Source organism: Sapajus apella, unplaced genomic scaffold (assembly GCF_009761245.1).
Source record: "Sapajus apella isolate SASKATOON/1434 unplaced genomic scaffold, GSC_monkey_1.0 scaffold22, whole genome shotgun sequence".
NCBI lineage: Eukaryota > Metazoa > Chordata > Mammalia > Primates > Cebidae > Sapajus > Sapajus apella.
The window spans coordinates 277,318-349,406 of NW_022436962.1; the positions used below are offsets into that span (position 1 = coordinate 277,318).

The following is a 72,089-nucleotide window of genomic DNA, read 5'->3' on the forward strand; positions in this document are numbered from 1 at the left end:
TGAGATTACAGGCATAAACCACCGCGCCCAGCCAATGTTGACATATATTCATAGTGAAATAAAGCAGCACTATTGAGTATTTTTTCTGATGAAAGACATAGAAGACAAATATTATTTGATATATTTTGCATACCAGAAAAGTGAAGATAACTCCTATCTCAAAGATTGTAAATGTATTGAAAATTAATGTTTATTAGCTCGTTAGCCTTACTTTTTAATAATGGAGACAGCATAACTTTAAAATTACTGTATTAGAAAAAAATAATTCTTTAGTTCTTGTAACTGTATTTTAACAATGGAGCATATAGGAAATTTTAGAATTCTTTGGTCTATGTACAAACTTGGTTTAATTAACAAGACTAAATGATTTTTTATTTTAACACTAGTGTGTGATGAATAAAATGCTATACTGCCACCTCTCTTAAATGATTTTATCTTATTTAAAAATGAGGTTAATGATGGAAATATACTACTGAATAACATAGTAGAATGACTTCTGTAGAAATTCTTTCCAGAGGATTTAAACTTTTAATCATTTTTAAGAATATAATTCTCATAGTCACCATTTTGTATTTTTTGCCTTGTGTGGCTACTGAAATATTATAATTGTTATCATAAATATTATATGAAAGTATACTTCTTGGAAGCCATACTTTTAAAATCTTGAATCACTATTTATAAAATTGTACCCAGTATTTTCCTTTTGCACATGCCCCCTTTCAGTCAAATTGAACACATAGTGGTATTTCTTGGTATTATTTTACGTTGAATGGAATAAACAAATATGTCAAAATCAGAGAATTAGAGGGGATGAAATGCATGTGTGTGCACCCCTCTTCACATGGAAAAGAAAACAGTAATTCAAAACAGAATTTAAGTGTTGATTTACTAACAAGAAACCTCACACGTTCTCAAACAAAAATTATCTCCTGTACTATACATTTGTCTCTTATAAATCTTGTGAGATTTGTGTGTCTTCTGAGTTCAGAATTTCCTCACACAGGGTGAGGCCCGTGCTGGTGCCAGTGCCGGTGCCGGGCCCCGCTGTAAAATAAAAATAAAAAAGACTTTCCTCACACAAATCCTGTTTCTTATACTTGCCTATTATTCAGATGATAATAATTATATAATTTTTTTATTTTAAAGTGTATAAAATATTTTTATATTTTCTAGTCAAGGGTTTTTAAATGTACTTATAAAATACATGGTGCTAAAAAATTAATTTAAAGAGATGAGTAACGCTACAGTTATTTAGTTATAGTACACAATTTTTACCACTTAATTGGAATAATAATGCCAAACAAAAAGAGAAAATCTTGAGAGCAGCCAGGAAAAAGCAACAAATACATTACACAGAGAAGGAAGTAATACAGTTGCAGGATGACATGTCATTAAAAAGTCGACACATGTAACAATTGAATTACATTTTTCAAGTGCAGATAAAAAAATTGGTATTAATACAAAATTCTATATTCAGCAGAACTCTTTCAAAAATGAATCCAAGCCACAATGAGAGATCACACACTTGTGAGAATGGTAGAAATGCAAATAAAATTGTAAATACTAACTGCTGGTGAGAATTTGTAGCATAAAACTAGAAATGCAAAATTGCACATTAGCTTTGGAAAACAGTTTACCTATTTTTTTTATAGAGTTAATCCTGTACTTATGAGATCCAGATACCTCAGTCCTAGATATTTACTCTACTAAATTGAAAACTAATGTTTAAACAAAAATCTTGTTTCTAGTTGCTTATAACCACTGTATTTACATTTTCGAAAAGCCAGAACTATACCTTGTGTCTCTCAATATGTGAATGGGTAATAAACGGATGCATCTATACAATACAATTTTGTTCTTAACAAAAAAAGAAAACTTGCTTTTCACTGCAACATGGATGAATCCTAAATGCATTTTTCAAAATGAAGGATGCAAATCTACGAGGTATATATTAAATGATTCTTTTCTTTTTCACTGTTGCCCAGGCTGGAGTGCAATGATGACATCTCAGCTCACTGCAACCATCACTTCCTGGGTTCAAGCAATTCTCCTGCCTCAGCCTCCTGAGAAGCTGGAATTACAGGCACCCACCAAGACTCCCAGCTAATTTTTTGTATTTTTAGTAGAGATGGGGTTTCGCCATGTTGGCCAGGCTGGTCTTAAACTCCTGACCTCAGGCAATCCACCCACCTTGGCCTCCCAAAATTCTGGGATTACAGGCATGAGCCACCATTCCCAGCCGTTAAATGATTCCCTTTTATAGCATTTTACAAAACAATTACAGTGTAAAAAATGATTAGTGGTTGCCAGAAAATGAAATGGGGACAGGCAGTAATTACAAAGAGGCAGTATGAAAAAGATAGTTCTGTATGATACTGTGGGGGTGGATATGTTAGCCTAGATAGTTGTCAAAACCCAATGAACTGTATACCACAAAGAGTAACTTTTACTCAGTGTGAATTAAAAAAGATAAACTAACCAGAATGTTGGGGAATCTTTTTATGTAATGCAGACAGTAAAAAATGAGTCTTACTGTACTACAAATGTATGACCTAACCATTATTATTATTATTTCTCTCTCAGTAGTAGTCAAACTTTCTAGTAAAGTTATTTATTATTTCTTGTTCATTTAGTTGCTGTATGTTAAACATTTGATTTCTGTTGGTCTTAATGTCATTTCATATGATTGTAAATATTTCAATTTGACATCTTTCACAAATTTCTGTGTTATATATTTTAGCCTCTTAGCTATTAAGTCTAGAGTGTGTAAATGGTTTAGAATAGTTTCTAAAACATTGTAGGGGCTACTAAGTACTAATCACCCTGATTCATTAAATTTTTATATGTTATATCATTCTTTATTTACCAATTTTTTTTGTGTTCTTATTCAAATTTATTTTTCTCTTTTCTAAATATTTGTGTAAATATATTTGTCATTTTGACAAAACTTCATGTCAAATGGCATGTCTCCCTTTTTTCTTTTAGATGTAATACCTTTTTTTTTTTTGATTCAGGCAGTGAACACAACCCTAAAGACAGAAGTTATAGTCTCAATCCTAAAGCAGAGAAAAATTTGGGCTACATATTGATTGTCACAAAGCTACATTATTCCACATAATACTTTCTTAATCTTTCATGCCAGCTGCCTAGATCTGGAAACATGGATTATTGCAAATTAGAAATTAATAACCTAATAGGTCCAAATTAACAAATGAAACTTAAAAATTGGAAGGTATGAGACCTGTAATAAAAGATTGAATTATTTTAAAAATGTTACCACAGAGAAAAATCAGAGTAAAATATTTTAACCGCTGAATTAACTATACAAAATACTTAATGAAGAATACCAATTCTTTACATACATAGACAAGAGATGAAGAGCCCCTAATTACTTTATGAGGCTAATGTTACAATACCAAAGCCAGACAAACCCATCATATGTTAGGATTAATATGGATACATATGCCTGATCAGTATAGACACAAATTCTCAAAAAGTGCTAGCAAACTGAATCCAGCAACACATAAAAATAATTATACACTACAGCCAAGTAGGATTTCTCTTTACAAATGTAATGGCTTAATATCTAAAAACCAATCATTTAATTCATAATATTAATAAACTAAGGAACATAAAATGATCCTTTTAATAGACATAGGAAAGCTTGTGATACACACAACATTGATTCATTATAAAACCCTTAACATGCTAGGAATAAGAAACTTACTAGAAATGCTAAAAAGAATCTATAAAAAATATCTCACTAATATTACACTTGATGATGAAAGAATCTGTAAAAAATATCCCACTAATATTACAGTTGATGATGAGGGTGCTTTGCCTCAAAGTCTGTGAACTAGACAAACATGTCTACTTTTGCTGCTCTACTAAATTTGAATTAAATGTGTTAGTCAGATAAATTATATAAAAAAACAAATAACTCTAAATTTTAAAAAGAAACTCTTTATTGTAAATGACATCAACTTATATGTAAAAGTTGCCTAAGAATTTACTAAAATCAATTAGAACTAATAAATGAGTCCAGCAAGTCACAAAATACAAGACAAATGCACAATATTAAATTGCAGTTTTGTACACCAGCTATAAACAACATGTAAATAAAATTAGAAAAAAAATTCTACTCATTAGCTCAGTATGTAGTGGCTTAAAATTTCAAACATGTATTATATCGTCTTTTCTGTAGGCCCCAAATTCTGTCACAACTTAGTTGAATGGGTCTGCTACAGGGTCCGTCATGAGACTAAGGCTGTGTCTCAACTGAAACTTGACTGGGGAAAGATGCACTTCTGAGCTCAATCTTGTTAGTTGTGGCATTATTGTTTGGACTGAGGCCTGGGTTTCTTTCTGTCTGTTGGTCAGGGCACTCTCTCCATTCTTTGTCACACAAGTCTGTATATAGGAAAGCCCAAAACATTGAAGCTTGCTTCTCCAGAGCAAAGTATGTCACAGAGAGAGAAGAAAGAAATAAAGAGGAACGAACATAAGTGAGAGAAATTAAGAGGCAAGTGACATTCTTTTTGTAATTAAACATTGGAAGTGACATTCCCTGTTTTCAAATGTATTCCACTGACTAGAAGTGAGTTTCTAACCACTTACTGTTTACACAGGGGTATGTATACTGGGAAATAAAAATTATCATGAGACATCATGGAGGCTGCTAACTATGTATGCCAAGGTGAGACACATGGGTTGAATTCTAAATATAAGAAGGTATTGAAATGTGTGTTGTTGTTGTTGTTTTGGCCACAGGATGACAATATCTAAATTTTATTCCATTTTAATTCTTTCATGGTGGATTTTGAAATATGAGATTAAGAGGGGATATGACTTTCTCAACATTGAAGTGATAAAACCCAGGCATGTTTGAGATGTATTCACGCTATGTCCAATCCTTTCCAGTTTCTTTCTCTCTCAGTTTATGTATTAGTTGTGTTTAATAACAACCTCTAAGAGTCATGTGTATTGTTTTATACATGTCTCATGAGATCTCTTGGAGCTGGATGATAGTGTAATCCCCGTTGTGCAGGTTGTGATACTGTGGAGCCTTTGAGAGGTGCAATGACACATCTGGAGCACAGAATTAATATATTTAAAATAAAGACTTTAACTGAGCATTGCATCCTCAAACTTGTGGTTCTGGCCTTATTCCGTTTGCTCAGGGACTGGTGCCTGGGGTGCTGTGTTTGCATAATTGTGCACAGGTAATAAGATGACATGGGAGAGAAAGGTGAGCAGTCAGCAGCTCAGAAAAACCTTTGAGTATGTCCTATTGAAGGAAGGTAGGTCTTATTGTAAGAAGAATAAAACCTTCAAGAAGTGACCACATTTTTTTAGGGAAAGATCCTAGCAGAACTAAGGACTCGTAACTAAAAGCTCACATTCTAAAGACAGTCCCCTGTTGAGCTTAGCTGGCCAGAATCTCTCAAGAGAGAAAGATGTTCTCCTGGATACCAACTTTATGAGGCTCTTGCTTCAGGAGGGCTTGAGTGAAAGCCTTTTCTAAAGATGAAGAAGTTGTCTCAGTTCTCAATATTTCAACCCCAATGTTTTAAGCTACTGGGCAAGAGGCAACCAGAAGTAAAACGGGAGCCAAGGGCTGGCCCATCTAAGCAAGTCTTCATCTGTACATCCATCTGGGCAGCCTCATACCCGCTCACCACCACAAATGTGTGTGTAAGTGTTAGGAGCAGGAAATGAAGGGGCCCTCATCTGGGAACAGGAAGCAACACGTTTTTAGGTGTTACAACTCTGGTGAATCTTTATGCTCATGTCCCAGGTGAGATATAAAGGTGAGTGTTGGGATCCAAGTTTATCTACTCAGATGTTAATCCCCAGAGTTTATGCTGTCATCTAGATTCCTCTGTGGCTGAAAGTCACTGTCTGATCTGGGGAGCAGATTTCTAATGTGTGTGTTGTTCTATGTGGAAAACGTGTGAGGGGAGAAGAAAAGACACACACACACACAATACCTTTAAGGGTGTACAGCTTTTATTTCAAGTATATAACAATACAGATAAAATAAGCAAATCATAAAATAAGCAAATTGCAATGGAAAAGAAAGAAGGAAAAAGATACATATATATACATATATATGTGTACACAGATGCACTTCTGAGCTCAATCTTGTTGTGGCATTATTGTTTGGATTGAGATCTGGTTTCCTTTCTGTCTGTTGGTCAGGGAATTACTCCATTCTTTGTCACCCAAGCCTGTAAATAGGAAAGCTCAAAACATTGTCTCTCCTAACATTTCCAAGTGGCTATGTTGCTTCTAATAGAGTCAGAATACTGGGAACCTGCTGTACTGGTAGCTGAATTCCATATAGTGCCCCCTGCCCTGCTTTGTCGGGTGGCCTTGAGTAGTTCCTCCAATGTTACTCTGGGGTTTCTCTTACCAGACAATTGTCAACACACACTCCAAATCAACAACACTTCCCAGTACATGCCATTCCAGGCATATTGGGTAGGATACAAAGGTTTTTGATGCATTGTGAGGGTGGAGTTTGCTTTTTGTCAGGCTTGGGCAAAAATAGTTTGCTTTGGTTAAAAGAAGTCCAGGTTGCATTACAGGTGCTATTCTGACTTTATTAGAAGCAATGTAACCACTTGGAAATGTTGGGAGAGACCATTTTTTAAGGTAACCCATTTCCTGCAACCTCTGGTGATTCAACACGTAGTGAGCACTGACTGCGGTTGACTTCTTTTGTAGTAGAGGCTACTCATTAATAAATTTATTCTCGGCCTCAGACACAAAGACAAAGGTGCTGACCATCAGTACATAGGTTATTCCCTGTAATAACAAAAATGGAGAAGAACATGATATTGTTTTAAAATTGTACTATCCCTTTATTTTCTGCCTCCAGCCTTTGGCCCCCGAATTTAAGCTGCCCACTCTGGTGGACCCAAATCCCCCAGTTCTATATGTTGTTTTTATTGGGGCAGAAATTTCCTCAGGAGTTAGTTGCTGTCAGGGGACTATCAGCAGCTGGGCGATCCACATCTTTGGCTTTATGGCAAAAGAGTCTTGGGTGGTATTGTGTAAAATGATTTTGAACTCTTCCTGGTAATTTTTATCAGTTATACCACCATACACTACAAGGCCTCACATTGCAAGGCTTGAATGTGTTGTAATCCATTCATCCACATTTGAGTTGGCGGTTATGCTGGAAATTTTGGGCTGCTGATCTGCCTGCTAATTAGATAGTCTGTCAAGAGAAAGCAGAGAGATGCATGAGCATCAGCATAACAGTGATAATGGTAGTGTGCTCCAGGATTCAGATATTTTCCCAGTATTGTTTTCCCCAAATCTCTTTATTCCCAGTTAACCATTCATTTCATTGTCATTGGGGCATCCAGGTAGTAAGACCATTTGCTACTGACCAAGAGTTGATAAACAAGTGACAAAATCCCTCCGGTCTTCTAAATAGCTCAGAGGACAGCTACCAGTTCAGCCAGCTGGCTTCTCCCACCCCTTTCTTCATCAGAAATGCTTATGTTTTTAACAGGATTATAAGCCACGGCATTCCAGCTTCGGGTACCACCAACATATTTGGCAGATCCATCAGTAAACCAAGCATGTTTCTGATTCTCTTGGCTTAGTTCTTTAAAGAATTTGCTTCATTTTATGGGACAGGTTTCTTTCCCTATCTGCAGGACTTGATTAGTAGCTTCCTGAGTTGGCAAATTTTGTAAAAACAGTACCGCCTTTTGTCCTGGTTTATTGCTATCATGAATATATAATCTCCATTTTGTGGCCAGGCATGGTGGCTCATGCCTGTAATCCCAAAAGTTTTTGGAGGATGAGGCAGGCAGATAACAAGTTCAGGAGATTGAAACCATCCTGGCCAACATGGTGAAACCATGTCTCTTTTAAAAATACAAAAAAAAAAAAAATCAGTGGGGTGTAGTGGCATGCACCTGTAGTCCCAGTTCCTGGGGAGGCTGAGGCAGGAGAATCTCTTGAACCTGGGAGGCGGAGCTTGCAGTAAGCTGAGATTGGGCCACTGCACTCCAGCCTGGTGACAGAGCAAGACTCCATCTCAAAAACAAACAAACCGTTTCCATTTTATAATGCCACTTTCTAGAGCATGCCCTATTTAATGGGTTTTAGGGACATTCATGATCCAAGTCATAATACAAATTTCTGGCCTCATAAAGACATCATGGTTGAAGCAGAGGGGCTCCATTGTCGTCAAGGCCTAATAGCAAGCCAACAGTTGCTTTTCAAAAGGAATATAAGCTTTGCCAGTCTCTGGCAACTTCCAGGTTGAAAACCCCAAAAGTACTCTCTTCCCATCTTGTTTCTGCCAAAGGCTTCAATTAGCATGTTGATCTAGGACAGTTAATTACAGTTCTACTGGCCTATCCCCTATGGGCCATAGATCTAAGGCCAGTCTCACTGCTTATTTAGCTTGCTCAATGACTATGTTCTCTTTCTCTCCCCAGTGAAAGTCATAATAATGTTTTCTAGTTACTGCACACAGAGGTTGTAAGATGTTAACCAAAGAGGGATTATGATGTCTCCAGAATTCAAACAAGCCAATAAATCTTGGCCTCCTTTTTAGTTGTAGGGGTTGCAAATTCTAGTATTTTAGCCTTAGCCTTTGGTAAAATGGACTATTTCCCTGCATTTCTTAACGATCCTGAAGAATTTTACAGTCTGTGCAGGTCTTTGAATTTTATTAGGGTTAATTTCCCATTCTTGATATAGGAGCTGGGTTTTTACCTGCTCCAAGCCCCGACTAACTAGTTCAGTTTTACCATGACTGGGCCATTCAAACAACTGGTTTTGTTTTGTTTTGTTTTTTGTTTTCAGCAATAAGCTGGTAGCTTTGAGCCTGATCAGTTAAGGCATAGGCCCCGCACTGGACCGGGGCCAATCTGGAAGTCAGATTAGCATTTTCCTTTACCAGCTTATATTTATCTTGTAGCAACCAGTCTTTATCTTGACACATTAACTTATAAGCAGTAAGCAAACGTCATCCATACTGGAAGATCCCCTTGGCAGCTGCTTTGCTGACTGAAATACTCTGCAGCACTTCATGCACAGCCAAAAGTTCAAATTGCAATATAGATTTCCAATTCTCACAAAGGTCAGTCACCCTGGACCATTCAGTTGCCAAGGGGGAGGACTGGGGGAGTTTCCATCCCGGGATATAGTAAGTCCATGAGTTTTAGCCCTATCCTTATGGCCAAAAAGCGAATCCTTCATAGTCTGGTGAGTGCAATGGCCGACTCTGGAGCCCAGGCTGTTGCTTCCCGGTCTAGTAATGAATCCTCCATAGTCTGGTGAGTGATATATATGTCAAATAGAGGTTGTTTACCATTAAAGGTATTTTGTATGTGTCTTTTCTTCTCTCTTCATGTGTCTCCCACACAGAAAAAGATGTCAGACAGGCTTTGTTATACTCCTTCTATTTTGGTGTTTAGGCACAACAAATCATGAGCATTAATGTTAGAATAGAGATCATAATGTAGCAGGAATGGCCACAGGAAACAGATTTCCCGAACACCGAATACAGGAGGAAAGAGTTTATTTGGCCGGGAGCCAGAGCATAATTTGTCCAAAGCTCCGCTCATCTAACAAAGGAAGGTTCTGCCTTTATATAGGCTTATACTTTAGATGTTACACGTGGAAGAATCAGGCTTATAGCTTTAGAAATCACATATGAAAAGAGTCTCGGTTTACAGCTTCAGGAATCACATATGAAAGGGCTCTGGTTTACAGTTTTAGGACTCACGTGTGAAAAGGTTTCTGGTTTGATCTTGTTTTAAGTAAAAATAGTGTCTTCCAGAGAGTTTCCCCAAGACCAAGCGTGTTATTTTCAGGAAGGAGATTCAGGAGGCGCCAGCTGGCCTGCTCTCTCTTCTATTGAGATGCACAGTGGATGACAGAGGGGGAGGGAATCCCAGATGTTTGGGTATCCTTCCTCAATAAGACTGACAAAACTGACTTTGTGGCAGTATGATACCTAATTATTGGCAAGATTTAAGGTCATTCAAGGCAAGTGTTAAGTCATGCCTATAGGTCAGTAGTCTTGCTACACAGCATTTCTATCTCCACCTAATAGTTAAAACTTTCACTTCTGCTGACCCCAAGTTTTAGACAGAGTCTTAGTCCTTTAACTGTTAACCATGAAGTGAATGAGGTAGATGTCAATTGATAGAGGTCTATTTGGCCAAGGCTGATTACATATATACAGGAAAATATACAAGTCAAACAAAAGATCTGTGCTTTTTCCAAAGGGGGTTTTAGGAGCTTCAGTATCTACAGGCAAGAAAAAAATGGAGGGATGTTAGGCATTGAGGCAAATTGTTACATTTTTGTGATGCTCTAATTAGCCTCATTAAATCTGCATTTTACATGTGACAAGAGAGAATATAAACAAAAAGTGAATTGTGCAATCATCTCAGAGGCAGGTGGAGAGATGGTTCCTGGGTTTTGTCTTTGTTCTGTGAAGATAAGCTGGTAATTGACATTATCAGGTAAGATTCAACAGGACTTGATTTTAGGGCTAGTTTATTGAAGGGATATGTATACAGAAAGATACAGGGACTCAGAAAGAATCTTCTTGTGAGCAATTTATGAGGGAGACTATCCAGAGTGATATGGGGGTCTTCTGTCATTTTATGAACCTAACTTATGGATAAGGGTATGACACAGTGTTGTAAAATTACAGCTCTCTGTTTGGAAATAATAGAAAAACAGTATTGTGTTAGTTGCAAAGCTTAACTTTCCCTTTGACATATCGAGTTAGCTGGCCCCAAAATTTTATTTTATTTTACAGCCAAGTAGCAAATTCAAGAATATCTGAATCTATCTATCAAATCTATCTATCATCTGTAAGCCACTGCTTACAGATGTTGCACTTTTTTTGGTCAAACCAATGTATATCTTTTATGCATTGATTTATGAATTCCCCTGTCATTTCTGCCTCTCTAAAATGTATAAAATCAAGTGTAACTCAACTGCTTTTTATGCACTTTCTCAGGACTCCTTAAGCCTGTGATTCCCTAGGGCACAGTTGCTCATATAAGCTCAAAACAAACCTCTTTAAAATATCTTAAATAGTTTGGGATTTCTTCTAAAAATATATAATGTAAATTACATGTAAACCATGGTAATTGACATTTTTCAACACATCAGTAAGTTGTCTGACAGTGATGAAATGTAACTTGCACAAAATAATTGGATATTATCTTTAAAATTGTAGCAATCACACTTCAGATGTTCTTTATCCAGCATAGATGTAATACCTAAGAGATAATGTATAACATAAAGATTCATTAATTATGTCATCTTCTCCACCATTATCCATGATAATCACATACTTTAGAACTTATTCTATGGAGAATAGCCTAAGGTAAAGTCATACTAATGATCATATTGATTTGCATTGTCATCTCCTCCTCCTCCTCCTTCTTCCCCTCCTCTTCCTCCTCCTCCTCCTCCTTCTTCTTCTCCTTCTTCTCCTTCTAGATGGAGTCTTGCTCTTGTTACACAGGCTGGAGTGCAATGGTGTGATCTTGTCTCACTGAAACTTCTGCCTTAGGGGTTCAAGTGATCCTCCTGTCTCAGCCTCTCAAGTAGCTGGGACTACAGGTGCAAGCCACCATGCCTAATTTTTTGTATTTTTAGTAGAGATGTGCTTTTGCCATGTTGGCCAGGCTGGTCTTGAATGCATTATGTGTCTTCTTAGAGTAGTCAGGGGATTCACCCTAACTTAGTTGTCACTTCTTGTGAGTGCTGAGGTTTCCATTCAGATTTTTACATTTTGAATGTATCCATTAGGATCTGATACACTCTTTTACACTCTAACCAAACTATATGACTTCTATAAATTTTAATTCTATCTTATTTCTTCAAGTACATACCATATTTTCCAAAACCCATGACTATTTTCATGGTGAGAATACAAGATTTAGCAAGTAGTCATATAAAATATACTTAAGATCAAGATTCTGAAAAAGTAATAATTTTCTAGTATGGTATCTGCATACTTCCATGCAATATGTGTATGCAATACTTTAAATATAAATATACTAATTTTTTTATCTATTATGTATCTGAAGTTGAAATATAACTGTTTCTTTTGTTATCTCTCAGCTCCAATCTATGGGAATCCTGCTGCTCTTCTGTCCAAGCTTAGCTCCAACTACCTCCAGAGACCCAGTGGAGAAAGATGCCAGTTTTTTGAGCCAACATATAAGTCCTTTCTCAGTTTATCATTGTCATTGAGGAGGACATGAATTAGAGGTAATGAACCAGATATCTGACCATCAGATGAGAGAAGAAAATATTTAAATTTAAATATATTTTTAATGTAATTATTTTATCTTTTGGGGGTATAACTTGTTATACATGCCATATATTAATAAAATTATTTAGATACATAGTTAATAAGTTATTACACATATATTAGTAGTCCATGTTCAATTATTTTATTGGTATTGGACTTCAATTCTTAAAATATGGATACCGTTGTGTCTTGAAGTCAATTTTTTTTTTTACTATTCCTGGGTCAAAAATGACAGTAAAACACAAATATTTTGACTGTACTGAGGTATGTTAGTGACACCTATCAGTTATTTGGTTCTGGCATTGAAGACAAATATGTCTACTGAGGAGATTAATCTTTTAGATAGAGAAGAACCACCATTTAATAAAACATAAAATTTTTTTATAAACTCATAAATTTGAATAATATTATTATTTCTTTATTTTCTACGATGGTGGATTAGAGACTATTAGCATGCCTCAGCCACCTAGACATAGCATGATAGTATATAAAGGTCAACTTTCCGAACTTTAAAACATTAAATTTAAATTTAATTTAAATTTGGAAATTTAAAAATGGGAATCCTCTAGAATGGTGAAGGACACCCAAGATTATGAAAAGGAGAATGCAGGCAAACTGACCCCATAATGGCATCCAGCTGCTAAAAGTGAGTGAAGCAACAGTAAGTAAAAGAGGCAGAGACCCCTGCTCTGTGACTCACCTTTCCACTAGGATCCAAGCAACCCAGGCTTCGAAAATCTGACAAAATTTTGGGAGAGCATTTTGTTTATCCCAAACCCAGGAGCTATTTGAGGGAGAGGCTTAAAGATGCTGAGAGGAAAAGACACTGAGAAAAACTGCAGGCATTTTCCCAGACCTGAGATCAAAAGCAGAATGCCAGGCACATACGAAGTTGGCTATTATATGATTACCCGGAAGCATGGCTGTGCAGATATTTTTGCCTCAGGCCAGAGATGAAAGCATTTGTTCTTAAGTAGGGTAGTGTTCACCACAGCCAGAATTGTGGGAAGCACTTCAGCAGTAAACACTAGTATTTTGCTCTTCCCCATCCCAGTCCTGGAGCAGAAGGAGAGCTGCCACAGCTGCTTTATGCTGTCATTTTGACAGCTGGGGCTAGGTTGGTCACCTGAAACCAGTCTGCGTGTGTCATTTCTGGGTGCCAAAGACTGTTCCTCTGAGATCATGATTCAGTAGGGTTCTCTCTACTCCACCTCCAGGCAAAACTCCAGACATTCAGAGCACATTCTTGCCTGGACCAGCAGCCTGAGCTTCCTCACACGCCCTGGGCATAGATCATTGTGCTGAGGGGTCCTCTGTACTCTACACCCAGGCAGATCTCTAGGCATTCAGAGCACAAATTTGTCTGGATTACCAGCCTGTGCTGCCCCCAAGACAGATCTACACACACGTGGAGCACACATCCTTCTGCATTACAAGTTTAAGTTGCCCCTCTTGTTCATGCAGAGAACTTGGGGCTGAGAAGGTTTTACAGCTCCACACCTAGGCACACCTTTGGGCGCTGGTGGACATCCACTGAATTCCCTGTCAGCACTAGTGCTTGTGTCTGCCCTCAGGGAATCTACAGGTGGGCCTGCCCATCTGATCCTGCTCATCTTATCTCCCAGGGGTGAGGATGGAGCTCAGCTTACTGGCACTCCATGGATCAGCTTACATTGTCTGAGGTGACAGAGAGCTTCTTTCAGTAAATAAGCACAAAGGATATACCCATCCACACTGACCACAGCCAGCTCTAATTCAAAAGCATGATTTACTGGCTTATGGGTCAAACTACACAGCTCAAAATAAAACCTGCTGAAAGAAGAGCACAGGACTATAAAAGCAAAGCCAAAAAATCTGACACAATATTTTCTATAGTCACACCACCTAGGAAGGGGAAAAAGGAAAGGGGAAACAAAAACAATAATATTACGGGGAAAGAAAGAAAAATAAAAATGTCTACACACAAAAATAATTAAAGAAATTAAAAGTGCCACTGTCTCCAGATGAGAAGGACCTAGTTTAAGAATTCTGGCACCATGAAAAATATGAATGTAGTGACACCACTAGAGGATGACATGAGATCTCCAGTAATGGCCCCTAACCAGGATGGAAATAAAAAAGTGACAGGTTTAAAAAAAACAATAAAAACTAAAGTTTACAAGGATGCTTAATTGTATCAAAGACAAGGTTGAAAATCAAGGTAAAGGGACTTCTAAATCAATCTAGAAAATTAGGGAACAGATAAATATCTTTTAAAAAGTCAATCGGAGCTTGAAAATGTTAAAAACTTACTCAATAAATTGAAAGTAAAATAAAAAACTTTATTAATAGACTGAACCAAGAATAAAAAAAGAATTTTAGAGCTCAAAGACTCGTCTTTCAAACTAACCTAGTCAGACAAAAGTAAACAAAAAGTAAAATATAAAGTGAACAAAGTCTTTGAAAAATATGGGATTATGTAATTCAATTAAACCTATACATTACTGGCATTCCTGAGAGAGCAGGAGAAAAAGTAAACAATGTGGAAACCACGTTTAAGGAAATATTTTGAGAAATTATTTTTAATCTTTCTACAGAGGACTCATGCAGATATAAGAAACACAGAGAGCACCTCCAAGACACTATACAAAATAAACATCATCAAGGCATAAAGTCACCAAACTGTTCAAGAATAGCATTAAAAATAAAATCATAAAGGCTGCTATCGAAAAGTCAGATCACAGACGAAGGGAATCGCATCAGGGTAACAGTGGATTTCTCAGCAGTAACTTTACAAGCTAGGAGAGATTGGGGACCTAATTTCAGCACTCTTAAAGAAAATAAATTCTAACCAAGAATTTTATATCCTATCAAACTAAGCTTTATAGGCAAAATATAAATAAAATATTTTTCCAGAGATGCATGTGCTAAGGGAATTTGTTCCCACTAAATCAGCCTTAGGGGACATCATTCAGGAAGTTCTAAACATAAAAACAACATAACAAACCACACACACACACACACACACACACACACACACACACCAAAAGCAAAAAAACCAGTACATTGCTCACAGACACTAAAAAAATCCACGCAATAGCAACTACAAAGCAAGAATCTGACAACTTTATGATAGGATAAAAACCTCACATATCAATATTTACCTTGAATGTAAATGGTGTAAATACTACACTTAATTAAAAAGGACAGAGTTTCAAGTTAGATAAAAAACAAGATGTGGGAGGATGTGGTGGCTCATGCCTATAATCCTGGCATTTTGGTAGGCCAAGGTGGGCATATCACTTGAGGCTAGGAGTTTGAGACCCGCTTGGCCAGAATGGCAAAACTCCATTTCTACTCAAAATACAAAAAATTAGCTGGGTGCTGTGGTGGCACGTGCCTGTAGTCCCAGATACTCGGGAGGCTGAGGCATGAGAATTGCTTGAGCTGAGGAGGTGGAGGTAGCAGTGAGCTGAGATTGCACCACTGCCCTCTAACCTGGGTGACAGAGCAAGACCCTGTCTCAAAAACAAACCAACCAACAAACAAACTAGCACAAAACAGGATGCATTTATCTGCTCTTTTCAAAAGACCCATCTCACATGCAATAACGCCCATCAGCTCAAAATAAAGGGTTGGAGAAAGATCTATCATGAAAAAAAAAAAAAAAGTAAGGGTCACTGTCCTTATAACAGATAGAACACATTAACAACTGTTAAAACAAAGAAGGGAATGACAAAATGAGAAAGGATTCAACTCAATAAAGGACTTAACTATTTTAAATATATATGCACTCAACATTGGAGCACATAGACTTATAAAACAACTACTTCTAGACCTATGAGAAGACTTAAATAGCCACACAATAATAGTGGGGTACTTCAACACCCCAGTAACAGTGTTAGACAGATCACTGAAGCCGAAAAAAAAAAGTAAGGATCACTGTCCTTATATCAGATAGAACACATTAAATTAACAACTGTTAAAACAAAGAAGGGAATGATATAAGCAGAAAACTAATAAAGAAATTCTGCATTTAAATTCAATGCTTGATCAATTGAACCTACAAAACACTTCACTCATCAACCACAGAACATACATTGGACTACGTGTAGATGAGTGTACTGTCCAAAACAATTTACAGATTCAATGCTATTTCTAGCAATCTACCAATGTTATTTTTTACAAAAGAAAAAAAAGTATTCTAAAATTCACATGAAACTTAAACGGAGCCTGAATAGCCAAGCCAAAGTAATACGAAGATAAAACAAAACATAAAGAAAAAACAAAAAAAGGAAAAACCCAAAAAGCTACAGACATTATATACCACAACTTCAAACTATACTAGAAGACTATAGTAATCAAAACAGCACGATACTGGTAGCAAAACAGGCACAGAGAACAACAGAACATAATAGGGAACTTGGAAATAAGGCCATATGCTTTCAACCATCTCATCTTTTACAGGGTTGACAAAAATAATCAATGGAGGAAAGATTTTTTATTCAATAAATAATGTTGGGACAACTGGCTGGTCATATGCAGAAGAATAAAGCTGGACTCCCATCTTTCAGCATATAAAAAATTAACAATATGAATTAAAGAGTTAAAAGTGAAATCTCAAGCTATAAAAAGCCTAGAAGAAAACCTAAACAATACCCTTATTAATATTAGCCTTGACAAATAATCTATGGCTAAGTCCTCAAAAGCAATTGTAACTAAAACAAAAATTGACAAGTGGGATTTAATTAAACTGAAAATCATTTCCACAGCAAGAGAAACTATCAAGGGAGTAAACAGATAACCCACAGAATAAGAGAAAATATTTATGAACTAGGTATCTGACAGAGGTCTATTATTCAGCATCTATAAGGAAGCTTAATAAATCACCAAGCAGGGAGCAAGTAACTCCATTAAAAACTAGACAAAGTACATGAACAGACAGTTCTCAAAAGAAGACATACCTATAAGCATCCAACAAACATATGTAAAAGTGCTCATTATCATTAGTTACTAGAGAAATGCAAATCAAAACCAAAATGAAATATCATTTCACAACAGTCAGAATGGCTTTTGTTAAAAAGTCAAAAGAAAAGCACATATTGGTGAGACTGCATAGAAAAGAGAACTCTTATATACCTTCTGAGGGAGTGTAAATTAGTTCTCCCACTGTGTAAAGCAGGTTTGAGATTTCTTAAAAAACTGAGAGTTGAACTACCATTCAACCCAGTAATCTCATTACTGGCTGTATGCCCAAAGGAAAATAAATATCCCACCAAAAAGACACATGTATCTATATTTTATCACAGCATTATTCACAATAGCAAACACAGGATCAACCCAGGTGCCCATTAATGGTGGTCAGGATAAAGTACCATGGAGCATTGTTCAGCCATAAAAAACATCAAAATTATGCCACTTGAAGCAACATGGATACATTGTTCTAAGCAATCTAAGGCAAAAGCAAAACCAAATACTGCATGTTCTCACTTATAAGTGAGAGCTAAACGCTCGGTACACATGGACTCAAACATGAGAACAATAGACAGTGAGGAATACAGATAAAAACTACCTATAAGTTAGTATGTTCTCTACCATGGTAATGAATTCATTTATACTCCAATTCTCAGCATCATATAGATGAGTGAATGTAAATAATGTTACATAACACAATGAGAAAGTTTAACTAATTAAAATAGAAACAAAAATATTTTGACCTGTAAATAGAGGATATGCTTTATTTTAGAATACCAAATAAAAATATATTAAGGAGAAGATTTGAATGCCAGTGAATTTATGCAGCAGAAATCCATCAGGTCATATTTTTAAGAAATATAAAATGATAATAGCAAATATTGGTAAAATAGTGTAAAGTTATAATGGCAATCATTAAAAAATTAGGAGACAGATGCTGGAGAGGATGTGGAGAAATAGGATCACTTTTACACTGTTGATGGGAGTGTAGATTAGTTCAATCATTGTGGAAGACAATGTGGTGATGTGGTGATTCCTCAGGGATCTAGAACTAGAAAGATCATTTGACCCAGCAATCCCATTACTGGGTATACACCCAAAGGATTATAAATCATTCTATTATAAAGACACATGCACACATATGTTTATTGTGGCACTGTTCACAATAGCAAAGACTTGGAACCAACCCAAATGCCCATCAATGATAGACTGGATAAAGAAAATGTGGCACATACACACCATGGAATACTATGTAGCCATAAAAAGGATGAGTTTATGTCCTTTGCGGGGACATTGTTGAAGCTGAAAACCATAATTCTCAGCAAATTCACACGAGAACAGAAAACTGAACACCACATGTTCTCACTCATAAGTAGGTGTTGAACAATGAGAACACATGGACACAGGGAAGGGAACATCACACACCAGGACCTGTTGGAAGGTGGAAAACTAGGGGAGATATAGGGGTGGGGGGCAAGGGAAGGGATAGCATTAGGAGGTACCTAATGTAGATGATGGAGTGATGGATGCAGTGAACCACCATGGCAAGAGAATACCTATGTAACAAACCAGCACATTCTACGCATGTACTCCAGAACTTAAAGCATATTTAAAAAGTGTAACTAGGTTTCAGAGTACTCAGCATTATACAACAAAAAATCTACTAGAATTAATGAACTAATGTAGTAAAGTTACAAGATACAATATTATTATACAAAAATCTATATAGTAAAAACAAAATAACTGGAAAAAAGTAAAAATTTAACTTATAATACCATTAAAAATAAAATAGGAGTAAATTTCACTGAGAAGGTGAAAGATCTGTATACTAAAAACTATAAAATATTGATGAAATAATTTAAAGAAGACACAAAAATACATTCTATGTTTATGAATTCAAAAGTTATTATTGTTAAAATATAGTACCCAAAGTGATCTACATATGAAAAGGAATCTGTCAAAATTTTAGTGACATTTTTTTCATACATATAGTAAATATAAATCTAAAATTAGTATAAAACCAGAAAAGACCCCAAATAGGCAAAGCAATATCAAGAGGAACTAAAAGGCTTGTAGCATCCAATCTTTATATTTAAAAATATAATACAATGCTATATTCTTCAAAGTAGTAGAGTACTGATTTAAAAACCTACATAGAAACCAATGGAACAGAATGGAGAGCCCAGAAATAAACTCACACATACACAGTCAACTGATCTTTGACAAAGGTACCAATATGACACTATTACAAAGAAGTATTATTTATTTCTGGAAAACAGTATATGGACATACAAAAAAGAAGCCCTTTTTATATCATGACAAAAAATCATTTAAAATGAACCAAAGACTTAAGCATAAGAACTAAAATCATGAATCCACTAAAATAAAACACAGAAAAAAATTTTGGAAACTAGCTTGGTTATGATTTTTTAGATTTGACATCAAAAGCACAGGCAAAAAAAAAAAAAAAAAAGCAAAAATAAATAAGTAAGACCATATCAAAGGATAAAGATTTTGCACAAAAAGGAGACAATAAACAAAATAAAAAGGCATATCAGGAAATAATGAAAAATATCTGTAAACCATATATTCCATAATGAGTTAATATTTAATATATATTACGAAATCATACTACTCAATATCAAAAAAGGGCAAAGCAAAGACCAATTACCTAATTGTTACCTGCAATCTAAAACTGCCATATTTTCAATGACATACAAATAACCAGTGAGAGTATAAAAAGATGCTCAACACCATTACTCTTCAGAAAAATAAAAATCATAACCACAATGAGATATCACTTCATACCTGTTAGGACAGATATTATCAAAGCATCACAGTGTTAGTGACAGTGCACAGAGAAGAGAATATTTGTACACTGTTGGTGAGAATGTAAACTGGTGCAGCCATTATTGAAAACAGTATGGATGTTCCTGAAAAATTTTAAACTATAACTACCGCCAATCTCAATGCTGGGTATCTATCCAAAAGACATAAATAGTATCTCAAAAAGTATTTTTTTAGTAACAGGAATATAGAAACAACTTGTTTTTATTGAAAAATGAATGAATAAACTGCTATATATAAAGATTTTCTGCAGGAAGGTAAAATGAAAATGAAGATGTAAGAGACGCATTTTGAAAATATCAAATCATGGTGGACAATGAACTGAGGGAACCACATAGTTTTCTGGCACCAGCAAATTCAAAAGTGCTTTAATATAAAAGTGCAATTCCACATGCTTTATTGAGGTCAGATAGCAAATCCTGTGCTTCTTGAATAATTTAACTGGTAATAGAAAATTAATATTTAATAAAAAATTTATCACTGACTTGTTAAAAATGGATGGCACTGCCATTCCAACTTTCACGCAATATTGATGATTCCTATATTAGATCTGAGTGGCATAGATATTGACCACAAACCTTTGGAGACAGAGGATAACAGGGCCAAATACCCATAACAGAACTGAAGGTGAAGAGACAATGAAGTCCAGTGAGCCCATAACCACAAAGAAACTCACCACCAGCAGGAAGTTCTGAGTGGTTCTTTTTTCAGGGGAAGAACTTGAGGAGAGGCTGGTATTGCAAAGGCACTGGAATTACCTCTGATGCCTGAATAAAGGAAATACCATGTATGAACTTGAGAGCAGCATAATTACTACAAAGAAGACATCCCTGAATAATGACAGAGTAAGAAACAATTCCTCAGTGATGGAGTTCATAGGAGACACTGCATAGTATTTACTGACATTCAGTATATTTGTCTGGGTCATGCTACAATAAGCTACAATATAAATGATCATGTCACTAGTGAAAAACAAATTGAGGGACCACAAAAAGAATAAACTCCAGATATTGTAATTTTTGAATTTATGTTTAAATCTCACCAACCAGATGGTGTAGGGACTGATGACGATGGCCTGGAGCACACTCAGGATGCAGGTGGTGCTGATGGGAAGGCCCCTTATCACCCTGCACATGTAAAACAGAGCCTGACATGTGAAGTTATTCAGAAAATTTAGTGACTCAAACATGTCTGGAGACAAAAATTCCACTGCAGTGAAGATCATGACTATGTGGACAAAGTGACAGATAATCAGGTCATGGGGCTTAAGCCTGTGACCCTGAAAGAATGTGAAGGTATAAAAGAGAAAGAGAAATGTGTGGGCTGAGATTTCAATAATACATTGAAAAATAGGCATTTATTAAAGATAACATAAGTAAAAGTTTATTTTTTTGATGGTTGATTTTTTAAATAGCATTTTAGGTTTTGGGGTACATGTAAAGAGCATGCAAGATTGTTGCATAGGTACACGCATGGCAGCGTGATTTGCTGCTTTCCTCCCCATCACCTATACCTGGCATTTTTCCCCATGTTATCCCTCCCCAACTCCCCAGCCTCCACTGTCCCTCCCCTATTTCCCCTCAACAGACCCCCGTGTGTGATGATCCCCTCCCTGTGTCCACGTGTTCTCTTTGTTCAACAATGTAAAAGTGTATTTATCTGGATGGTATAGGAGAAACATATTTTGTATATCTGAAAGAAAACATCAATAGACATCATATTACCAATGTCCTTTTCAGTGTTCAAAATGAGTACCATCATCATTATTTAAATTTCAACCATGTATTCTTGCTTAATCCTATCTTATATAAATTCTCAATTATGTATCTCCTTATGTATTTTTTAAACAAGATGATACACATAATGAACACATTTACAACTATGTATTTTATATTTCTGATGCACCTTAGCTTCCTGTTTATAAATCAATACCATATGATTCTGTGTTTTCTCACTTTATATTTAGTAACCAAAACAGAAACAGGAATATTAAATAAATGGTATTTGTAAATTAAATTGAATGTAATTTATGTGGATGTGAAAGAATCATTAAAACAACTAAAAAATATCCAGGTTAGCTTTTCCCAGAACGTGTCACTTTGATAAAATGTATTCTTTATTTTTTTAATATGTGTATATATATATATATTTATTTATATATGTATGTGTATATATATATATATATTAATATGTGTATATATATATAATATGTGTATATATATATATATATTTTTTTTTTTTTTTGCTGTACTCTAAGTTCTGGGGTGCATGTGCAGGTCTTGAAGGATTGTTGCATAGGTACACACACGCCATGGTGGTTTGCTGTCTCTATCCTCACATCATCTACATTAGGCATTTCTCCCAGTGTTATCACTCCCCAACTTCCCCGCCCCCCCACTGTCCCTCCTGTAGGCCTCCATACTGCAACAGACCCCAGTGTGCAATGCTCCCCACCCTGTGCCCATATGTTCTCATTGTTCAACACCTGCCTATGAGTGAGAACATGCAGTGTTTGGTTTTCTATTCTTGTGTCAGTTTGCTGAGAATAATGGTTTCCAGATTTATCCCTCCCTACGAAGGACATAAACTCATCGTTTTTGATGGCTGCATAGTATTCTATGGTGTATATGTGTCACATTTTCTTTATCCAGTCTATCATCAATGGGCATTTGGGTTGGTTCCAGGTTTTTGCTATTGTAAACAGTGTCGCAATGAACATACGTGTGCATAAATCAGTCTCTTATAATAGACCGATTTATAATCCTTTTGGTATATACCAGCAATGGGATTTCTGGGTCAAATGGAATTTCTATTTCTAGGTCCTTGAGGAATTGCCATACTGTCTTCCACAATGGTTGAACTAATTTACACTCCCACCAACAGTGTAAACAACAACCTATTTCTCCACATCCTCTCCAGCATCTGCCTCCAGATTTTTTAATGATTGCCATTCTAACTGGTGTGAGATGGTATCTGAATGTGGTTTTGATTTGCATTTCTCTAATGACTCATGATGATGAGTATTTTTTCATATGTTTGTTGGCCTCATATATGTCTTCTTTTCAAAAGTGTCTTTTCATGTCCTTTGCCCACTTTTGAATGCGGTTGTTTGCTTTTTTTCTTGTAAATCTGTTTTATTTCTTTGTAGGCTCTGGATATCAGCCCTTTGTCAGATGAGTAGATTGCAAACATTTTTTCCCATTCCGTTGATTGCCAGTTCACTCTAATGATTGTTTCTTTTGCTGTACAGAAGCTCTTAAGTTTAATTAGATCCCATTTGTCTATTTTGGCTTTCATTGCCATTGCTTTTGATGTTTTAGTCATGAAGTCCTTGCCCATGCCTATGTTTTGAATGATTTTGCCTAGGTTTTCTTTTAGGGTTTTTATGTTTTAGGTCTTATGTTTAAATCTTTAATCTATCTGGAGTGAATTTTAGTGTAAGGTGTGAAGAAGGGGTCCAGGTTCAGCTTTCTGCACATGGCTAGCCAATTTTCCCAGCATCATTTATTAAACAGGGAATTCTTTCCCCATTGCTTGTTTTTGTCGGGTTTGTCAAAGATCAGATGAGTGTAGATGTGTGGTGCTACTTCCGAGGCCTCTGTTCTGTTGCATTGGTCTATATCTCTGTTTTAGTACCAGTACTGTGCTGTTTTGATTGCTGTAGCTTTGTAGTACAGTTTGAAGTCAGGTAGCGTGATGCCTCCAGCTTTGTTCTTTTTGCTTAGGATTGTCTTGGCTACGCAGTCTCTCTGTTGGTTTCATATGAGGTTTAAAGTGTTTTTTTTTTCCTAGTTCTGTGAAGAAGGTCAAGGGTAGCTTGATGGGGATAGTATTGAATCTATAAATTACTTTGGGCAGTTCGGCCATTTTCCTGATACTGATTCTTCCTAACCATGAGCATGAAATGTTTTTCCATCTGTTTGTGTCTTCTCTTATTTCCTTGAGCAGTGGTTTGTAGTCCTCACTGAAGAGGTCCTTTACATCCTTTGTTATTTGTATTCCTAGGCATTTGATTCTCTTTCTAGCAATTGTGAATGGGAGTTCACTCATGATTTGGCTGTTTGTCTGTTGTTGGGGTATAGGAATGCTTGTGATTTCTGCACATTGATCTTTTATCCTGAGACTTTGCTGAATCTGCTGATCAGCTTAAGGAGATTTTGGGCTGAGACAATGGGGTATTCTAAATATACAGTCATGTCATCTGCAAATAGAGACAATTTGACTTCCTCCTTTCCTAATTGAATATGCATTATTCCCTTTTCTTGCCTGATTGCTCTGGCTAGAATTTCCAATACTATATCAAATAGGAGTGGTGAGAGAGGGCATCCTTGTCTAGTGCCAGATTTCAAAGGGAATGCTTCCAGTTTTTCCTGTTCAGTATTGGCTGTGGGTTTGCTGTAAATAGCTTTTATTATTTTGAGGTATGTTCCATTGATACCTAGTTTATTCAGGGCTTTTAGCATAAAGGGCTGTTGAATTTTGTTGAAAGCCTTCTCTGCATCTATTGAGTTAATCATGTGTTTTTTGTCTTTGGTTCTGTTTATGTGATGGAATTACATTTATAAACTTGCATATGTTGAACCTGCCTTTCATCCCCAGGATGAAGCCTACTTGATCGTGATGGATAAGCTTTTTGATGGGCTGTTGCAATCGGTTTGCCAGTATTTTATTGAAGATTTTTGCATCAATGTTCATCATGGATATTGGCCTGAAGTTTTCTCTTTTTTTTTGAGTCTCTGCCAGGTTTGGGTATCAGGATGATGTTGGTCTCATAGAATGAGTTAGGAAGGATTCTCTCTTTTTGTATTGTTTGGAATAGTTTCAGAAGGAATGTGGTACCAGCTGCTCTTTGTACATCTGGTGGAATTCAGCTGTAAACCCATCTGTACCTGAACTTTTCTTGGTTGGTAGGCTATTAATTGCTGCCTCAACCTCAGCCCTTGATATTGGTCTATTCAGCGTTTCAAATTCTTTCTAGTTTAGTCTTGGGAAGTTGCAAGTGTCCAGGAATTTATCCATTTCTTCCAGATTTACTGGTTTATGTTCATAGAGTTGTTTGTAGTAATCTCTGATGGTAGTAGATTTCTGTGGAATTGGTGGTGCTATCCCTTTATCATTTTTTATTGCATCTATTCGATTCTTCTCTCTTTTCTTTTTTGTTAGTCCGGCTAGGGGTCTGTCGACCTTGTTGATCTTTGCAAAAACCAGCACTTTACTTATTCATTTTTTGAAGGGTTTCTTCTGTCTCTGTCTCCTTCAGTTCTGTTCTGATCTTAGTTATTTCTTGTCTTCTGCTAGCTTTTGAGTTTTTTTTTAATCTTTCTCCTCTTGCTCTTTCAATTTTAATAATGGGGTGATGATTTTAGATCTTTCCTTACTTCTCATGTGGGCATTTATTGCTATAAATTTTCCTCTAGACATTGCTTTAAATGTGTCTCAGAGATTCTGGTATGTGTGTCTTCATTCTCTTTGGCTTCAAAGAACATCTTTATTTCTGCCTTCATTTCATTGTTTATCCAGTTGACATTCAGAAACCAGTTCAGTTTCCATGTAGTTGTGCAGTTCTGAGTGAGTTTCTTAATCCTGAGTTCTAATTTGATTGTACTGTGGTATTAGAGAGTATTTCTTATGATTTCCAATCTTTTGTATTTGCTGAGGAGTGGTTTACTTCCAATTATGTGGCCAATTTTAGAGTAAGTGTGATGTGGTGCTGAGAATAATGTATATTCTGTGGATATGGGGTGGAGAGTTCTGTAGTTGTCTATTAGGGCCGCTTCATCCAGATCTGCATTCAAGTCCAGGATATCTTTGTTGATTTTCTATCTCATTGATCTGTCTAATATTGACAGTGGAGTGTTAAATTCTCCCACTATTATTGTGTGGGAGTCTGTCTATTTGTATGTTGTTAAGAAATTGCTTTATGTATCTGGGTGCTCCTGTATTGAGTGCATATATATTTAGGATAGTTAGCTCTTCTTGTTGCATTGATCCTTTTACCATTATGTAATGCCCTTCTTTGTCTCTTTTTATCTTCGTTGGTTTCAAGTCCATTTTATAACAGACTAGAACTGCAACCCCAGCTTGGTAAATCTTCCTCCCCTTTTTTTTTTTTTTTTTTTTTTTGAGTCTCTGTGTGTCTTTGCTTGTGAGATGGGTCTCCTGAATATAGCACATTGATGGGTCTTGACTTTTAATCCAGTTTGCCAGTCTGTGTCTTTTGATTGGGACAAAATTTACATTTACATTTAACATTTACATTTACATTTAACATTAATATTGTTATGTGTGAATTTGATCCTGCCATTTTCTTACTGGCTGGTTGTTCTGCCCGTTAGTTGATGCATTTTCTTCATTGTGTTGTTGGTCTTTACCATTTGGTACATTTTTGCGATGGTTGGTACTAGTTGTTCCTTTTCCTGTTTAGTGCTTCCTTCAGAAGCTCTTGTAAGGCAGGTCTGGTGGTGACAAAATCTCTCAGTAATTGCTTGTCTGTAAAGGATTTTATTTCTCCTTCACTTATGAAGCTTACATTGGCTGGATATGAAATTCTGGGTTGAAGGTTCTTTTCTTTAAGGATGTTAAATATTGGCCCCCACTCTCTTCTGGCTGGTAGGGTTTCCCCCGAGAGATCCACTGTGAGTCTGATGGGCTTCCCTTTGTGGGTGACCCGACCTTTCTTTCTGGCCTCCCTTAGCATTTTTTCCTTCATTTCAACCCTGGTGAATCTAATGATTATGTGCCTTGGGGTTGCTCTTCTTGAGAATTATCTCTATGATGTTCTCTGTATTTCCTGTATTTGAATGTTGGCCTGCCTTGCTAGGTAGGGGAATTTCTCCTGGTTAATATGCTGAAGAGTGTTTTCCCAGCTTGGATTCATTCTCCTTCAGGTACACCAATCAAGAATATGTTAGGTCTTTTAACATAATCCCATATTTCTTCGAGGCTTTGTTCATTTCTTTTCACTCTTTTTTCTCTTTTCTTTCTTTCTCTTTTTATTTCATTGAGTTGCTCTTCAGTCTCTGAGATCCATTCTTCTGCTTGGTTGATTCAGCTATTAAAATTTGTGTATGCTTTGTAAGTTATTGTGCTGTGTTTTTCAGTTCCACCAAGTCATTTATATTCTTCTCTAAGCTGCTTATTCTCATTAGCATTTTGTCTAACATTTTTTCAAGGTTTGTAATTTCTTTGCATTGGGTTAGAACTTGTTCCTTTAGCCCAGAGGAGTTTGTTATTATCCACCTTCTGAAGCCTGTTTCTGTCAATTCATCAAACTCAATCTCCATCCTGTTTTGTTCCCTTGCTGGTGAGGAGTTGCAATCTGTTGCAGAAGAGGTGTTATGGTCTTTGATGATTTCATCCTTTTTTGCACTGGTTTCTTCCCATCTTTGTGGGTTTATCTACCTTTGATCTTTGTAGTTCGTGATTTTGGATGTGATCTCTGAGTGGACATCCTTTCTGTTGATGTTGAAGCTATTTCTTTGTGTTTTTTAGTTTTCCTTCTAACAGTCAGGCCCCTCTGGTGTATGAGGTGGGTTTTTTTGGTTTTACAGGGGACAAGGAGCTGCTTGAGGAGGCAGTCTGTCTTTTGTCTGCCTGCAGAGGAGCTGCTGGGCTGTCTCAGACTCAGCCCTGCTGCTGCGTAGGCTTCCTTTTGCTTTTGTTTGCACAGGTGAGATTAGACCCACCTTCGCAATGATGGATGCCCTTCCCACCACCGAGTGCAATCATCCTGGGTCGAGGTTGATCTGATGTGCTGGCTGGGAAACTCTCAAGCAAGAGGGCTGTAGTTTGCTGGGTTTTGTGGGGGTGGGATCTGCCATGCTGTATCACCTATTTCCCTGATTTCAGCTCTCCCTCTTTCTGGGGGGCAGGTAGATCTGTTGAACAGGCATTCTCAATGCTAACTAAAACCACCACCCAGTTCTGTGCAGACAACTCATGGCAACCTGCTGGCCAGAGCTGTTGCTCACATCTGTGCTGGCAACTCATGGAGCTTCTCAGCCTGGTGGCATTCTCCTGGACTGTGGGTTGCAAAGGGCATGGGAGAAGCATAGTATCTGAACTAGAGAGCTGAGGGTGTAAAGTCCCCTATCCTCTGGTCAGTTGCACTTCCCAGGTGGGGCAGCACACTGCCCTGCCTTGGTTCACCCTCCCTGGGCTACACCCACTGTCCAGCCAGTCTCATTGAAATGAACCTGGTACCTCGGTTGGAAATGCAGAGATCACTAGTCTTCTGCTTCTCTCTCTCACTGGGAGCTGCACTCTCAAGCTGTTCCTGTTAAGTCATCTTGGTGGGAGTCTCCTCTTTATTATTTTTTTTTCATGATATTTGACACATATAATTTTTTTCAGCAGTGTATTCGCAATCTTAATTTCATCTACAACCGTATTTTTTCTTTGTAATAAATTTTAATATATTCTAGTATCTGGGAATTAGAATTAGAATTTTTTTTTTAAGAGAAGGGTATTTTTCTATTTACCCAAACTCATTTTACATATGCAAAAATATCTTCAGTATTCATTACTAAATTAGAAAAAGTGGATATTGAAAAGTTTTCAATATTGGTAATAAGGCTTTAATTATTTATTTATTAGCTGATGATGAGAAAAACCAAAATGGTTCGGAATAAAGTTCATGGTTAATAGTGAAGATGAAGACGGTGTTATTAACACTGCAGAAAAAGTGCCTGTAGATGACCTGGTGAAAATGTGTGATTAAAATGTGTGATTGGCTTCTTGAAGAACTAGAGTGACTACGTTCATAACAGAAAAAAAAATCATGTCAGTTTGCAAAACTCAAGGAGAAACTTTTAGGCAAATCTCATTGATAATAAGGCAAATAACTTTGAAGGAAAAATTTTAAATAGTCATCAAGTAGAATGCCTCCTCATTTTTAAAGGACTCATCTCTTGGTCCCTTAACTGTTTCTGATGTTTTTTTTTTTTTCATCTAAAAAGTGCAGTGTACAGTAAACACTTAATTAAAATAGAGTATTTTACTCTTATACATGCAGGCTGAAATTCTGCTATTGATTGTTGTTGCTGTTGTTCAACAGCTAATATAGGTATTCTGGTAATTCTACTGTGCTGCTTAGTTACCACAAACACATTATTTTTCACGGTAATAGTTTATGTCATAATTTTTATTGTTTATTATATATGTGCTAATAAGTTTAAGGAAATGATTGCTTATTACTGGTATATAAACTCAGAGTCAGAAATAACGATGATGAAAAAAAAACTGAGATTGTCCAAATAGGTGGTTAATATAGTAATATCTTTGCTTTCCCAGGGTTTTATGTACACAAATTTTGCTTTACAAAAAAATATTAAAATATTGTACAAAGTTGACTTCAGTCTAAGTGTATAAGGTGTATATAAAATATAAATAATTTTTTACATTTTGACTTGTGTTATTCATAACATATCTAGTAATGTACCTAAAATATTCCAAAATTCAAAAAACTTTAACTTCAAAACACTTTGAGTCCCAAGCGTTTTGGTAAGAGATACCCAATCTGTATATAGTAATAAATTATCTTACAGAAACACACCAAGTAACAAGTACTCACAAGAAATAGAATGTTACAAACCCTCATGAGGCCCCCTCACATTCTCCTCTCAAATTTTGCCCTCCCTTACAAAATAATAACAAATATTCTAACTTACAATTTTTTGCTTGTTTATAAACTTTATTTAAATAGAATTATAAATAATGTACTGTTTTATTTCAGTCTAATTTTTCTTTCTTTTTTTAGAAGTTCAACCTTTATTTTTGATTCAGGAAGTACACATGCAGGTTTGTTGCATGGATGTGTTGTGTGATGCTGCGGTTTGAAACATGATTGATTGATTCTATCCCCCAGGCAGTAAGCATAGTGCCAAATAGGTAGCTTTCCAGCCCTTGCACCTCTCCTGGCCTCCCACTCTAGAACTCAGCAGTACTCAAGGATTTTTCACACCTTTATGTTTGTCTGTCTCCAATATTTATCTCCCACTTATAAGTGAAAACATGTGGTATTGGGTTTTCTGCTTTTGTGCTTGTTCACTTAGGATCATGGCCTCCAGCTGCATCGATGTTGCTGCAAAGAATATAATTTTGTTTTTATAGTTGTGTAGTAGTTCATAGTACATATGTGCCAGATTTAAAAAATTCAATTTATTGATGGTCACCTAGATTGATTCTATATCAATTCCATTCACTATGTCATTCCATTTCACTATTCCTATTGTGAATAGTGCTGCAATAAACATACAAGTCAATGTGGGTTGCTTTTTTTTTTTTTTTGAATGATTTATTTTCCTTTGGGTAGGTACCAAGTAATAGAACTGCTGGCTTTAATACTTAAGTTCTTTAAGAAGTCTTCAATCTACTTTTTACAGTGGCTGAACTAATTTACATTCCCATTAATTGTGTAAATGTGCCCTTTTGTCTATGGCCTTACCAGCATGCACTGTTTTTTTAAAACTATTATTAAAAATCCATTCTGACTAGTGTGAGACGGTATTTTATTTTACTTTTGATATCCATTTCTCCGATGACTAGCAATGAGTAGTTTTTATGTGTGTTGGCTCTTTGTATATCCTTTTTTGAAAAGTGTCTGCTCATGTCTTTTGCCAACTTTTTAATGAGATTGTTTTATCCTGGTTGGCTTACCTAAGTTTCTTATAGATTCTGTATATTAGATCTTTTTCAGATGCACAGAGTTTATAAACATTTCATTCCATTCTCTGGGTTATATGTTTAAACTCTTTGATCATTTCTATTGCTCTGTAGAAGCTCTTTAGTTTACTCAGGTCACACAGTCAATTTTTGTTTTTGTTGCAACTGCTTTTGAAGATGTAGTCATAAACTGTGCCAAGGCCAATGTCCAAATGCTGTTTTCTAGGTCATTTTTCCCTAAGGTTTTTATAGTTTGAGATCCCACTTTGAAATCAATTCAAGATTTTAATTCATCTATAATTATTTTCAATGTGGTGAATAGCCAATGGTCCATTTTATTTTTCTTTATATGGCTAGCCAGTTATTACAGCACCACTTATTGACTAGGGAGTCCTTTCCTCATAACTTATTTTACTGACTTTGTCAATGTTCAGATGGTTGTAGATGGGTAGATTTATTTTTATGTTCTCTATTCTATTCCATTGGTCTATTGTCCATTTTTCTACAAGTACTATGCTGGTTTTGGTTACTGTACCCTTATAGTCTAAAGTCAGGTAATGTAATGAGCCCAGCTTCTTTCTGTTTGCTTATCCAATTGCTTTGGCAATTTGTGCTTCTTCTTTAGCTCCATATGAATTTTAGAATACTTTTTTCTAAATATTTGAAAAATGACATTGGTAGTTTGACAGAAAAAGCATTGAATGGGTAGATTGCTTTGGGCAGCAGTATGACAATTTTAACTATACTGGTTCTTTCAATCCATGGGCATGAAATGTTTTGCCATTTGTTCATGTCATCTATGATTCTTTTCAGCAGTGTTTTGTAGTTTTTCTTGTATAGATATTTTACCTTTCAGTTAGATGTAGTCCTAATTATTTCATTATTTTTGTGGCTGTTATAACTGGAATTGCATTCTTAATTTGGCTGTCAGCTTGAATGTTACTGATGTATCATTTTACATCCTAAAACTTTACTGAAGGCATTATCAGTTCCAAGAGGCTTTTTATAGAGTCTCAGGGTTTTCTAGGTATAGAATCATATTGTCATTGTAGAGAGATAATCTGACTTCTTGTCCTAGTTAGATGCTTTCTATTTTTTTCTTTTGCCTGGTTGTTCTCACTAGAAATTACAATTTAACTGTGTTTGCAAGTTTTGTACATAGTTTTAATGAATCTGTAATTTTTCAACTTCTGTATAGTATCTCCTTGTAAAAATATATAGCCTATTTTACTAATCTTTTCTATTATTGATGCCCATTTTTGTTATTTCCAATTTGAAGCTGTACCAAATAACAATGCTTTAAACATTTTTTCTGCATAGTAAACACATGTAGGCATTTCTATGGGGCGTAAACCTAAGCGTGGAATTGTGGACTCATAGTGCCCTTACATACATCATTAAAAGATAGTACCCAAGAGTTTTCTAAAATGGTTGTAACAGTTTACACATACAGCAGTGTAAGTTCCAGTTGCTTTACATCCTCACCAACAAAAAATTGATTTTGTCAGTTTTATTGTATTGTAATTACTACATGATGGTATCACATTATAGTTTTAATTTGCATTTTTCTGATGTGTATGGATGTGGAGATACTCACTGCTCTGTTGTGTCTCTTTTGTAACACACATAAAGTCCAAATGTGTGGGTCTGAGTTGGATGCTCTGATTTTTCTAGTTTTCTTTGTGCCTATTCTTACATTACTACCATACACAGCTTTCATTACTAGAGCTTTAATCTAAGTCTTAGTATTTGGCATTTTAAGGCCTCAAATGTTGTTTTTCATCAGGGTAGTCTTAACTGTTCTATGTTTATGTTAACTGTAAAATTGACTACCCAGTTTTTACAAAGTTTTTGCCAAAATATTTTATTAAGAATGTATAAACCTGTAAGTTAATCTGGGAGAAGTTTCATTTTAGTAATACATAGCAACAAAACAAAACACACAAAAAAAATTTCAAACCAGACTAAAACAAAACACCTTAATAAAAACAAAAAAATAACTGGGGATGAATATCTGCAATTTATATCACAAAGGTGCCCACATCTCCATTCTAAAGAGAGAACTTAGAAATTGGTTTAAAATATAGCAAAATACATTAGCTCACAGTTCACAGAAAAAATAAATTTAAACAGCTGTAAACACATGAACATATTCTCAAGTTCAGTCGTAATCAAAATTAAATATTTGACAACACATTCTAAAGCTTGAGAGAAATAAAAAAAGTGTTTTTCTCTTCTCCAGGCCCACGGGTCCAGTGCCTTGTGCCCCTTCATTGTAATGGAGGTTGCCATGGGCTCTCCAGGAGATGGGGGTGGCTATTTAGCAGGTGGTGGGTAAAGGTGGGGTATCCTTAAAACCAGCTTAAGATCAGAGACCTTGGTCAATTGCACTGTAATCAGCTGGCTCAGGAAAGAAAACCTAGCTTTCCAGAGCTCTATGTCTATTTGTACTGGGCATGTCAAAAGGCCTGAGAACCCATGGACATCCAACCCACCCCACTCCAATATATCCAGTATTGAGGAGTCTGACACCATGTTCTCATTGAGCATATGCTTATGCAGTTTTACATTCAATATTTTATTACATTCCAATTAGGAAACCGAGGCCCTAAAAGAGTCAGGAACTGATGCAGAGTTCAGAAGGTGGGTCCAAACCTCTAGAGAGGGCTCTAGGTTCCTATACCTTGGCTCAACCAAGGATGTGTAGCTAGAAAACCTATCAGGTTTTCTTTGGAAATTAGAGCCCCTGGCTACACATCCAGGGGCGTGGATAATAAGCAGATTCAGGGTTCTGCTTCACCTGGGGTCTGCTCCAGGTCAGTTGCAAGAGGACAGAACTGGGGTTCAGCCATCTACCTCTGTGGGCACCTAGAAGTAAAATGAGCTAGGCTCCGCCTCAACCTAATGTAGGCAATGGCTACAGTAAAGCCTGTTTCCTTCCTTATAAATAAGGGTACCTAAAGTGGGTGACCTCGAAGTTTTATTATACTTATAAGTGCCTGCCAGCTTTGGTTCTTTGTTGGTGAACCAACACACTTTGCTCTGTGACTCTGAAAAAATGCTTCCACTCAGCCAGGTGCAATGGCTCATGCCTGTAATTCCAGCACTTTGGGAGGCCGAGGTGGGCAGATCACGTGAGGTTGGGAGTTCAGACCAGCCTGACCAACATGGAGAAACCCCATCTCTACTACAAACACAAAAAATTAGCCAGGCATGGCAGTGCTTGCCTTTAATCCCAGATATTTGGGAGGCTGAGGCAGGAGAATCACTTGAACCCAAGAGGCGGAGGTTGCAGTGAGCCAAGATCACACCATTACACTTCAGCCTAGGCAACAAGAGTGAAACTCCATCTCAAAAAAATAAAATTGGAGGAGATCCAAGATGGCCGTTTAGGAACAGCTCAGGATTGCAGCTCCCAGTGAAAGCGCAGAGGGTGAGTGGATGCCGCGTTTTTATTGCCCACAGACTAGGAAATTCCCGGGCAGAGGAGCTCCACGGTCGCCAGCGCAGCTGTTTCGGCCAGCGCGGCTGTGCCGGCCGGCGCCGCTGCTCTGCCCCGCGCGGCTGCTTTGTCGGCGCCCCGGAGCCGCGGTTCTCCGTACAAAATACACCGGTCCGGGTGCCCTTTTGGCTGGCGATTGGAGCCACGGGAAGTCGCCCATATGCTGGTTCAAAAAGGGGACAGAGCAGAGAACCAGGACAGTAGATTCCAGGGCAAAAAAAAAAAAAAAAAGAAAAAAAAAGCGCCACAAACCTCAGTGCCGCTGTTTAAGCCAGCGCAGTGAGTGGCCGCAGGGGAAAACAAACAGACCCCGGCGCCTCTTCAACAGGCGACTGGAACACCAACTTAAAAAAGGCTCTGAGGCAGGGAGCCAGGCGATCAGGCTCGGCTGGCCCCACCCCCACAAAAGAACAGCAACCAGAAACTCTGGATTGAGAATTTCACAGCAAGCACAGCTGAACCCGGGACAGTCCAGCTCTGTGGGGGAGGGGCGTCCACCATTACCGAGGCAGCCCGCCGTTGCCAAGGCAACCCGCCATTGCTGAGGCAGCCCGCCGTTGCCAAGGCAACACGCCACAGCAGAGACTCCGCCCCAACAGAGGCAGGCCACCATCGCCAAAGCAGTTCTAACTACACCCATATAAACAGGACTGCAGGGAAGTTCACTCGGCAGCGGGGTGCAGCCCACAGCAGCTCAGCAAAGCTGCTATAGGCCGACAGTGACTAGGCTGCCTCCTTGCTGGGCTGGGCAGGTCTGAAGGAAAAAAAGAAAAAAAAAAAAAGAAGGCAGCAGCATAACGGAAACTCATAAATAAAGCCCTAAATCCCTGGGACAGAGCACCTGGGAACAAAAAGCAGTTTATGAGTTCTGCTGCAGCAGACCTAAAAGTACCTGCCCAGCAGCTCTGAATGAACAACAACAGAGCTCACAGCTCACCATTTGAGCTCCTATAAAGAAAAGACCATCTCCTCAAGCAGCTCCCTGACCCCTATATATCCAAAAAGACACCTCATAGAGGAGAGATCAGATTGACACTAGGCGGGTATCCTTCTGGGACAAAGATAGAAGAAGAAGAAAACTGGTAACAACCCTTGCTGTTCAACAGCTGCTGCAGGTGAACCCCAGGCAAGCAGGGCCTGGAGTGAACCTCAGCAGACCTACAGCAGAGGGGCCAGACTGTCAGAAGGAAAACCAAGAAGCAGAAATAACCTCATCATCAACAAACAGAACGTCAATCTGAAAGATTTGAGACCCAATCTGAAAGCCAGCAACTACAAAGTCGACAGGTGGATAAATCCTTAAGGATGGGAAGAAACCGGCGCAAAAAGGATGAAACACCCGAAACCAGAACACCTCTCCTCCTAAAAGGGATCACAACTCCTCGCCAGCAAGGGAACAAGGTTGGATGGAGAATGAGTGTGATGAAATGACAGAATCAGAATTCAGAAGGTGGGTAGTAAGAAACTTCTGTGAACTTAAAGAACATGTTCTAACCAAATGCAAAGAAACTAAGAAACTTGAAAAAAGATTTGACGAAATGCTAACAAGAATGGACAAAATAGAAAGGAATATAAGTGAATTGATGGAGCCGAAAACTGCAACACGAGAACTTCATGAAGCATGCACAAGTATCAACAGCCGAATTGACCAAGAAGAAGAAAGGATATCAGAGGTCGAAGATCAACTCAATGAAATAAAACGGGAAGGCAAGACTGGAGAAAAAAGGGTAAAAAGGAATGAACAAAGTATCCAAGAAATGTGGGACTATGTGAAAAGACCTAATCTACGTTTGATAGGCATACCTGAATGCGACGAAGAGAATGAATCCAAGCTGGAAAATACTCTTCAGGATATTATCCAGGAAAACTTCCCCAACCTAGCAAGGCAGGCAAACATTCAAGTCCAGGAAATACAGAGAACACCACAAAGATATTCGTCAAGAAGAGCAACCCCAAGGCACATAATCGTCAGATTCACCAGGGTTGAAATGAAGGAGAAAATACTAAGGGCAGCCAGAGAGAAAGGTCGGGTTACCCACAAAGGGAAGCCCATCAGACTCACAGCAGATCTCTCAGCAGAAACCCTACAAGCCAGAAGAGAATGGGGGCCAATATTCAACATCCTTAAAGAAAAGAACTTTCAACCCAGAATCTCCTATCCAGCCAAACTAAGCTTCATAAGTGAAGGAAAAATAAAATCCTTTGGGAACATGCAAGTACTCAGAGATTTCGTCACCACCAGGCCAGCTCTACAAGAGCTCCTGAAAGAGGCTCTACACATATAAAGGAACAACAAGTACCAGCTCCACTAAAGGGCAAAACAGCCAGCTAGCACCAAAATGGCAGTATCAAATTCACACATAACAATATTAACCCTAAATGTAAATGGACTAAATGCCCCAATCAAAAGACACACACTGGCAAATTGGATCAAAAGACAAAACCCATCGGTGTGCTGTATCCAGGAAACCCATCTCACATGCAAGGATACACAAAGGCTCAAAATAAAGGGATGGAGGAAGATTTACCAAGCAAATGGAGAGCAAAAAAAAGCAGGAGTTGCAATTCTCATCTCTGATAAATTAGACTTTAAAGCAACAAAGATCATAAGAGACAAAGAGGGACATTACATAATGGTAAAAGGACCAATGCAACAAGAAGAGCTAACGATCCTAAATATATACGCACCCAATACAGGAGCACCCAGATACATAAGGCAAGTTCTTAATGACTTACAAAGGGACTTAGACTCCCACACAATAATAGTGGGAGACTTTAACACCCCATTGTCAACATTAGACAGATCAACCAGACAGAAAATTAACAAGGATAGCCAGGACTTGAACTCAGACCTGGACCAAGCAAACCTAATAGACATTTACAGAACTCTCCACCCCAAATCCACAGAATATACATTCTTCTCAGCACCACATCACACCTACTCTAAAATTGACCACATAATTGGGAGTAAATCACTCCTCAGCAAATGCAAAAGAACGGAAATCGTAACAAACAGTCTCTCAGACCACAGTGCAATCAAGTTAGAACTCAGAATTCAAAAACTAACTCAGAACCGCACAGCTTCATGGAAACTGAACAACTTGCTCTTGAATGTTGACTGGATAAACAATGAAATGAAGGCAGAAATAAAGATGTTCTTCGAAACCAACGAGAACGAAGACACAACATACCAAAATCTCTGGGACACATTTAAAGCAGTCTCTAGAGGAAAATATATAGCAATAAGTGCCCACATGAGAAGCAAGGAGAGATCAAAAATTGACACCCTATCGTCAAAACTGAAAGAGCTAGAGGAGCAAGATCAAAAAAACTCAAAGTCTAGCAGAAGACAAGAAATAGCTAAGATCAGAGCAGAACTGAAGGAGATAGAGACACAAAAAACCCTTCAAAAAATCAATAAATCCAGGAGCTGGTTTTTTGAAAAGATCAACAAAATAGACAGACCACTAGCCAGATTAATAAAAAAGAAAAGAGAGAATAACCAAATTGATGCAATAAAAAACGATCAAGGGGATATCACCACAGATTCCACAGAAATTCAAACCATCATCAGAGATTATTACAAACAACTCTATGCACACAAACTAATAAACCTGGAAGAAATGGATAAATTCCTGGACACATGCCTCCTGCCAAGCCTAAACCAGGAAGAAGCCGAAACCCTGAACAGACCCATAACAAGGTATGAAGTTGAGGCAGCAATTAAGAGCTTACCACCCAAAAAAAGCCCAGGTCCAGATGGGTTCACAGCTGAATTCTACCAGACATACAAAGAGGAGCTGGTACCATTTCTTCTGAAACTATTCCAAACAATACAAAAAGAGGGAATTCTTCCCAAATCATTTTATGAGACCAACATCATCCTGATTCCAAAACCCGGCAGAGACTCAACAAGAAAAGAAAACTTCAGGCCAATATCCATGATGAACATAGATGCAAAAATCTTCAATAAAATACTGACAAGCCAATTGCAACAGCACATCAAAAAGCTTATCCACCATGATCAAGTAGGCTTCATCCCGGGGATGCAAGGCTGGTTCAACATACGCAAGTCTATAAACGTAATTCACCACATAAACAGAACCAAAGACAAAAACCACATGATTATCTCAATTGATGCAGAGAAGGCCTTTGACAAAATTCAACAGCCCTTTATGCTAAAAACACTCAATAAGCTAGGTATCAATGGAACGTATCTCAAAATAATAAAAGCTATTTATGACAAACCAACAGCCAATATCATACTGAATGGGCAAAAACTGGAAGCATTCCCCTTGAAATGTGGCACCAGACAAGGATGCCCGCTCTCACCACTGCTATTCAATATAGTATTAGAAGTTCTAGCCAGAGCAATCAGGCAAGAAAAACAAATAAAGGGCATTCAAATAGGAAAGGAGGAAGTCAAATTGTCTCTATTTGCAGACGACATGATTGTATATCTAGAAGACCCCATCGTCTCAGCCCCAAACCTCCTGAAACTGATAAGCAAGTTCAGCAAAGTCTCAGGATACAAAATCAATGTGCAAAAATCACATGCATTCCTATACACCAGTAACAGACTTAAAGAGAGCCAAATCAAGAACAAACTTCCATTCACAATTGCCACAAAGAGAATAAAATACCTAGGAATACAACTAACAAGGAATGTAAAGGACCTCTTCAAGGAGAACTACAAGCCACTGCTCAACGAAATAAGAGAGGACACAAACAGATGGAGAAACATCCCATGTTCATGGTTAGGAAGAATCAATATCGTGAAACTGGCCATACTGCCCAAAGTAATTTACAGATTCAATGCTATCCCCATCAAGCTACCAATGACCTTCTTTGCAGAACTGGAAAAAACCACCTTAAACTTCATATGGAACCAAAAGAGAGCCCGCATAGCCAAGTCAATTCTAAGCAAAAAGAACAAAGCGGGGGGCATCACACTACCAGACTTCAAACTATACTACAAGGCTACAGTAATCAAAACAGCATGGTACTGGTACCAAAACAGAGATATAGACCAATGGAACAGAACAGAGGTCTCGGAGGCAACACAACATATCTACAACCATCTGATCTTTGACAAACCAGACAAAAACAAGCAATGGGGAAAGGATTCCCTGTTCAATAAATGGTGTTGGGAAAGCTGGCTAGCCATGTGCAGAAAGCAGAAACTGGACCCCTTCCTGACACCTTACACTAAAATTAACTCCAGATGGATTAAAGACTTAAACATAAGACCTAACACCATAAAAACCCTAGAAGAAAATCTAGGCAAAACCATTCAGGACGTAGGTGTAGGCAAGGACTTCATGACCAAAACGCCAAACGCATTGACAACAAAAGCCAAAATAGACAAATGGGACCTAATCAAACTCCACAGCTTCTGCACAGCAAAAGAAACAATCATTAGAGTGAATCGGCAACCAACAGATTGGGAAAAAATTTTTGCAGTTTACCCATCTGACAAAGGGCTGATATCCGTAATTTACAAAGAACTAAAGCAGATTTACAAGAAAAAAACTAACAAGCCCATTCAAAAGTGGGCAAAGGATATGAACAGACACTTCTCAAAAGAAGACATACGTGAGGCCAACAAACATATGAAAAAATGCTCATCATCACTGGTCATCAGAGAAACGCAAATCAAAACTACACTGAGATACCATCTCACGCCGGTTAGAATGGCGATCATTAAAAAATATGGAGACAACAGATGCTGGAGAGGATGTGGAGAAATAGGAACACTTTTGCACTGTTGGTGGGAGTGTAAATTAGTGCAACCATTGTGGAAGACAGTGTGGCGATTCCTCAAGGACCTAGAAATAGAAATTCCATTTGACCCGGCAATCCCATTACTGGGTATATATCCAAAGGATTACAAATCGTTCTACTATAAGGACACGTGTACACGAATGTTCATTGCAGCACTGTTTACAATAGCAAAGACCTGGAACCAACCCAAATGCCCATCGACGATAGACTGGATAGGGAAAATGTGGCACATATACACCATGGAATATTATGCAGCCATCAGAAACGATGAGTTTGGGTCCTTTGTAGGGACATGGATGAACCTGGAAACCATCATTCTCAGCAAACTGACAGAAGAGCAGAAGATCAAACACCGCATGTTCTCACTCATAGGCGGGTGTTGAACAATGAGAACACATGGACACAGGGAGGGGAGCACTACACACTGGGGTCAGTTGGGGGGAAATAGGGGAGGGAGGGTGGGGGGTGGGAAGCTGGGGAGAGATAGCAAGGGGAGAAATGCCAGATGTAGGTGATGGGGAGGAAGGCAGCAAATCACACTGCCACGTGTGTTCCTATGCAACAATTTTGCATGTTCTTCACATGTACCCCAAAATGTAAAATGCAATAAAATAAATAAATGGGAAAAAAAAATAAAAATAAAAAATTAAATTATAATAAAAAAAATGCTTTCACTCTGAAGATCCTTCAAATCAGAGAGGCATGGCCACTCCAGAGGCATCTTATGTAGATAAAGATGGGCTAGAGAAAAATGTGCCAGAGCACTGGACTCTGAGTCTGAAGTCCCGGGAAAATCCCAGTTCTTTTTGTGTTCTTGAGGTCCTCATCTGAAGATGGCAGAAAATAATTTCCCTGGATAAAGGAAGGATGCGTCATGAATAAATAGCACACCCCAAAAGTTGGAGACAATGAGCAATGGAGAATTCCAAGGTCACTCATTGTATGTGGAACCTTCAGATCCTGCTCCTTTGTGCCTTATGATCCTGGGGAGCCGGGGTCTTGAAGATACAAAGACAAAAGTACCTGATTCATTCTGTGATGCTCCTGCATGAGACTGTAGTGTTAGTGATGATCTGGAGGTGGTTACAGCCTGCTGTGTTTCTGGTTCCCACTGACTTTTGCTGGAGAAGCTGGAGTAAGTAAAAGTCACATACCTCATGTTGTTATCAATAATCTCCACATTATCAGGTGGTCAAAAGAGAAAGGGAAATTAGAGATCCCCCATATATTCACTTAGTCTTTTTTTCTGGCACTCACCGCTACTCTAGTGGACTCAACATTTCATACAAAAATGATTACATCATGCCTGCACTCCCCTCCCAAGACCAAATGGTCTGACAACAGCTGAAAAAAAGCACTAAGCAAGTATATGTGAAAGAAAAGGCAAGAGCTGTAATATAAAGCAAAGTGTTGAGAAGAAGAGCTGGAAAATTATTGCATGGGGGGACCCAAAGGCTTCACTCAGGTGACTTTAATCCGTGATGAGAATGACAACAGGGAGACACCCCTGCACAAGAATGTGTCAGGGAGAAGCCACCCTTAGTGAAAAGACTCAGAGGTGTGTGTTTGGCAGAGGTTAGAAAGGGACCAGTTTGGCTGCAGACAGCCCAAAGAAGAGATACACAAATGAATGGAGAATCCTGGGGCCTGGGAGATGAAGCTAGATATTTGCTCCTTTCTGACAACTTTGCCCTAAAACTTAGCACCTTTCAACAGCATATATTATCTCACAATTTGTGTGGACCAGAATTTGGACACAGTTTATTTGGCTACCTCTGCCTTCAGGTCTTTTATGAGATGGGGGCTGTGATCTCAACTGAAGCTGGACAAGGAAAGCATCAGTCTTTAAGCTCACTCATGTTAAAATTGGCAGGATTTAGTGTGGACAGAGAGCCTGACTTTTCTTCTGCCTACTGGCCTGAGCACTCCCTCAGTTCTTGGTCATGTGGGTCTGTACATAGAGCATCTCACAGCATTGGAGCTTGCTTCCTCTGTTTGAGAAACACAATAGAGAGACAGAATTAGACAAACAGGTTCACACAGAGACAGAGAAAAATTGAGGGAGCAAATAGAAAAAAACCCAGTAGGAGAAAAATGACAGCTTATAAACAAATCTTGTTCAGGTTCGATGGGTCACATGTGTAATTACAGAACATTGATAGGCTGAGACATGTGGATCATCTGAGGTCAGAGGTTCGAAACCAGCCTGGCCAACATGATGAAACCCCACTTCTACTAAAAATACAAAATTAGCTAGGAGTGGTGGCACATGCCTGTAATCCCAGCTACTTGGGAGACTGAGGCAGGAAAATCGCTTGAACCTGGGAGGCGGAGGCTGCAGTGAGACAAGATCACGCCACTGCACTCCAGCCTGGACAACAAGAACAAAACTCCATCTCAAAAAAAAAAATCTTGAAAGTTACAATAATCCTCCTTCAATATTTGTGTTAAAATTTTTACACCAGTGAAATACTATAAGGGAGTAGAAGTTAATTAAGTCCTCAGAGTGGGGCCCTCATAATGGAGATTACTAATCTTATACAAAAAAACACAGAAGTCTCTTTTCCTCCTTTTGCCAAATGAGGATAAAACCTGAAGTGTGCAGTCTGAAATTCAGAAGAGAGTCATCACCAGAGCTTAACCATACCGACACCCTGATCTCAAATATCCAACCTCCAGAAGTGTGAGAAATTAAGTCCTGTTGTCTATAAGCTTCCTAGTTTATGGTTCCTTGGTATAGCAGTTCTGAACAAATACATAAGTGATACCCTATTCTGTATTCCACTGGACAGAAGCTGAATATGTGTCCCTAAACTGTTAAAAAATGACTTAAAAATTGGGTTATCAGAATGAAAGATAAGAAACAGCTTGTTGAAGCACTAAAATTTTCTCTGCTTATGAGATTGTTAAAAATTGGCTGAAATTGGTTGGAACCAATATGGTTAACTGAAGTTCATGGAGAATGAGTTTGCTGATGTTAGAGCCCAAATTTCCATTTCATGTTTCCTACTTCCTCTCGCTGGATTTGCATGTGACCTGTGAGGAAGCAGGAACAGATGACTGTGCATGTCTCATTACTTTCCATATTCCTACTTTCCTTCCAGCAATCCTCTACTAATCCAGAATCCACCTCACCTCTTTTGCCTTTTTAAATCACTGCCTTAAAGCCAGTTGAAGAAAACACATTTGAGCTGGACTCCTATGTCCTTGCTGGCCAACCTACAAGATAATACTTTTCTCAAAAACCAAGTGCCATGTTACTGACATCAGGCAGTGGGCCATGATGTTAAGTAACACATTGAATCACTAACACATAGTTCTAGGAGACTTTGTGAAGATTTCCCCTAACATAGATGAGATAAGGCACATGGATATGATTCTAAATATAATGCAAAAGCACTAGAAAGTTGAATGCCTATATTAGTTCATTCTCATACTGCAATGATGAAGTACCTGAGACTGGGTAATTTATAAAGAAAAGATGTTTCATTGACTCATAGTTCCACATGGTTTTACGGGGGCTCAGAAGACTTCCAATCATGGTGATTGAAAAAAGAAGTGAGTGAAAGCAAGGGATATGCCAGCTTCTTATAAAACCATCAGACCACGTGAGAACTCACTCACTATTACAGGAACAGCATGAGGGAAAACCGTCCCCATAACCCAGTCACCTCTCCTCAGACCCTTAACACAGGGGCATTATAATACAAATATCGTTTGGGAGGGGACACACAGCTAAACCATATCAATGCCAGAGGACAATATCTACATTTAATTTCAACCTCTTCCTGGAGCAGAATGAAAATGAAGCCTAGTGGAGAAGTGATTTCCCAAGATCACACTTCCAGGCCCCGGGTCTGTTTGAGTTGTGGTCCATGCTACCTCACACCTATTCTCCTCATGCTTCCATCTCTAAGTGTGTACATTATCTGCAGGTGACACCACACCATGATTTTTATGTTTTATCTTACATACACCTGATAAATTCTCTCGGAAATAGATGCTAGCATCATCCCCACTGTGCATGCTGGAAGGCTGGGGAAACCCAAAATACACGGTGACTTTCATTGAGTCATAGAGATGGTAAGAAACACAAAGTTTTGTCCCAGCTGTCTCTTCTATCCTGGAACCCAGGCTGCATTTAGATCTTTCCAGGGAATTAAGGGGAATTTGTGTTTTCATAATTGTGTACAAATAAAGAGTTGACATGGGGAGGAGACTGAGCAATCAGTAGCATAGTGGGGTCTTTGGGTAGGTCTTATAGAAGGAAGGGACCCATTGGATGGAACCTTGAAGAGTTTAACATACTTTCTTGGTGACAGAATCCAACAGAACTTAAGAAACCAGGAACCCACATTATTAAGATGATTTTGTATTTACCTCCATTGTTGAGAGACTTCAAGAGGGCAAGATTTCTTTCATTGTGCTCTGACATCTTTTAGTTCCAGCCGTACAAAGGCTCAATGTTAAAGCCTTATCTGATAATGCAGATGTTAACTCTGCCCCCATCTCTGATGAGGCAGTGGGCACCTACAGATGACACATGGCAGCCCAGGACAGGCCTGTCCATGCCAGGTTTCTCTTATCATCTCATCTGGGCAGCCCTATGCCACTTCTCAGTACCATGAGTTGCAGGAGGGACAAGAGGGAGGGCAGGTTGTCAGAAGTTGAAACTCTTGTGTGCCTGCCATGTTCATACTCAGGTCATAGCTGACAGAAAAATAGAAGAGGATTGAGAACCGAGTCTGTGTACTCAGATGTGAATTCCAAGACCTTAACCTGTCCTCTGGTTTTCTTCCTTGCTGGAGATTTATACAGATGCTCCTTACGTGCCCAGTCTGAAGAGCAGATGTTTTTTTGAGATGGAGTCTTGCTCTGTCACCCAGGGTGGAGTACAGATAAAAGCAGAATTTCTAATGGAGGTGTCAACTATGCTGAAAACAAGGCAGGCCACGGATTTTTCTTTGCGTGGCTTCTAGGCACTTTTTGCAGAGTTTCATTCACAACAATGAGGAGATGTTTGATGGGACAAACTCCTTCTTCTCTTTGGAAAAAGAGCAGGTGCACTGCACCAGCAACCACAGTCAGCACCAGGCTGTGGTGAGAACAGCCACAGAGGAGTCTCTGCAGACAGAAACTCAAGAAGACCAGGACAGACCCAGGACCCAGACTCAAGTATGAAAACTTCCTGGGCTCTGTCCTAATGCCTTGCCATGAGTGACCCATAGTCCTGTTCCAGTGGAATCTGGCTTTATTAGTCTTAGTGGCAACTTGGTTAGATGGAAAGTCTCTGTTCACACACTTGTGTGAATAACAGAGTAAAGGCTTTTGTGTTGTTTTCACTTTACATTAGGCCATATTTATGCATGTGACTGCAGTCTGTATTAACTTCCCGCCCCAGGTACCTCCTGCAGCATGCAGCTTCCTTCCTACCAGATGCTCAAAACTTAAAAGCTAACACTATACTAGGAAAATTTTTGCATAAAATGGAGAAAGTGTAACACACACAAAAAAGATTAAACTACTCTATGCATGTTCCTGCAATGCGTCATCTCAACAACTCATCCTTGTAGCCCATCAGGGCAGGAGCTGGACCCTCACCTTTTCATAATGCATAAGGGAGGTTCTTCCCCAGTGTTTAGCTTTATGATGCTGATGCATCCTGACATAAGGACATCCTACTTTCATTTCCATCATACTGCAGGAAATATCTGTGAGTGTCCTAATAACATGGAATTATTTGCTAGGGCAACCCTATTCTTCGTGCACACTTTTCTGTTCTCTTATAATTAGCTTTATTCTAAGCAAATCCATGTCTATTTTATTTATGTATTTATTTACTTATTTTTAGTATGGAAAAACATATATATATATATGTTTATATATATATATATATATTCTATTTATTTACAGACAGGGTCTCCTTCTCTCACCCAACCACAGTGGTAGAGTGGTGTAATCATGGCTCATTTCAGCCTCAAGATCTTAGGCTCAAATAATCCCCTCGCCTCAGCTTCCTGTGCCACCATGCCTGGCTAGCTGATTTTAACTTTTTTATAGAGAAGGAGCCTTGTTATGCTGCCCAGAGTGGTCTCAAACTCCTGGGCCCAAGCGATTCCCAAAGCACTGGGATTAAAGGCATAAGCCACTGTGGTGAGCTGTGCCTACTTTAAAAGATTGAAAATAAAAAATCAATAACTCTTTGCCAAATTAAAAAAACAACAACAAAAAACCCAATAGTTTCCAGGTCTTAGATAAAGACAATTCTGTGTCATAAAGAATAACAAAGACTTATTTAGCTGTTCAAATGATTGACATATATTTAAAAGCAGCAGAGATAAAAGGCACATATAAAAGTTTTCCAGGCCATGCATGGTGGCTCATACCTGTAATTCCAGCATTTGGGTAGGCCAAGACAGGAGGATCTCTTGAAGCCAAATGTTTGAGTCCAGTACAAGCAACATGGTGAGACTCTGTCACTACAAAAACTAAAAATAAAGTTGGCCAGGCAAGGTGGTACGTCTTTAATCTCAGCACTTTGGGAAGCTGAAGAGGGTAGATAACGAGGTGAGAAGTTCAAGACCACCCTGGTCAACATGGTGAAATCCTGTCTCTACTAAAAAATAAAAATAAAAAAAAAATAATAAATTTGCCAGGTGGGATGTTGTGTGCCTGTAATCTCAGCTACTCAGGAGGCTAGGCAGGAGAATTGCTTGAACCTGGTAGGTGGAGATTGCAGTGAACTAAGATCATGCCACTGCACTCTAGCCTGGGCCACAGAGCAAGACTCTGTCTCAAATAAACCAATAAATAAAGTTAGCCAGGCACAGTGGTGAATGCCTATAGTTACAGGTAATTGAGAGTCTGAGGCAGGAGGACTGCTCAAGTCCAAGAGTTTAAGGTTACAGTGAGCTATGATTATCCCATTGTGCTTCAGACTAAGCAAAAGAGTGAGACTCTGTCTTATAAGAGACTACAGCCTCTCATTTGTAATTTGTGTTTGCTTCTGCAAAAACCAAGTCTAGACTCATGGTCTTGAACTATGGGACATCTGAATTCCAGTAAGTGTTAGATTCAGGCAACTGAGGGGTAGCCTTGTGCACACTGTGTGCATGTGAAAAAAGGGTTTGTGGGGAACTAAACGGCAAAAGAGGGGAAAGTGCCATTAAGAACCCACAAGTGGCAGACAGTACAGGGCTGGTGGAAAGACTGGTTCATGCTACAGATACTGACCCAGGTGTGGCTTTGCTCTTATTTCTGTGTCCATGCAGGAAAATGAGATTATAATCAGGTGACACAGAAGCCTGGGTTGATTAAAAAAAAAAAAAAAAAAAAAAAAACAGGTTGCCGCTGCAGATTCAGTGTCTGAGGTAGAGCATATGCCAGGAGTCTTGTAGGCACTTGTGTGGTGGGAAAGTCTAGGAGGAAAGATACTGTGAGCAAAAATCTTGATGGTGAAGCCTTGTCCTGGGAGGGGCTTGACCACATCAACATTCACTGGGTACATTCAGAGGGAGTGAAAACCATGTGGTGGATGCAGGTTGGCAGGAGGGCAGAGGGCATCTGTTTTCAGAACTTCTTCCCTCAAAGTCTTCAGTCCTTCTCACCCTGGGAGGACACCTGGATCACAGGGCAATGCATGATGTAGCAGCCTGTGTGCAGAGCAGAGCCTACCTTCCCTGAGACACATGGAGTCTCTCTCCAGCCCAGGCCCCAGCAATGTCTTTCTTCTTACAACACTTTTGACACCAAATGTGTAAAGTTTCCTTAAAATCAACTGATTCTCCAACACCCACTTGTTGCCCAAAAATTCAATGCTGACACAACTTGGAGTTTGCAGGGACCTCACAAATTCAGGGCTCATATCACCGCTCTCCCTACAGAGGTGAGTCACATGTCCCAGAAGCCTATCTATACTTTTGAGCTATTACCTGTAAATCTGAGACTCCTATAAACTTCTCTTCAGGTTAAATAATTTGATAGGACTATTTAAAAAAACCTCAACAAATAACTCTAATTGTATTTACCAGTTTATTATAAAAATACAGCTCACAAACAGACAAATGGAAGAGATGTCTAGGGCAAGGAACAATTGTGGGGGATGGTAGTCCTGGAAACAGCTGTAATTAAAGAAATTCCCACATCCCTTTTGTTCTCCAAGAGCAGCTTAATGAAGAGAAAGTGCTTCTCATTATGACTTAGAGGGTGCTCCCCACTCCTTTCTTTTTTTTTAACCTATCACAAACATGGACACTTTTAACAATAAACAACCAGGTCAGTAATTTAGTCTTCAGTGGTCAAAACAGAGTACTTCTTAACAATACTTTGCTTGTTTCTCTTCTACCCACCAGCCCCTGAGCTGTGACCCACCCACAGCCTGAGGCAGCCTACAACCCCTATTTATACATACCTCTCCTGAGAACAGGCTGACTTCAAGGTGAAACATTCTCTTGTCTGGGATGTGATTTTGCTACCCTCCATCCTGTGCTTCCTTTTCAACTTTTTTTTGGAAACTTGTTTCCTCCTCCCTGTGAAATAAAGCTCTTTTCCACCTGATGTTTGAGATCCTCAAAGATCTTATCATTTGTACTTTTTGTTGTTGTTGTAATACTTCTTAAGTAACTTCTTCTGTAAGTCCTAATTAGTTTTATTTGACAAAGTCTAGAACAGTCTCAGAACAGTAACAATTTTATTTTAGAAAGAACCTCCCAGCATTTATTCTATCTCAACCCCAACTGCATCTGCCTACGAGTTTCCAGATTACCAAGGCTCTATGTCTTCCGGCAGTGATAAAGGCTCCTTCCATGGTTGGCGTGAGCAGGCTGGGTGGGACACCTGCAGGGCAGACCTTCAGGGAGAATTAACTGGGCCTTCAATGACCCACTTTGGCAGGCTGAAGATTGGCCTGAGCTTTTAGTCAATGGTCTAAGACTTCTACTACCCAGTTAGGGTCATTCACTGAATTTTCGATTTAAAAAATTCTTCATGTTTAAAGAATCTAGCAAAAATTATTCAAATCTAAGATTTAAAAGAAAGAAAATTACAAAGGGCTTACATTTTATACCACAAGAGGAAACATCAAAGTATTCCTTTTGAAAATAAACATATAATGTAATTATTTCTATAACAAATCATTTAGTAAACAATTATATGTGAACACTGCCAGGAGGTGCCAAGTCTCAGCTCCTAAAACTTAGCAGTACCCTCAAACATCTGGATAGCAGCATACATAGCAGAGATAGTCACTTTCACAAGTTCTCTATTTTGAAAAAAAGAACAACTGATATTGTGATAAATTTATATAATTTGACAATTACTCTACTGCACGTGCTTGTGGATATGTATTCATTTTGTACCCCCATAGTGGAAAGAGGCTATCTCTATCTTTACGCCTGGTGGCGCTTTCAACACTAAGCTCTTAGATTCTGCTTGAAATCACCTCTCAACAAACAAAACAAACTTGGAAAACTTACTGCACTCATTCTGCTAAAGAAATAGGTAAGTAAGAATTTTTAACAAATAGAATATATTACGACTTACTTTTTTTCAAAATTCATCAACTTAATGTACTTTGTAAATATTATCTTACTTTTCAAGCTCTACTGATAAAATGTAATTTACAGTTAATTAAAAACTGAAGTTAAGTACAAAATTTGTTTTAAGGTGACAAAATTAGGAGGTGACAATGCTAATTGAAACACAGGCATATCTGACTCAACTGTCAAGTCAAGACATTCTATCACTTGGAACATTTTCCCTGCTCCCATTTGGCTTGGTGAAGTGGGTCATGTCCGTTTAACCAAGAGCCACTCTGCTGTTCTCCGGTGTCGCTGAGTTGCATTTTGCTTTGCAGGTTTTTGCACTGCCTCATGGAATTGCATTTTTCTTGTCCTTTGAAATATTTTCAACTGGGCGCTGTGGCTCACACCTGTAATCCTAGCACTTTGGGAGACTGAGGTGTGTGGATCACCTGAGGTCAGGAGTTCAAGACCAGCCTGGCCATCATGGTGAAACCCCACCTTAAAAAAAATAAATTAAAAAAATAAATTTTTTTAAAAAAGAAATATTTTATCTCCCTTCACCAATCTAAGAAAATGTTTTCCTCAATACCAGCATTCAATTGCCTGGCTAGCAATGTGTCTCTAAGGAACGGAAAATAAGAGTTAGGGTAAGAAAATCTTAATGTCCTAATGGGTTTGCTTTTAGAGGAAGGGTATACCTGAAGATTGCTTCCAGGCAAAATGCATTGAACCGATCCACAAACAGGCTGCATTCCCATACCTTGGGCTGTTTCCTGAGAGGAGATGACCGAAGGGATGGAATTTAGCAGGCACTTCAGGAGGAATGACCACTGTTGGCATCTTGGGAAATCCTCAGTTTTAAAACTCAAAACCAGGAAAATAACACAGGATAGCTGAGGATGTATTGCCCTGTGAACTTTCCAGAGTAAAACCTCAATCCAAAGACATTCTGAGGAGGTGTCTGTGCCAACTGAAGATTAAAGGAAGACACACGAAGGTTTTCTGTTTTGTTTTATTCTTTTTCTTTCTTTTGTTTTTTAACAGTGGAATGTCAGGGGATCATTCTTTGCTTTCATCTCCTGTAAAATGTTCACAAATAAAAATATCTTTTTTTAAAAGTGCCATCCACTGCTCTTTGAAATAATGATGAATTAAAATACTGTGTCTGAAATGTATGATAAAGAACAGTTGATCATGTTGTCAATGACAAAGGGGTAGTTGGTGTTGGTGCATATCAGGAAAGAACTGGAAATTTAAAATCTGACTGCAAGCCAGAGTTTGGCTGGGGTAACAGGGTGGTAGATTTGAGGCACTGCTTGCCACGCATTTGGAAAATGCAGGAGAAAACTAGTTATCTTTTGGAGTGTTACAATAACTAAAAAATAGGCAATTGAATTGAAGTGGCTCTAGTGTCCTGAGCTCTGCTGGAGTGACAGATGAAGGACCCCCCAGATCCAAAAAGCTACCCCCTCTTCTCCTGTTGTGCACCTGATTAGATAGTTCTCACTCCAGCACCCATGATTAGATATAGTTCAGTGCCCTGCCCCGCCCCCTCAGGCCATGAGTGACAGATGTGATTTGACACTGGGTTGAATAAAGCAAGAATTATAGGCTTTTCCTGGATTATCTTCTGGCAGGGCTTGCTCTGCGCACTGGAAACTGTCCCTGCCTGTAAAAGATTTGCATTTACATTTGCATGTAAGGTTATCTTTATTTATGAATTCTACATATGTGTTATTCATAAATGCAAGCAGTATGATGACAGTTATTTTCCAATTTCAAATTTTATTACTTTCTTGGCATCCTGCATTTAGAGCAGGCAGCCTGAGATTTCAAAAGGGAGGCACTTCTCTAAGAAATAATATGGGAGGCACATATGAATTTTAAATTTTCTACTACCTACATTTTAATAAAGACACCAGGCATGGTGGCCTGTGCCTGTAGTTTGAGCTATTGGGGAGGCTGAGGTGAGAGGATTGCTTAAGGCCAGGAGTTTGGGACCAGCCCTGGCAACATAGTGAGACCAATTTCTACAAAAAAAAATTTTTTTTTTAATTAGCCAGGCCTGTTGGTGCATGCCTTCAGTCCTCAGGCTACTCAGAAGGCTGCAGCTGGAGGAGCACTTGAGCATGGAAGGTCAAGGCTGCAGTGAGCCATGATCACACCACGCACTCCAGCCTGGCTGACAGAGCAAAACCCCAACTCAGAAAACATCTCTGGTGAAGGCATTTTCTTTTTCTGCAATGTAGCCAAACAGCTAAGTATATCTTAAAGTCATCTTTTTAATTTTTAACAGGGCAAGAATGTTTTATAAAACCCCAATCTCCAAGGTTGCGATGGGGCAAATCCTGAAGCATACATGGAAATCCCTGACAGCTAAAGCACCCCTCACCCCATCCAGTGCTTCTTACCCCTGGTGCATGAGAATCACTTTCGGGAAGGGAAACTTTCAAAATCCCTTAAGCCCAAGTTGTGACAGAGCAATTAGATCAAAATCCGTGGAGTTAGATCCAAAAAAATAAGATGGTTTAAAGTTTTCCGGGTGATTATAATGTGTAACCAAGCCACAAAACCACGGTTTTAACCAGCAGCTTTTGTTATAAATTATTTCTCAAATGAATGTAAAAACGTTTGCTGCTGAATTGTGACCTTACAGTCTTACGTGCATTTCCTACTAAATATTCTTTGCAGACCCAACCTCTGCTACTCGTTCTGTTTCTGATTCACCCAGTTTTGTGTGTGCTCAGTGCATCCTGTGCACAGGTGCTGTGTGTGTGTCCTGGCCTGGGGAGCATCATTCTCAGGGGAGAACCTTGCTGAAAACAAAGCTGCATTCCAAAAAGTTAAAACCATGTTATTTACTGGAATGAGGTAAAAATTAAAAGACCTAGCTGGCTCACCCAAAGGTTAAAACATAAATAAATAACTTGGAACATTAATATACACCTGATGATGTCCTGGGCAAATATGTTCCACTTTAAAATAAAACATTACTATTATTCTAAAATATTAATTTAGGATTATTATGCACTTATGTACTATTTAAATTTTTATTGATATATAACATGTATACAGAAATATATGCACAAAACATTTATGGAACACTTGATGAATTATTACAAAATAAATACACTTGTGTAACCAAGAAATCGCATTAGACTTGTTCGTGCCCCCGACACTTTCTTTTCTTCTTCCCAAAGGTAACAAAGATCTTAAAAGCCAAGTGTAGATCAACTTGGTCTTTTTATTTTGGAGACGGAGTCTTGCTCTGTTGCCCAGGCTGGAGTCAGTGCAGTAGCGTGATCTCAGCTCACTGCAATTTCTGCCTCCTGGGTTCAAGAAATTCCCGTCTCAGCCTCCTGAGTAGCTGGGATTACAGGTGCCCACCACTACACCCTGGCTAATTTTTGTATTTTTAGTAGAGATGCGGTTTGACTATCGCCCCCACCTCAACCTCCCAAAGTGCTGGGTTTACAGGTGTGTGCCACCACACCCGGCCTGTACAAGTGTTTTATTACAGAATGTTAAAAAATACACAAAATACAAAAAAAAGTGTAGCAGACCCATCACCCAGCTTCAATAGCTACTAGTCATGTGTCATTTTTGTTTCATTTATACTTCCAGCCATTCCCCTCAGTTTTATAAGATTTTAGGTTTTCTGAATAAAATCTATATTCATTGCAACGTACAATCTGAACTGTACGTTTTTGACAAATGAATACACTCATATAAACTTTTCCCCTTTTAGGAATAAAATTACAACACTTAGCAATCATTAATGTGCATATAAGTTACCTCAAAGTATTATTTAAAATCTAGATTTGTATTTAATAGGTCTGAGTTTTGACTGAGAATTCATATTTCTAACAAAACACAAATCCATAGGGCACATGACAACTGCAATGTCTATTTATTTACAGTAAATACAATTTGATGAATAAAATTAAAGGCAATTGACCTAAGGCAAAAAAAAAAAAAAAAGAAAAAGCATTAGTGCTACATGTTATCTGTAGGAGCATTTGGTTAATAATAACAAATTAAACAATTTTATTGTTTTAATAACCAAAATTGGTAAAATTTCTACAATGTTTTTCATAGAAATGCTCTTTGCCAGAAAAAAATTTCATATAATGAGAGCAAAAATGGCAAACATTTGCAGGTAAATTTCTTATGAAATTAAGTAGCAGATATTTTTTCAAGCCCATGGCCTTCAGATTATTACCCAAAACTCAATCATTTACATAGAAAGTGCAAATAATTTTCACAGCTTCCTATTAAAATTATATTTTAATGCCCTTTCAAATTATAACTGTTTTTAAATAAAGTTCATTATAATTTTGTATATGACATATGGTAAGTTCTCCTTAAAGTCACCTTAAATTTACTTAATTGTATTAGGCAGTGTCTGTCTACCATCCAGTATTATTTGGGGATCCTCCCTCCATTTGCACAGGCATCATAGCTGGGGAAACAGGGATTCACAGAACACAGGCTGTTCCCTGCACATTTTTCCTCCTCAGATATCAGTTCATCTGTCAACCAACTGATGTGAGAGTTGAGGCCATGTGTTCCCTATTATTCCTGGGCACTCTCCTCAGAGGAAGAAAGGGTCAGGAAGTCCTGTTAGGGGATGCCTGCTAACAGGCTAATCTCCCTAAGCTGTGAGAGCTCTAGTCATCAGGTGCAGACTTTTCAGGAGAGAGAAATGAGGCAGGCATTCTGAACCTGAAGCTTCATCACATTTTGTTCATCTCAAGATAGTTTTGACAGGCTGTTTTGGAACATGTCTGGAAGGTGAACTCTGAAGAAGAGCATGTACTTTGATGTGACTCAGATGAGGTCTTTCATGGGGATCAGGAATTCAATGCCCAGTATCTGAGCTGGTGTCTTTGAGGTCAGTAGGTTGCCTCTTTGTATCAAGTCCATTGTTACCAGGCAGTAGGCTGGAGATTCTGAATGGCTTCCAGAACCCCTCTCTGATTCTCTTTGGGAGATGGGGTCTGAAAAAGACAAAGTCAGTATTTTTGGGAAATTCTAGAAAGTCTGGTTGGAAACCTGGGAAGACCTCTTGCCTAATGCCTAAATGCCCAATTTTCAGCGCTAGCCATATAGATGCCTGGTAGGCATAGAGCTGGGTTTGCGTTTATATCAGCACAATGTATGTCAGAGTTGAAGAACAGCCAGGACAAAGTGTCTTGGTCACAGGCTGGGGAACATCTTAAAAGCAAACTTCTAGCCTGCTGATTTTCATCTTGGCAGTGAGTGTTGGGTCCTGGCCAAAGTGCTTGAATGCAGCATGAGTCCAATCCATAAATACACCTTCGAATGGAGAAATGTTTGTATCTTTTCAGTTTGATGCAATCAAGGTGCAATTACCATGCTATTGGTTTGTTTACTTTTTATTATTTAATATCAAATCTAAGACACAATACATTAAATGCTTATTGATATGTGTATTTGTTCTTCACTAGCCTCATAGTATCTGCCTAATTTTAATCCTTCTTCCATTTTGTAGGTTTCAACTTATTTTATTGTAGAATATTAAATCTAATACAGACATTGTCATTTTTACATATAATTTTCTTTTATTTAAAATATTTTCTATTGGCATTTTACCTTAAATTTTGGACTATTTTATCATATAAATAGCTTCATTTCTATTTAGAAGATAAAAGTATTTGGGTTTCTTGTCTTGTAATTTTTATATTACTTAGTAATGAGATAACCATTAATGTTTTCAGGTATTTTAAATTTTAGATAATGACTCATTATATCCATGTGAAGTTTGTTTTTGCTGCATATGTGGGTTGGAGAGCTGTTTTCACTTCTGCTGCATCTTTACTCTGATCTCCCCAGAACTCATAGCTCTTGTAGTTGGGAAAGAGCAGGTCACCATTCCAATAAATAGGACAAATTCCATAATAACACACTACAATTGAGTTTGAAAGCAGGACATGTCTTCAACGCATAAACGACATGAGCCTACATATGTACAACAAAGCAATGTATAAGTTACAGTTTGGATGGAAAAGAAAAGCACCAAAAATTTGTTAAATTAAAATGGAGATCAGGTCTCAAGAATTTCTGAGCAGACAAAATCAGTTAGGTCTCATAAGTGATCTCAACCTTGCATGATTTGCAAATGTAAGCAAAACTTAAATTATTTCTTGTAGCTGCCTATTTAAAACACAGAAATGAAGCTCAACTAATCAGGAGTAGCCAGCAACCTTATATAAATAGGAACTGGCCTACAAGGTTAAAAAAAAAAAAAACAACCAAACAAACAAGAAACAATTAAAAAATTTTGTACTACCACCAATCAAATGATTTCTTTGTTTCTCCATTTTTCCATTGGATACTTGCTTCTTCATGTTCTATGATTTATCCATTGCTCTTACTCAAATAAACACTTCACAATTTCATTGTGTCTCAAATTACTTTTTAGAATAATAAATAAACTAGGAATAAATATTACAAAAATGTGTACAGAATATGAGAAAACCATAGGAAGTTTATAAAATATATGAATGTAGACACAAGCAAATAGAAAATTTGTATCATATTCTTAGGCAGAAAAACTCAATATTATCAACATAAATTGTCCTTAAAGTATGTTATAAATTCAATTTTGTTTCAATAGAGATATCATTAGATATTGGAAGTAGGCATGTTACTATTAGATATTGTATAGATGAAAACACAAATAAGAATAACCAAAAAACAAAAAAAAGTCTCGCCAGCCCTGTGAAAAACCTTGATTGATTAAAAAAATTCGTAGTTCACTGAAACTAAAAATTCAGAAATAGACCAAAGGCCCTAAGAAAGTGTCATGGTGCATCCAGGCTGCTGTAACAAAATATTTTAGACAGAGTAAAGAATTAACAACAGAAATATATTTTTCACAGTTCTGGAGGCTGAAAGTGCAAGGTCAAAGCAGCAGCAAATTTGGTGTTTGGTGACAGCCCTGTTCCCCATAGCTGGTACATAACGCAAGGGACAAGGGCATTCCACATTCCCTTTAACCTCCTTTGAAAAGGCACTTATTCCATTTATGAAGATGAAGCACTCTTGGCTTAATCACTCCCTCAAAAGCCACATGCCTAATACTTTCCACATATGAATTTGAAAGGAGACCTAAACATTCAGGCCATAGCAATAATTTAGTAAGGAATAGAAGCTACATGAAGAATGGCATCATTAATACTTGAGGTGTAAAAATGTGATGCTCTTATCACAAAAATGATTCATTTTTCATGGCAAATAACAAAATAAAGGTCCAACGAAATTATATTTTTCATAAATATAAATATATATGGCAAAAAAATTAAGTGTTGATAAGGTTAATTCTACAGGTGGTATCAGGATTTTCTAGGTTTCTGGGAATGGGCAATGCCCCAGACTTTTCTCCTGTGACATTTTCCTGGAAGTTGCCAATTCTCTTATTCAATTTGAAATTAGATAAGAATGTTTGTTTCTATTTCAACATTTACTAAATTTAAAATAATGAAGGTCGATTTATGCATAATTCTCAAACAATTATTCATCAGTGGTGCTGTGCTGGGGAAGAGCACAGACTTTCACACCCACACATTTGTGATTTTTGGTCAAATAGATTTCTCCCTGTGCCAGAGTCATGTATGTTACACTTGATCAGAGACTTTCACAGGCAAGCATTGCTCTGCAGCCCTACCAGAGACTTAACCCTGAAAATCTGACTCAGAAGGTGATGGATAAATACCCACCCTAGTGTTCTGATAAACATAGATCCTTTCTTAATAATCCGTTACAGGGATCTGGACTCTTTCCTGAATTCATCTTGCCACACACAGCTAGACTTGAAAATTTGGACAGAGTTTTGATTCTCACTGGGACTCCTGCCCTGTCCTGCCAGCTTCTCTAGAAGTACACTTTTCTAATTGCTCCTGAGAGATTCCATCTAAGGTTATCTCTCTGGGTCAACATCATTGATCTCATAAAGTGGGATGAGAAATAATTAAGAATCCAGCTATGCTAGGGGCTGTTTCTAGGATTCCTTACCTCACTTATGCTTCTGATTTACCTAAATATTTACAAATACAGATTCATCTCTAGGTGGTAGAAAAACAGGAGAAATCCCAGTTCATAGAGGAAGACCTAAGTGTTTCCAGATTGGCTCAAACTTAGTTTGACAGGAGTTCTGTGGCAAGCTCTTAGCTGACTCTAAAATCAATGTGACCAGTAGTAGTGTCAGGATGGCTATGGGTCCAAAAGTCCAAAGAACATCTCTAGGTGGAGGCTAATCCTTTACTGAAGGCTTTAAAAGTCAAAATCAAGATTTCATTGGCCTCAGGATGAATTGTTCAATGCAAATCTTCCCAAATATTTTTATTTACTTATTTATTTATTTATTGTTTTCTTATTTCTTTTCTTTCCCCAAATATTTTTACTAAACCTTAACTGGAAAGTAAGACTCTAGATTTTTTAACCCTTACAAAAAATAAATTTCTGATTTTTTCACCTGGGATCTATGTATGTGTGTTGGAGCATGCCTTTACCAATCAGCATGAACTTACAACTCCCCTTGTGCTTCTACATTCTACTTGTGCAGAGTTTCAAATACAGAGGTGAGAGCTTAGGGTTTCCTGGTCTTTTGCTAAGCATGACTCTGAGCATCCCCATTTCCTTCTAGATCCCCATTTCCTTCTATTATTAGGAGTATTACCCGAGTCCTAATTTCCAGCAGCTTTTCCTCCTGGAGCTTTTCAGTATGATTATTTTTAGGACCAACTGATATCTTTGTTCCTAGTGGACTGGGTAGTTTGTTTCAATGTAAATGCTTTTACAAACATCTCAAGCTATTAATTTAAGTTTTCTCTTCTTTTTAAATGAAGTAATTCTGCTGTTAGCGTTCTTCAAAACTTGAGGGTTATAAAAAAAAGAAAGACAATAAATATTTCATACAAATAGTATAAAAAGAGACTGGGGATGACTATATTAATAGCAGACAAAATACATTAAAAAGTTACAAGAGAAAATATGACATTATATACTCATAAAATGTTCATTTGGCAAGAAGATAGAAATATTTTAAACAATTACATACCTAATAACAAAACATTAAGATATAGAAAGGATAAGTTGATAGAATTAAAGGGACAAATAGACAGTTCTAAAATAATAGTTGAAGATGTCAATACTCCCCACTCAGAGTAATGAATAGAATAACGAGATAGATGACAAATTAGAGAGACTGACTAACACAATAAACCAAACTGATTACAGATATATACAAGACACTCCAACAGCAAGAGAGTACACACTCTTCTCAAATGCATATGTGGAATTCTTCAGGATGGGTTGTATATTAGATCTAAAATTAAATCAGCAACAGAAGAAAAGCTAGGAAATTTGCAAACTTGTGTAAATTAAACAACATACTCTTAAACAACCAATAAGTAAAAGAAGAAATCACAAGGGAAGTAGGAAAATACTTACAGTGGAAGAAAAATGAAAACACAACATATCAAAAGTTATGGGAAACAGCAAAAACAGTGCTAAGATAAAAATTCTGCAGCTAAAAAACATTTAAAAAGTATGAAGATCTTAATAATAACTGTGTCACCTAGCAATTCAGAAAAATAATACCAAATTAGATGCAAAGCAAAGAAAAAAAAAAGTAAATAATAAAGATGTTAGCAGAGATAAATGAAATAGAGATTATGCAAACAACAGAATACCAAGAAACCAAAAGCTAGTTCTGAGTTCTTCAGAAAAAGAATTAACAATTGGCAAACCCTCAGCTATACTAAAAAAAAATCAGAGTATTTGCATACTAAAAAGAGAAAAATGAGATATTAATATTAATTCTAAAGGATTAGAATGTTTTTAAAATTGTACTATGAGTATGAGAGGACAATAAATTGGAAAATCTAGATTAAATGGGCAGATTTCTACATATATAAGACTTGATCACAAAGAAATACAAAATCTGAATATACCTACAACTATTAAGGAAATGGAATCAGTCATTAAAAACTCCTTGATGAAGAAAAGCCCTTGTTTTGTTGGCTTCACTAGTAAATTATATGAAGCACTTATAGAACAAAAATTCTTTCCAAACTCTACCAAAAAACTGAAGAGAACAGCTCCAAACTTATTCCATGATGCCAGCATTACCTAATACCAAAGCCAAAGACGCTATAGAAACCCACAACCAAGATCCCTTATGAACACATATGCAAAACTACTCAGCCAAATCCTAGCTAACCACATTCAGCAGCATACTAGCAAGATTACACCCCAATGACCAAAGAGAATTTATTATTGGAATGCAAGAAAGTTTTAGCATATGACTGGTTTCTGTGCAGTGGTATTTACAACTAATTGATTGCAACCAGTTACAGATTTCTTTATCCCTTCTCCATTCCCACTGCTTCGCTTAGCTAGCCTTTCTTAACAAAAGTTTTAGCATATGAAAATTAATCAATGCATATACCACATTAACAAATTTTTTTAAAAAAATCTCATTAATACAGAAGAAGTATTTTACAAAATTAAAAATATTTTTATAATAAATTAGGAATTTATTGTGTTAAAAAGAAATAAAAGGAAACCATCTTTGTAAAATTCACATATAAAAACCCACAGCAAACAACATATTCCAGAGGAAAAGACCGAAAGTCTTTTTTCTAAGCTCAGAGGGAAGGCAAGAATGTCTGCTCTTGCCACTTTTATTCAACACAGTATTAGAAGTTCCAGTCAGAAAAATTAAAAAAGAGAAATAAACTGCATCAAAATATGTACAGAAAATATATCCTTATATGTAGAAAATTTTAAAGATTCCACACAAAAACTATTACAACTAACAAATTTGGCAGAGTAGTAGCATACAAAATCAACATAGAAAAATAAATTGTATTTTTATACAGTAATATAAATAATCTGAGAAGAAAACTATAAAAATAACTTAAATAGCAATAGCATAAAAATAATAAAGTACTTAGGAAGTAACCAAAAAGTAAAATTCCAATGACTTAGCATAGACATTAAAAATAAATCCATTTTTAAGTTTATGTGGAATCTCAAGGGACCCTAAATTGCAAAAATAATTTTGAAAAAATAATACCAAAGTTAGAGAAGTCACACTTACCGATTTCAGAACTATAAAATTCTAAAATAGTATACTACAAATAGGCTAATGGAATAACATGGAAAGCCAATATAAATAAACCCTCATATATATGGTCAAATGATTTTTATGGGAAAAGAACTGTCTTTACAACAATTTGTGATGGGGAAATTGGGTGCCCACATGTAAAAGAATGAAGCTGGACCCTAAGAAAAAATTAACTAAATGAATTGGAGACCTAAACATAAGGGCTAATACTACAAAATTCTTAGAATACAATATAGATAAAACATGTTATAACATTGGATTTGGCAGTGATTTTTTTTAACAGGATACCCAAAACACAAGAAACAAACAAACAAAAATAGACAAATAGGACTTTATCCAGAATATACGAAGAACAATTCAGCAACAATAAAACAAACTACTTGTTTAAAATATGTGCAAAAAACTTAAACAGACATTTCTCTGAAAATTATGTAAAGTGGCTAATACGCACATGAAAAGATGCTCAACAAAACTAATCTTAGTGAAATTCAAATGTAATCCCAAATGACATATCACTAATACCCATCAGCGTAGCTACTACCAAAAGGAAAAACAAGCAAACAAACAACAAAATCACAAGTGTTGGTGAGGATGTGGGGCAATTAGAACATTTGTACACAGTTGGTGGAAGTATAAAATTCTGCAGCTGCTATAAAATAAACAGCAGAGTAGTTACTAAAAAAATTTACACATAAAATTACCATATGACCCAGCAATTTTACATCTGGGTGTGTAGTAAAAGATATGAAAGCGAAGACTCAAAATAATACACGTACACCTAGGTTTATTGCAGCATTACTTACATCGCCCAAAAGATAGAAGCAACCCAAGTGTTATTTGAATTATCATCAACGAATAAATAGAAAAAACGTGATTTATACATACAGTGGAATATTATTTAGATAAGTAAAATAAGGAAATTCTGACACATGGTATATCACGTATGAGCCTTAAGAAAATTGTGCAAAGTGACGTAAGCTAGTCATAAAAGGACAAATACTGTATAATTCCACTTATGAGATACTTGGAGTAGTTAAATTCTAGAAACCCAGGTAGAAGAGTTGTTCCTAGGAGCTGGAGGAAGGGTAACAGGGAGCTGTTATTTAATGGGTATAGAGTTTTGGTTTTGCAAGTTGAAAGAATGTCCTTATGAATGAGAATGATAGTTGTAATACAATTTGGATGTACTTATTTTTTCTGAGCTGCACACCTAAAATAGCTAAAATGATTAATTTTATGTATACTTTACCACAATGTGAAAAATAATTTTTTAAATTATACTTTAAGTTCTGGGGTACATGGGCAGAATGTGCAGGTTTGCTACACAGGTATACATGTGCCACGGTGGTTTGCTGCACCCATCAACCTGTCATCTACATTAGGTATTTTTCCTAACAGTCTCTCTCCCTTAGCCCCCATCCCCTCCTGCAGGCCCTGGTGTGTGATGTTCCCCTCCCTGTGCCCACGTGTTCTCATTGTTCAACTCTCACTTAGGAGTGAGAACATGTGTGTTGGTTTTCTGTTCTTGGGTTAGTTTGCTAAGAATGATGGTCTCCTGCTTCATCCATGTCTCTGTAAAAGACATAAACTCATCCTTTTTTATAGCTGCATAGTATTCCATGGTGTATATGCGCCACATTTTCTGTAACCAGCTTATCTTTGATGGGCTTTGGGTTGGTTCCATGTCTTTACTATTGTGAGCAGTGCCACAATAAACATATATGTGCACATATTTTATGGAAGAATAATTTAATGTTCTTTGGGTATATACCCAGTAATGGACTTGCTGGGTCAAATGGTATTTCTGGTTCTAGATCCTTGAGAAATTGCTACACTGTCTACCACAATGGTTGAACTAATTTATACTCCCACCAACAGTGTAAAAGTGTTCCTATCCTCTCCAGGATCTGTTGTTTCCTGACTTTTGCCATTCTAACAGGCATGAGATGGTATCTCATTGTGGCTTTGATTTGCATTTCTCTAATGACCAGTGATAATAATCTTTTTTTTTTCTATGTTTGTTAGCTGCATAGATGTCTTCTTTTGAGAAGTGTCTTGGTGCACTTTTTTACGGGGCTGTTTTTTTCTTGTGAATTTAAGTTCTTTCTAGATTCTGGATATTAGCCCTTTGTCAGATGGATAGAATGTAAAATTTTTCTCCCATTCTGTAGGTTGCCTGTTCACTCTGATAAGAGCTTTTTTTTTTTTTTTTTTTTTTTTTTTTAATGCAGAAGCTCTTTAGTTTTCTTAGATCTCATTTGTCAATTTTGACTTTTGTTGCCATTGCTTTTGGTGGTTAAAGTATTTGCCCATGCCTATGTCTTTAATGGTACTGACTAGGTTTCCTTCTAGGGTTTTAATAATTTTAGATCTTAGATTTAAGTCTTTAATCCATCTTGAGTTAATTTTTGTATAAGGTGTAAGAAAGGGGTCCAGTTTCCGTTTTCTGCAAATGGCTAGCTAGTTTTTTGAACACATTTATAAATAGGGAATCCTTTCCCCATAGCTTGTTTATGTCAGGTTTGTCAAAGATTAGATATTTGTGGATGTGTGGTGTTATTTCTGAGTCCTCTGTTCTGTTCCATTGGTCTATAAACACCTCTATGCAAATCAACCAGAAAATCTAGAAGAAATGGATAAATTCCTGGACACATAAACCCTCCCAAGTCTAAACCAGGAAGAAGTCAAATCCCTGAATAGACCAAAAACAAGTTCTAAAATTGAGGCAGTAATTAATAGCCTGCCAACAGGAAACAGTCCAGGACCAGATGGGTTCACAGCTGAATTCTACCAGAGGTACAAAGAGGAGCTGGTACCATTCCTTCTGAAACTATTCCAAACAATAGAAAAAGAGGGACTCCCTTTCTAACTCATTTTATGAGGCCAGCATCATCCTGATACCAAAACATAACAGAGACACAACAACAACCACAAAAATTTCAGGCCAATATCCCTGATAAACGTTGATGCAAAAATTCTCAATGAAATCCTAGCAAACAGAATCCAGCAGCAAATCAAAAAGCTTATCCATCAAGATCAAGTCTGCTTTATCTCTGGGATACAAACCTGTTTCAACATATGCAAATCAATAAATGAAATCAATCACATAAGCAGAACCAATGACAAAAACCACATGATTATTTCAATAGATGCTGAAAAGGCCTTCAAAAAGATTCAACAGCCCTACATGCTAAAAACTCTCAATAAACTAGGTATTGATGGAACGTATCTCAAAATAATAAGCTCTATTTATGACAAACCCTTTGTCAATATCACAATGAATGGGCAAAATATGAAAGCATTTCCTTTGAAAACTGGCACTAGACAAGGATGCCATCCCACACCATTCCTATTCAACATAGTATTGGAAGTTCTGGCCAGGGCAATCAGGCAAGAAACAGAAATAAAACGTACTCAAATAGGAAGAGAGGAAGTCAAATTGTCTCTGTTTGCAGATGACATGATTTTATATTTAGAAAATCCCATCATCTCAGCCCCAAATCTCCTTGAGCTGATAAGCAACTTCAGAAGTGTCAGGATACAAAATTGATGTGCAAAAATCACAAGCATTTCTATGCAACAGTAACAGACAGAGAGCCAAATCATGAGTGAACTCCCATTCACAATTGCTATGAAGAGAATAAAATACCTAGGAATACAACTAACAAGGGATGTGAAGGACCTCTTTAAGAAGAACTACAAACCACTGCTCAAGGAAATAAGAGAGGACACAAACAAATGTAAAAACATTCCATGCTCATGGATAGGAAGAATCAATATTGTGAAAACGGTCATACTGCCCAGAGTAATTTATAGATTCAGTGCTATCCTCACTAAGCTACCATTGACTTTCTTCACAGAAATAGCCCGCATAAAAAAATTATTTTTTAAATGAACAAACTACAGCTATCTGCAATAGCATAAATATTATAAATATAATGTTGCACAAAAGAAAGTAGATGTAAAAGTGTACATATTATATAATTTCACTGACATAAAATCCAAAAAGTCAACAAAACTGAGGTTCTGACTTCCAGTAATAATTAAGTAGTTTGTTGAATAACTATTTCACAGATAACTATAATAAAGCTTAAGAAAATACTATATTTTGTGATATAGAAATGTATATCTATGTATAATACATATATAATATGCATGTTTAGAAGAACTGAATGAGGATTTCAGCTATGTCACTGCAGCAGACGTAAGAATTGAAGTTTGAATCTATTCAAATTAACTCCCTCTTAAAATAATAACAATTTCCAAAGATATACAACGGAATTCAGAGTCCTGTAGTTCCTATCACACAATTTAAAAATTCCTGAGATGTGTTAAGAAGCATGAAAATGTAATCAATTCACATGATAAAAAGCAGACAATAGAACCTATTCTCAACATGTCCAGGATGCTGTAATCAGTACATCAACTTGACGAAAGCTATTGTAAGTTATGTTCATGAGGTAAAGAAAAACATTCTCATGACAAGTGAAGATCTGTAAGAGTACACTCCCAGTCTTTTGGTCAGAGGGCTGCAGGACTACAATCCCAGCAGGGACGGGGTTCAAGGACAATGTGCATCACTGGAGGAAGAGGTGAGGCTGTGTGCACCTCACTAGATTTGCTGGGAGATGTAGTCTTATAATCACTCCCAGCCCTTTCGTCACAGGGCTACAGGACGATTCCACGATGCACCGGGTTAACGGACAGTACACGTCACTGGAAGAAAAGGGGAGAGGTTATAAGCACCTCTTGGGCTTGCTGGGAGATGTAGTCTTATAAACACTCCCAGCCATTTGGTCACAGGGCCTGCAGCACCACAATTCCAGCGTATACTGGAATCAGGGACAGTACTCATCGCTGGAGGAAAAGGTAGGGCTGTGCGTGACTTGCTGGGCTTGCTGGAAAATGTAATCTCATGAACACTTCTTCAGGGACAGTGTGCATCACTGGAAGAAAAGGCGGGCCTCGCTTTACTTGCTGAGAGATGCAGTCTCATAAACACTCCAAGCCCTTTGGTCACAGGGCTGCAGGGCTACAATTCCAGTATGCACCAAGATCAGGAATAGTGTGTGTCCCTGGAGAAAGAGGCGGGGCTGTGCGTGCCTTGCTGGGCTTGCTGGGATAGGTATTCTCAAAAACACTCTCAGCTCTGGTCACGGGGCTGCAGGACTATAATCCCAGCATGCACCCGGCTCAAGGACAGCGCCCGTCACTGAGGAAGAGGCAGGTCTGTGCACGCCTCGCTATGTTTTCTGGGAGATGTAGTCACGGGGCTGCAGGACTACAGCCCCGGGCTCAAGGACATTGTGCGTCACTGGAGGAAGAGGCTGGGTTGTTTGTGACTCGCTGGGCTTGCTGGGAGATGTATTCTCAAACACTCCCAGCCTTTTTATTAAAGGGCTAAAGGACTACAATCCCAGCGTGCACCGGGCTCAGTGGTCGTGCAGATAACTGGAGGAAAACGCAAGACTGTGCACACCTCGCTCGGCTTTCAGGGAGATGTAGTCTCAAGAGAACACTCCCAGCCTTTTGATCACAGTGCTGGAGGACTACAATCCCAGCATGCACCCGGCTCAGGAACAGTGCCCCTCACTGGAGGAAGAGGCGGGGCTGTGCACTCTTCGCTGTTTTTTTGGGAGACGTAGTCACCCAGTACTTTGGTCACAGGGCTTCAGGACTACAATCCCAGCCGGCACCAGGCTCAGAAACATTGCGCCTCACTGAAAGACTTACTGGGATTGCTGGGAGATGTATTGTCATAAACATTCCCAGCCCTTTGGTCGCAAGGCTGATGGACTACAATCCCAACATGCGCGGGATTCAGGGACAGTGTCGGTCACTGGAGGAAGAGGCAGGGCTGTGTGCAGCTCCTTGGGGTTTCTGTGAGATGTAGTTTCATGAACACTCCCAGCCCTTTGGTCACAGAGTTTCAGGACTACAGTCCCAGCATGCAGCGGACACAGGGACAAGGCCGTGTCACTGGAGGAAGAGGCGGGGCTGTGCATGCCTCGCTTTGCCTGCTGGGAGATGTAGTCTCATAAACACTTCCAGCCCTTTGGTCACAGGGCTGCAGCACCACAATCCCAACATACACCGGGCTCAGGGACAATGCATGTCAATGGAGGAAGAGGCGGGGCTGTGTACACCTCCTTGGGCTTGCTGGGAAATGTATTCTCATTAACACTCCCAGCCCTTTTGTCATACGACTGGAAGGCTCCAACACCAATGTAAGGGACAGTGCGTGTCACTGGAGGAAGAAAAAGGGCTGTGCACTTCTCACTATGCTTTTTGGGAGATGTAGTCTTATTAACACTCCCAGCTTATTGGTCAGAGTTCCAGGACTACAATCCCAGCATGCACCCTGCCCAGGGACAGTGCGCCAATCACTGGAAAAAGAGGCAGGGCTTCGTGCGCCTTGCTGGGCTTGCTGGGAGATGTAGTCTCATGGCCTCTCCCTTCCCCTTTAGTCACAGAGCTGCAGGACTATAAACCCAGTATGCATGGGGCTCAGGAACAGTTTTCTAGTCACTTGAAAAAGGAGCAAGGCTGTGCGCGCCTCACTGGTCTTGCTGGAAAATGCAGTTTCTTGAAAACTCCCAGCCCTTTGATCACAGGACTGTAGTACTACGATCCTAGTATACACCGGACTCAGGGAGAGTTCACGTCACTGGAGGAAGAGGCAGAGCTGTGCGCACCTCGCTTGGCTTGGTGGGAGATGTAGTCTCATAAACACTCCCAGCCTTTTTATCACCAGGCTGCAGGAGTACAATCCCAGAATACACCGGCTCAGGAACAGTGTGCATTACATTAGAAAGAGGCAGGGCTGTGAGCGCCTCCTTCTGCTTGCTGGGAGATGTAGTTTTATAAAGACCCACCTCCCCGTCCCCCACCCCAAGACCTTTTGTTAGAGGGCTGAAGGACTACAATCCCAGTATGCACCGCGGAAGAGATGGGGCTGGGGCGCCTCCCTAGGCTTGCTGGGAGATGTATGCTTATAAACGCTCCCAGCCCTTTGGTCAAACAGCTACAGGACTACAATCCCAGCATGCAGCAGGCCCCAGGGCTTTGCGCAGTCCTGGAAAGAAAGGCAGAGTGGTCCGCGCCCCACCTAGTAGTATACTGGGAGCTCTAGTCCATTAACTGTTCTCAAACAGTTTGTCGGTATGCCTTAGAACTATAATCCCAGCATGTCCCGGGATCTGGAGTGCATAGCCCTGGAGGGAGGGGCAGATCGGTGTTGACTTCTTGGTGTCCAAAGTACCGCTGGGCTCTGAATCCATGCCTACTCTTTGCCAAGGATAGTGAGTACAGATGTGGACGTGAAGGGAAGGTCTGGGCTATGCACTGAGGAGGGCTTTACCCTACGTAGATACCTTTGCCCAAATCGGGCGGATTGTCCTCACCCGATTGGTGCTGTCCTACTCGACTTTCTCTTTCACCCGCACCCAGGGTTCTTTCCAGAGCATTGCGTCTTCTGCAGCCCAGGGCGCTGCCCTCTCCTAAACTGCTATGGAAACTGTCCTGATATCCGAGACACTGTCCATTGTGCCACAGCCCTCTTTTTTCTCTAGCCAGAGCGAGTGCTCAACTGCTTTTGAGAGAAATCTACCTGGCCTGATTATGAACAGCTTCAGAGCTCTGCAGGGCAGTGACCAGGACTGTGATTTCCCGGAAATGTCACTCAGTGGAGCTTTTATCACGAATGTGAAAGTCGAGGCATGAAGAAGTTTAAGTATAGGGTTGCACAATATCTGCTAAAAGTAAAGGAGAAAACCCTATTTCCGAGGCATGAGTCTTGTGCGCCATTTTCATCAACCTGTTAAAGTGGACAAGCTCCAAAATGCAGCCTGAAGCTGCTGACAATTTAGACATTTTACAATTGAAATCATCGGTCTCATCTCAGACATGGGCCTGACTTGCCGGTGTCTCAGAGACACAAATGGGACCTCTCTCAGGGACACAAATGGGAACACTGTCTCAGGAACAGACAGTGTTCCAGCTTTGTGGGAGCGACTTTTAAGGTGTGGAGTACTTGGGGTCATTTGAAACCTGTCTTCAGTAGGGACTTTTACTTCTAGAAAGCATGTGCATTTTGATTTTACCTTTGCTCATTTTAATAGTAATAAACACACTCTTGGGGGGAGATTTAAGATGCTAATGAGAACAAATGTGTACAGCTGCTGCACATGTGCACCCAGAAGACCACTCAGAACATGCTTAGTGTAACACGTCTTTCCACCTTCTTATGAATAATCATGTAAAACTCCCATAAAGAGGGTTTCTCCAGCAATAATTAATGCTGTCTCACCCTCATGAGCAGCTGCCCTGGAATCTCTTTATCAGAGTGTACCATTTATTCTGCACTTAATTTTCAAAATATTTTTTTCAATAAATTATGCTGTACTTATTTTGTTGTGTGTCTTATTTAAATTCTTTTGAACTAAGAATTTAAGAACCAAGGTATTACATCAGCCATCAACATTTCTGGTACCATGGCCCGGAGGGAGGTTTGTCCGATTCGTTAATTTCACTTTCCCTTTACTTGCAGTGAATACTATAGCAGTTCCAGACTACCTGGTTAACTATCGCTGCTTGTTCCAGTTCTGTTTCAGTAAAGTTTTGAGGGAAACGTTTTTAAGTCACTAATATTCTTTAGAGAGAGAATGTAAGTGTGATCTCCTAACCACATGGGCTGCTCTCAACATTTCATATTCGGGCTACGTTGCTGCTTAGTTTCACATATTTCTGGCCACACTTCAGACTCCGCTTACAGTTTGCTGTCCCCTCAGCAATACTCGATCGCCACCTAGTGGCTATTGTAATTTATTTTCTGATCAGGTTTTCTGTATACAAAATTTTTGTTTTGTTTTGAGGGGCACAATACGAACACCCTGTCCCTTCAGGCTTTATGCATTTTCCAGCTCCTTGACATTGTTCTTCAACTGGCTTTCTTTGCTGAACAAAAAATGCAGTCATGTAGATGCCCGGTTGTGGGGATTGCATCGGGGCATTTCAGGTATTAATAATTGGGCATCACAAATGGCAAACCAGTGAGTTAAGAAAAGGCTTGTCAGCCAGACATCTGCACCCCAGCCAGCAACGGTAGTCATCTCAGTAGGGCTGGAAATGTCCAGCACTGGTGAGAGCTAAGACATTGTATGGAAAATGCCTATGACCTTCTAAAGCTTTAGTTAGTGGGGTTTTGAGGATATGTTCTGAACACCTTGGTGGTTCCACTTGGTTCATGGGGATGCCCATGGCCTCCTGGACTTCAGTACATGTTCTGTCATTGCAGGGTTCTCTCGGCACTGTGGGGAGCCGCTTCCTCTACTGTCACTGAAACACCACTGGGATGTTATTGGAATGGCTTTTGGCTAGATGAACTAAAGAAAAAAAAAGCCTTACCTTCCTTTGTAATACTATTTAGCCTGCGTGCAGATTATCTGACAAAACATGACTGGAGAATGAGACTGTGAACTTTAACAGCATCCTACAGCTAGATCTTTTCTGTAGAAATCAGGGAAAATGGTCTGAAGTATCCTATGTGCAAGCCTTTATGGCCTGACAACAAAAACCAGCTCTATGCAGCACCTGTGGGCATAGGAAGGCAGAAAGCCTCCCAGACCCATTAGAAGACCCACTCTTATTAAGGGGAAGGTACCCCAGAACCCACAGCCCAACACCAGCTCCAGATAGGGGCTCTCAGGAGCCCACACCCCCTTTAGAATCCCTAGCATCCCCCACACTATCAGAGTCTTCTGTAGAATCTAATCTTGTTTCACCTCCCTTTTATGCTCCTCTCTAATGGCCTTTGCCAGGTACAATAGAGACCAGCCCAGCTGCAATTACTCACAGTGGGACTTCATACCACCCAGGGCCAGCAAAATTGCTCCTCTTACAGAAAGTCCCAAAGGAGAGAGGACCATCAGAGTGCATGTTCTATTCTCAATAAATGATCTAATCCAATGCAAGGAAAAACTCTGATGGCTCTCAGAGAACTTCAGTGCATTTACTGAAGACTTCTTTGTCCACCATTCAGCTTTATCATCCGTAAATAGACCCAATGACTGCTGTCAACTTAGCTGCACAAAACTTCTGCTTAGTGGCAAAAAATAGAAAACACTAAAACTTTCGCTTCTTTCACGACTTTAATGCAAAATACTTTTGCAGCACAAATGTCAACATAAGGTGGAGCCTTGGGAATCTAGTATAAAGCATCTCAGGAAACCACAATGGCTTCCCAACAAGCAGCAGAGGGCCTCAGTAGACTTCAACGTCTGTACTCCATGGCCAGTGTAGTCCTACAGAACCAAAGAGCCTGGGATCTTCTCACAGCCAGTCTGTGAGGAACACGTTTATATCTAAAAGAAGAATGCTGTTTTTGAGATCAATTAGTCTGGTTTATTCCAAGAAAATAGTAATAATATCATCATCCAGACAGACAAATTGAATCTCTAGGAACTTCCATTGGAAGATGAAAGCCATGTCTATTACCTGCCTTGCTCTCTTTAACAGTATCAGTCATTACTATACTTTCAGCTTTAACTTTTTTTCCAACTTTGTTTAAAATGTTAACTGATTTCTTGCTGTCTTGCTTACAGCAATTCCCTTTTTGCATGATGGTTTGCAAGGCTTTTGACCTTTGGCTGCCAACATCTTGCCCATGAATGACATGGTTTACACCCTGTTAGATCACACAGGAAGAAACTTTAGGGCCAGGCTTGGCAGAAATAACAGACACTCAGCGGAAAACAGCTCCAGAAAAAATTACCCAGCCCCTCAACCTCCAATGTGATTTTGGCCCTAAGATCTCTTAGTGGGAAATTGAAGCAGAAAAGATAGTCAAGAAAATAGCGATGATCTCGGGATACAGAAACCGTGGCGACTGCACAGCCAACACAATACACCTTAGCATTCGCATTGTAATTGGGCTTATTCAAGCAAAGCTATCTTCATTAAGGACTTTCTGCTCTAGATAGCATGTGTGTTTTGATTTTAGCTGTCCTCAAACGTAACTTTTGCTTATTTTAATAGCAACAAATGCAACTCCCAGTCAGGCATGGTGGCTCAGACCTATACTCCCAGCACTTAGGAAGGCTGAGGAAGGTGAATCACTTGAAACCAGAAGCTCAAGACTAGACTGAACAACATGATGAAATGCCATCTCTACTAAAAACACAAACACCAGCTGAGTATGGTGGTGCATGCCTGTAATCCCAGCTACTCAGGAGGCACAAGAATTGCTTGAACTCAGGAGGCAGAGGGTGGAGTGAACAGAGATCACTTCAGCCTGGGCAACAGAGTGAGACTCTTGTCTCAAACAAACAAACATACACTCCTGGGTGG

At 38.4% G+C, this 72,089-nt stretch overlaps 1 pseudogene across 1 annotated transcript; it reads left to right on the forward strand.

The window, feature by feature from the left end:
- The first annotated feature begins 21,189 nt into the window (after positions 1-21,189).
- LOC116559062 lies at positions 21,190-55,627 on the forward strand (annotated as a pseudogene). Its single transcript, XR_004272284.1, has 4 exons — positions 21,190-21,254; positions 34,247-34,483; positions 49,432-49,565; positions 54,042-55,627. The product of XR_004272284.1 is annotated as an uncharacterized LOC116559062 (transcript).
- The last annotated feature ends 16,462 nt before the right edge of the window (positions 55,628-72,089 follow it).